At 37.7% G+C, this 65,988-nt stretch overlaps 4 protein-coding genes across 4 annotated transcripts; 2 read left to right on the top strand and 2 right to left on the bottom strand.

The window, feature by feature from the left end:
• Nucleotides 1-9,537: 9,537 nt before the first annotated feature.
• On the top strand, nt 9,538-10,191 carry LOC140150358 (uncharacterized). Its single transcript, XM_072172368.1, has one exon. It carries the CDS (start codon nt 9,538-9,540, stop codon nt 10,189-10,191), a length of 654 nt encoding a protein of 217 aa, XP_072028469.1.
• An 8,830-nt stretch (nt 10,192-19,021) lies between these two features.
• LOC140151351 (uncharacterized) lies at nt 19,022-38,326 on the bottom strand. The gene is made up of 6 exons (XM_072173662.1): nt 38,066-38,326; nt 28,081-28,174; nt 26,296-26,400; nt 24,279-25,243; nt 21,904-23,603; nt 19,022-20,625 (listed from the first exon to the last, which is right to left on the bottom strand). The coding sequence occupies exons 2-6, from the start codon at nt 28,130-28,132 to the stop codon at nt 20,553-20,555; spliced, it is 2,895 nt and encodes a 964-aa protein (XP_072029763.1). The 5' UTR covers nt 28,133-28,174; nt 38,066-38,326; the 3' UTR covers nt 19,022-20,552.
• Nucleotides 38,327-40,105: 1,779 nt separating this feature from the next.
• LOC140150359 (uncharacterized) lies at nt 40,106-41,512 on the top strand. The gene has a single exon (XM_072172369.1). The coding sequence runs from the start codon at nt 40,106-40,108 to the stop codon at nt 41,510-41,512; it is 1,407 nt and encodes a 468-aa protein (XP_072028470.1).
• A 4,184-nt stretch (nt 41,513-45,696) lies between these two features.
• Nucleotides 45,697-56,688, bottom strand: LOC140151350 (uncharacterized). The gene is made up of 5 exons (XM_072173661.1): nt 56,585-56,688; nt 53,836-54,165; nt 52,331-53,298; nt 50,119-51,851; nt 45,697-48,998 (listed from the first exon to the last, which is right to left on the bottom strand). The coding sequence occupies exons 2-5, from the start codon at nt 54,146-54,148 to the stop codon at nt 48,920-48,922; spliced, it is 3,093 nt and encodes a 1,030-aa protein (XP_072029762.1). The 5' UTR covers nt 54,149-54,165; nt 56,585-56,688; the 3' UTR covers nt 45,697-48,919.
• Between the last annotated feature and the right edge of the window lie 9,300 nt (nt 56,689-65,988).

Raw genomic sequence — 65,988 nt, forward strand, 5'->3', positions numbered from 1 at the left:
TAACTAAACATATCTCGAGATTACAAAAAGCAAATTGAACAGAATAAACGGTGTTTGAGAGCTAAGACTGTGCCCTTAACGTTGATGTAAGCATCATGTCACAACGGTATTTTCTAATTGCCAAAGAGGGCGCTTTTTACTTGCACAATTTTTTTTAGACAGGCTGTAGATAAATAAATAAATTATTGTCTTACTTTATTAATTTAATAACTTTTTTATTATAAATAAAATGACACATAACTAAAGTGAAGCCACTTTCTATCTTTTTTATTTGATTCATAAAATTACATTCAACAAAATGATTGAAGAGAAAACACACAAGGCAGACTATTATAGTTTCTGACTAACAATTAACACATTCAGAAAAATACAGTTTAAAAGTGAAGATTGTAGTGAGTAACCAGTCCTTTATAAATGTGCTTGCCACTATCTACTATAGTAAACTATACATTGCGAATTAATGTAAAATTATTTTAAAATAAGATGTACATGTAAGGTGAGTTTATATAGCGAATTAACTAAAACCTGCAGTGTATTTGTGACATGGTATATCGAGAGCACTGGATTAAGGCGAATAAGCTATCCAATTATATGGTACTTTTAACCATAAAGCACCACGTACACCAATTAATGTTTAATAAAAATTCCCTTTAAAAGGGAAAGCCAGCCTCAATGTAGAAGAAGTCTTGTAATTAGTTTTGGTCAATATATATTTCCAGTTATTGACTTCAAGTTATTCTTTCTTAACAATGTCATACTTAGATAAAATGTCTGTATGTGCATAGGTGATGGTGGTATCGTCAGCAAACAATACGAATTCAAGAATCGATGAAGCGTTTATGATGTCATTTTCATACAAAAGAAATAATAATGGGCCCAGGATTGATCTTTGGGGCACTCCAAACTATTTATCATTTAATATAATAATTATTTGTCAATAAAATTCATGTATCTGTTAAGTCTTTCGAGTATTTTGGGAAAACATATCAAAACAGAAACGGGACGATAATTAGAAAAACAATCTGGATTGTCTTAATTATAGATAGGAATTACTTTAGATAGGAATTACATTCATCATATAATTTACTATGTGCAAATTTATTTTAACTATCATTAACTTATTCGTTATCCAATTCTGCCTTCCAAACTACATTGGAAAGTGTTGGCCTTAAGTTGTTTATTATAATATTACTTTCATTGTGAGTCCTTTTATAGAAATAGTTTCATGATATTTACTTTACTGCATTTTTTGGATCAATATGGTTGGAAATGATCACTGATATCTGGAACAATTATTTCCGGGTTAATATTTTTATAGTTATTTGTAAGAATGTTATCAAAGATTGTAGCGATGTGTTTAGTTATTCCAGTTGGTTTAGACAATAATAACTGCGCACCATCTATTTTGAGGTCATTGTGTGAAATTGGAGGGTTTTGTTTTGGGCCGAGGTATTTTCCGAGGGCGCTTCAGCGCCCGAGGAAAATACCGAGGCCCAAAACAAAACCCGACAATTTCACACAATGACCTCAAAATAGATGGTGCAAAGTTATTATTGTCATTCATTACCGTTTTTTTGTACAAAATCCTATCTTTCCTTCGTATTATTTGCTGGAAATTTTTCGAATATTTCAATTTATTTAGTCGTCATCCCTCATTAATAATGGGCGAATCCTGACTACATGACGTCATTGGCGTGGATACAGGCCATTTTTGCTATCCATATTCCGGGGCCCCTTGATTAATTGATTAATTTGACCGTTGACTGCGGTACTGTTGATTTTTGCTATACACAGAAATGTATTTTTACATGGAACTTTATTTTTATATCGTGACATTTAATATCTGGAGAACAATAGCATATATATTCATGTTGAATACAATGTATTTGGCTATTGTAATTATGCATGCATGAGACGTGAACGTGTGTGAAATTGGACGCTCACTCTTGTGGCCCAAGATGCAGATTTTCTGAATGCGTGAATGAGTTGCATCATGATTATTGCACGCCGAGTTTTATATATTCTCATGTTTACAAGTGGACCTGGATATATTGTATACTTGGATTTAAATGGATGAATAGTTCTACCATTAGGGTTTACACCCGGTAAGTAGGTTTTTATATGTTTTACAAATGTGATTACGATTTTATTGGCTTCAAATCAGAATTTTCTCTTGACCCACCAAAGACTGACAATTATACCGTACGTACCGGTGGCTGACAGTAAAAAATAGAGCTCAAGTTTTCCTTGCACTGTATCTTCAAATATGTAGGCCCTATTTTTCCATATTGGCCAGCATGCTTATAATTTATATCGTCATGATTACTACGCTTTTAAGCCTGGCTTGAGCATCAATATCAGGACCCAACCAAGCAGCATGCCGGGCAGCATGCCTGCCCGGCATCATGAGCGCGAGCATGCAAGTGTCTCTGCACGGCGCGATCGCGACCGTTTACCGAGCATGCGAGGACTGTTTATTACAACTTGCAGAATGATCCGAGAAAAATAGAATGGAATGATGCTCTAAAAATGAATTAAAAAAACAGTTCCAGGTTTAAAATTACCTATCCTGAGGTAGCCTACTCACATCGTCACACCTCTGTCACTACGATGACTGACTTCCTATGCATGGTGAGGAACAACAAATGCTAGGCCTAGCTAGCATGCTAGGCCCCCTGTGTCATGATGTTTTGGCTACCATGATATTTGTTAGGCCTACCATTTACAAAATGATTGTGAATAAATACCTGAAGAAATTAATTGTTTATATTGTGAGGAACATGGGAAAGAACAACCAGCATGCCCGGCCAGCATAACTATTTAATATAGGGCCATGATATTTTGAGCTTCAAATTAACATACAAAATAATAAATAGGCCTTTTCATTCAGTAATTTTCTCATCTGGATGATAAATAAAAATCAAGATTCAGATTTTGTTAGTGGTTTTAAAGCCGAAAGCCGGACGTGTAATTTATTTTACAAACAAAATATAAGATTTATTTTCCAGTTTTGTCAATCGTCCACCATACTGCTAGCTGTTTTCTTGGGGTTTTTTTTTGGGGGGGGGGGCAAGCCGTGTTCCTGCTCGTCCACATTTGCACTGCACAAAGTACACTTAGGCAATAACAAATTTGTATTTTTACACCTTCACTGGGATGTCACGGAGGCTAGGGCCTTAAAATAATTTAATTGTAATATCGTTTGGTTCCTGTTGTTGTTGCTATTTCTTGTTGTTGTGACTCCCGGGTTGTGACTCGTCTATTCTTTTGTTTTTTTCCTGTTTGGGATTCCCCAATTGTATTTGTTTTGAGTCACGTCATGCATACGATGCAATCATATTAATATTGAGAGCAACAGATGCCGGGAGCAGCTGAGACCTAGACGCAGGTCGTAAAGCTCACTCCGGGAGCTCACTCGATCAACGTAAACACAGGGACAAACATATTAGGAAAAATTGTTTGTATTTATTCAATATTCATTCAAAACAGGACCCTGTTTTGTTTAGAATGTGTGTGCATATTTATTGGTTTACCTGCTGTGATCGGAGCTGCTTTTTTTTTTTTTTTAAGGTAGTCGCCATTTGAATTGGACGCTGCAATGCCAATTCTTTATCCATGTTCGGGGCCCCGATCACCCCATGTTTTGATTGCTACGTCAGACGCGGAAGTCATTGTTGCGCGTCCGGAGTCAATTGTGAGTTATTAATGACCTCGAATTGCGTTCGCGTTTTCACAAATAATAAAATATGATTGGATCACACGCATCATGCATATTCATGAGGTTATGAATTGTAAATGGTTGGTAAAATGAACATGAATAAACTAGATTAAGATACCCGTGAGCTTGTTTCTGACGAGCATCTTTTAACAAGTCTATTATAAAATCTCCTATAAGATAGCATTCCTTTTTTTTCGTATGTTATTTTAAAACTCTTAGCTCGACCAATAAATTTTGCATTGGGTGAAGAAACCATCCAATTTTATCATTATTATGTTTTCAGAAACTTTTAGAAATAATACTAATAGAAAATGAATTAAGAATTCACTTACCATCTGATTTCCAGTGTTTTCCTTATTCCATAATATCAAAAGAGTTCAAAATTCAGGTTCAACGTTCAAAAGTTCCAAGTTCAAAAGTTCAAAATTCAAGTTGAAAGTTCAAAATATTAACTTCATTCTACAAGAAATCTGCAAGTACTGTAAGAGTAAATGGGGAACTAACAGACTGGTTAGAACCTTGGTTGTAGTTCGCCAAGGATGTGTGATCTCACCTCAACTTTTTAACATCCTACTGGAGATGACTATGTTGTACGCCCTTGCACGATACCAACATAGAGGAGTAAAAATCCAAGGACAAGTGGTAAACAACTTACGATTTGCAGACGACATTGCACTAATTGCTAACAGTGAAGAAGACCTCCAGACACTGGTTAAGGGATCTAAAATGAGCGTTTATTGCGTTTCGACAGTATTTTTTGTGGGACATGAGAGCACCTCAGACCTATCGAATTGCATTCTGAATACGAAGCATGTCTTTCTGATATCAAATAATTTTCATTTTTTGAAAATCACAATATAATACAAATTTTATGACAAATTATAAAAATTTGATATTTTTCAAATTTTTGATATATAACAGTCCTCGAAGTAAATTATATAAATCTAATGTTATATTCTTAAAGTGTATGTAGCAGGGAGGAAAAGCCGACGGTCAATTGAAAATTTTGACCTTTCATATTGAAGATATGGATTTTTTTCCCAAAACGACCTAATTTTTTTTGGTGTTTTAGGAAAAAAAATCCATATCTTCAATACGAAAGGTCAAAATTTTCAATTGATCGTCGGCTTTTCATCCCACCTACATACACTTTAAGTATAAATCATCAGATTTATAAAGTTTACTTCAAGTACTGTTAAATATCAAAAATATCAATTTTTAATGATTTGCCATAAAATGTGTATTAAATTGCGAATTTCAAAAATCAAAATTATTTGATATCAGAATGACATTCTTCGTATTCAGAATGCAATTCGATATGTCTGATGTGCTCTGATGTCCCAAAATAAATACTGTCCAAACGTTCATACCCCAGCCCTTAACCTCATTCATCAAAGCACCTCAGCCAGGCCATATGCAAAGAGGACACCCATCTGAACATCACAATTGACAATACCCAGCTTCTGCAGTTGGAGGAGTTTACATACCTGGGAGGAAAGATCACCCAAAAAGGATCCTGCTCAGAGGATATTTAACTTCGAATAGGCAAAGCCATAGGAGCTGTGCAGAGACTACAGAGTATCTGGAGCGCTAAAGACATCCAAACCAACACCAAGATTGAGCTATACAAGGTCCTTGTTTTGTCAATATTACTCTACGGAGCAGAAACATGGACATTGAAAAGAGAGGATGAGAATCGACTGCTCACTTTTGAGATGATGTGCCTTAGGAAGATAATGGGAGTAACACGGAGAGACAGGATCCGAAACACCACCATCCGCAAAACCCTGGGTGTTGAGTTTTCCATCTTGGACAGAATTACCCGGAAGAGACTGCATTATTTTGGCCACGTCCAGAGAATGCCTCCCTCACGCCTTCCAAAGATAACCTTCGAATGTCTCATCCAGGGAGTCAGACCTAGAGGAAGACCATCAAAGAGGTGGAGTGACTGACTGCAAAAGAACCAACCTAAACTCCATAGTAAATGCCAGCCGTACAGCAGATGACAGAACAGTTTGGCGGGACATTGTGACGCGGATGCCACCACTCAACACCCAATTGGAGTGAACGGCATAGGTCAAGCAAGGTAGGTCGAGGTAGGTCAATATATATAATAATATAATATATACAATTTTATGGTTCAAAGGACGGAAAGAAAGGGTAGATGGTGCTTTTCTATCAGAAAAAGTGATTGTATGGGGTGTAACTCCTTAACATTATTTCCCAAAACAATATCCATGCAAGTCAGAAATTATACTTTACTAGTGGCAAAAACAGTTATTCTTTCTTAACAATGTCATACTTAGATAAAATGTCTGTATGTGCATAGGTGATGGTGGTATCGTCAGCAAACAATACGAATTCAAGAATCGATGAAGCGTTTATGATGTCATTTTCATACAAAAGAAATAATAATGGGCCCAGGATTGATCTTTGGGGCACTCCAAACTATTTATCATTTAATATAATAATTATTTGTCAATAAAATTCATGTATCTGTTAAGTCTTTCGAGTATTTTGGGAAAACATATCAAAACAGAAACGGGACGATAATTAGAAAAACAATCTGGATTGTCTTAATTATAGATAGGAATTACTTTAGATAGGAATTACATTCATCATATAATTTACTATGTGCAAATTTATTTTAACTATCATTAACTTATTCGTTATCCAATTCTGCCTTCCAAACTACATTGGAAAGTGTTGGCCTTAAGTTGTTTATTATAATATTACTTTCATTGTGAGTCCTTTTATAGAAATAGTTTCATGATATTTACTTTACTGCATTTTTGGATCAATATGGTTGGAAATGATCACTGATATCTGGAACAATTATTTCCGGGTTAATATTTTTATAGTTATTTGTAAGAATGTTATCAAAGATTGTAGCGATGTGTTTAGTTATTCCAGTTGGTTTGTAAATGGTTGGTAAAATGAACATGAATAAACTAGATTAAGATACCCGTGAGCTTGTTTCTGACGAGCATCTTTTAACAAGTCTATTATAAAATCTCCTATAAGATAGCATTCCTTTTTTTTTCGTATGTTATTTTAAAACTCTTAGCTCGACCAATAAATTTTGCATTGGGTGAAGAAACCATCAATTTTATCATTATTATGTTTTCAGAAACTTTTAGAAATAATACTAATAGAAAATGAATTAAGAATTCACTTACCATCTGATTTCCAGTGTTTTCCTTATTCCATAATATCAAAAGAGTTCAAAATTCAGGTTCAACGTTCAAAAGTTCCAAGTTCAAAAGTTAAAAATCAAGTTGAAAGTTCAAAATATTAACTTCATTCTACAAGAAATCTGCAAGTACTGTAAGAGTAAATGGGGAACTAACAGACTGGTTAGAACCTTGGTTGTAGTTCGCCAAGGATGTGTGATCTCACCTCAACTTTTTAACATCCTACTGGAGATGACTATGTTGTACGCCCTTGCACGATACCAACATAGAGGAGTAAAAATCCAAGGACAAGTGGTAAACAACTTACGATTTGCAGACGACATTGCACTAATTGCTAACAGTGAAGAAGACCTCCAGACACTGGTTAAGGGATCTAAAATGAGCGTTTATTGTGTTTCGACAGTATTTTTGTGGGACATGAGAGCACCTCAGACCTATCAAATTGCATTCTGAATACGAAGCATGTCTTTCTGATATCAAATAATTTTCATTTTTGAAAATCACAATATAATACAAATTTTATGACAAATTATAAAAATTTGATATTTTTCAAATTTTTGATATATAACAGTCCTCGAAGTAAATTATATAAATCTAATGTTATATTCTTAAAGTGTATGTAGCAGGGAGGAAAAGCCGACGGTCAATTGAAAATTTTGACCTTTCATATTGAAGATGTTTTATCTTTTAAGTAGTTTAAATGCTTATTGGGTCCCCATATTATTTGATCCTTTATTCTATATGCTTTGCCTATGTATGTAGTATTAATAGTATTTTAAACATGTTTTTAAGTTACATTGTAATTTGATTTATTTTGTAAGCATTGTATTTATCTAAATTTGCAATATTATTGTGTATTTGAATGTATGTAGTATTTTTAACCTTAATAATTATGTTATGTAAATGTTGTATTGATCCCTGGGCCTCAAGGAAGAACAGATGATTAATTGTGTTTTCAACTGATTGAGTGTCCCAGGTTAAAGAAGAAATAAAACAAACAAACAAACAAAAGATATGGATTTTTTTCCCAAAAAAGACCTAATTTTTTTTGGTGTTTTAGGAAAAAAAATCCATATCTTTAATACGAAAGGTCAAAATTTTCAATTGATCGTCGGCTTTTCATCCCACCTACATACACTTTAAGTATAAATCATCAGATTTATAAAGTTTACTTCAAGTACTGTTAAATATCAAAAATATCAATTTTTAATGATTTGCCATAAAATGTGTATTAAATTGCGAATTTCAAAAAATCAAAATTATTTGATATCAGAATGACATTCTTCGTATTCAGAATGCAATTCGATATGTCTGATGTGCTCTGATGTCCCAAAATAAATACTGTCCAAACGTTCATACCCCAGCCCTTAACCTCATTCATCAAAGCACCTCAGCCAGGCCATATGCAAAGAGGACACCCATCTGAACATCACAATTGACAATACCCAGCTTCTGCAGTTGGAGGAGTTTACATACCTGGGAGGAAAGATCACCCAAAAAGGATCCTGCTCAGAGGATATTTAACTTCGAATAGGCAAAGCCATAGGAGCTGTGCAGAGACTACAGAGTATCTGGAGCGCTAAAGACATCCAAACCAACACCAAGATTGAGCTATACAAGGTCCTTGTTTTGTCAATATTACTCTACGGAGCAGAAACATGGACATTGAAAAGAGAGGATGAGAATCGACTGCTCACTTTTGAGATGATGTGCCTTAGGAAGATAATGGGAGTAACACGGAGAGACAGGATCCGAAACACCACCATCCGCAAAACCCTGGGTGTTGAGTTTTCCATCTTGGACAGAATTACCCGGAAGAGACTGCATTATTTTGGCCACGTCCAGAGAATGCCTCCCTCACGCCTTCCAAAGATAACCTTCGAATGTCTCATCCAGGGAGTCAGACCTAGAGGAAGACCATCAAAGAGGTGGAGTGACTGACTGCAAAAGAACCAACCTAAACTCCATAGTAAATGCCAGCCGTACAACAGATGACAGAACAGTTTGGCGGGACATTGTGACGCGGATGCCACCACTCAACACCCAATTGGAGTGAACGGCATAGGTCAAGCAAGGTAGGTCGAGGTAGGTCAATATATATAATAATATAATATATACAATTTTATGGTTCAAAGGACGGAAAGAAAGGGTAGATGGTGCTTTTCTATCAGAAAAAGTGATTGTATGGGGTGTAACTCCTTAACATTATTTCCCAAAACAATATCCATGCAAGTCAGAAATTATACTTTATTATATACCTCATATATAGATTCCTCTCATCTGATTGGTTAAAAGTGGAGTCATTAAAATAGCTGTGCCCCCTTTTTCTATCAAGATGACGTCATACAACAACTGTGCCCCGGGCATAGTTGATTCTATGCCCGGAAAATAATTGGATATTCCATCATATTCGCAACCCCGATTACACATATCGCTCGTATACATTGCGCACCCACTATACGGCCGGCGTTGATTACGAGTGTTGAGACTATCGCGGTCACAGTTCGCAATGAATTTGACCTCTACTCTTGCAGACGACGTTTTATCGCGTAGGGCAGTGATTTGTTTTGATTTTGATTTTGATTTTGTTTACAATCTGTTACATGTCACGTCAAACTTGTGATAATGGCTGAAAATTCAAGATTTCATATCGTTGATGATGAAGAACTGAAGGCGATCATGGAAGCCGCTGATAGTAAAAGCACTAAAAACCAAGTGAAATACGCGGTGAAAGTGTTCAGTGTTAAGCTTATCAACATGGATATGGCAATGGTGGCCGCCTTGCCAAATTCCGAGTTGGATGACATCATCGGCAAGTTTTATTGTGGCGCACGTAAACAGGATGGTGAATTGTACTGCAAGAAAACCATGCAGGCAATTCGTTTCGGCCTTCAACGCCATTTCATCAATGAAGGTAAATGTGACATCGTCATGAACGAGGATTTTGCTAGTTCATCAAGAGTCTTCAAAAGCTACTCAGCGACATTGAAGCAGAGGGGAAAGGGGTTTGTAAAACACAAGATGGCAATTAGAGAGGAAGATATGAGTATCATTCAAGATTCTTTGGATGTAACTGATCCATTGGGCCTTCAGAACAAGGTATTTTTGGATTTCATGTTATACTTTTGTAACAGAGGACGGGAGAATCTTCGAGAAATGACGCGCGATAGTTTTGAGATGAAAGTTGAGTCAGGTACTGGAAAGCGATGCATAACTTTGAAAGATACTCTCACAAAAACAACCGTGAAGATGATCTTGAAAAGAGCCAAGGTGGTGTGATGATCGAAACAAATAATGCAAGGTGTCCAGTGGCTTCTTTCTTGTCATATGTGGAAAAGCTAAACCCAGAGTGTGAATCGTTCTGGCAGAAACCAAAGTCAAAAGTGCCAACGTCAGGTCCATGGTACTGCAACTCTCCACTCGGGAAAAATAAGCTGGGTGATAAGATGAAGGAGATTTCCTGAAAGCTGGAACCCGCGTGTATACAAATCACTGTCTGCGTGCAACAAGCATCACATTCCTGAGAGATGCTGGTTTTAAAGACAGGGACATAATGTCAGTGTCTGGTCATCATTCAGAATCCAGTTTGAAGCACTACGCAAGAACCACTGATAAGAAAAAGGAAGAAATGGCCCATGCCATAAGTTCAACAATCAACCCAAACCAACAAATCCAAATCGCGGGACCTCGCGCTGGACCGTCTGCTTCAGTTAGGCCAAACCAGCAAATCCAAATCGCACCTGGATCTGCTGGACCATCTGCTATAGTTGACCCAAACCAACAAATCCAAATCGCATCATCTGCCGGACCGTCAGCTGTAGACATCCCTTCAACTTCCTCGGTTGGTCAGGTTCTTGATCTGGAGGCAATTTTGCGTGACATAGCTAATTCACCACGGGGCACAATGAACATCCCTGTCAATATTACCAACACCAGTAGCCAGGAGAATAAACCCACCAGTTTCAATTTTCACAACTGTGTGGTGCATTTTCATCAACAGTAATTTCAAAAATATGAAATCAACCACCTGTAAATATGTTTAACTGTTTTTGACTGTTTTAACTCTGATGGATTTCAACTGATTATCCGTGTTGGATTGATGAATTTTAACTGTTATCCGTGTTGAATTGATGGAACATAACTTTTATCCGTGTTGGATTGATGGACCATAACTTTTATCCATGTTGGAGTTTGGATTTTAAATGTTATCCGTGTTGCCTGTTGGATTTTAACTTTAAATGACTTTTTGGTGGTGAATCGACACTGAAGAACTACACAAATGTAGAAGAGGACATAATGTTGGTAAGTAAATACTTTGTTATACAGTTCGAAATCAAGGCCTATTATATGTATTCAGTTAAAAGTTTGTAGGCCTTGTCAGTTCAGGAAATCTTTTAACCAATCAAATGAGAAGAATCTATATATTCGGTATATAAAACAAATATTGACTGCTTAATTCGGGGCACAGTTTAAAATTATAGGCCCTCGGTGATGTCAAAACCATGACTATGCCCTCAGCTTCGCTTCGGGCATAGTCATGGTTTTGACATCACCTCGGGCCTATAATTTTAACTGTGCCCCTCATAGCAGTCAATATTTGTATACTAGTGGCAAAAACAGTTTCAAGGTGTACGTATCATCACCAGATTCTTTGTATGTACATGATGTATGTTTCTTGTTATATTAGGTAATACTGCTAATCTCACCCACCGGGTGCTTCATATTTCAGTACATTCATTTTCATCTTCCTTAAATGCCATTGACCCATAAACTGCAAGTCGGTAGGTCTTAAGAAGTGAATGATGTAAAATTATTGATTTTATACTGGCAACACTGATATCTTATACTTTAATTGGATACTTTCTAAAATATCTAAATTTTCTAGTCCCTGAGCTTCTCTGGAAACCGATTTTACATATCTTAACTCTGACGTTCAAAGTAAAACATAAAAAGGTTCTTAAGTTGTCCTGTAAGGCCTATAGGGGCACGGTGACTCAGTGGTTACGGCCTTGGACTCATAATCCGAGAGCTTGCTCGACGTGCGTGGGTTCGATTCCCCGTCCCACCACCGTGTTGCGCCCTTGGGCAAGGCGCTTTGCCTCACTTGCCTCACCAAACCCAGGTGCAATGGGAAGCTGTTAGGGGTAGTCACAGTCGTTGTACTGATGGACCCTGCGCCACTTGTAGGCTGCAAACGTGGTTCCGACATATTCTAATGACGGCGGAATAAATGTAAAGCGCTTTGAGGCTGTTTACGGCATTAAGCGCTATATAAATATCTACATTTTTTCTTTTTTTTTATATAACCTCTAATAGTTCTATGAAGAACTAATATGGGTTGCGCAAAGGTCAGAAAGAACAATTGCAGATAATTATTAAAAAGGTTCTTTAAAGGGCAGATTAAAAAGGTTCTGTAAAGGGCAGAATGAACCATTTCGGTGGTCTTACAATTTCCTAGAACCTTTTTTCTTGAATTGTTTTGTATGTAGAACCTCTAGATTCCTTTTTTCTTAATCTTAAAGATGTTTAGGCTTACACTAGAAATCACATTGGTCAAAATAGTTAGTATATATGGCAACACTTTAACTGCATACTTAAGTTGCCCAAGTTGCAGATTCATATAGGGGTTCACCAAGGACCAATGTACATAAACTATAATATTATTGTAACTGACCCACTATCGTAGGTCTTATATGCCATCAAAATCAGGCAAAATGACAATTTTTGAAGATCCGCCAAAAAAGCCTTCGATTTAGCGGTCTATCATTGACAACAGAACTGGCAACCCAATGATTGGCAGCATAATTGTGTAGTGTAAAGACCACCCCTATGAGGTATATTCTCAATACAAAAATATAGGTCCCATATATGCGGGACGTCCTGTTGAATTTTTGGATTTTCATTGCTGGAAATGGGCGAAAATAGGAAAATCTGTTTTTGGCCGTTACTATGGTAACAAATATTTTTAGGCAAAATTTCTTTTATTTTTGAATTATTGACCCCAAGGCCTAACAAATATGTGAATATGAAGAAATTTGAATTTTTGACCCTGGCCACGACCAGGTGATATTACCGTAAACCCGTCTTAACAGTCCTCGATTTATAAATCTAATATACTTAAAGTGTATGAAAAGTTGACGACCAATTGAACATTATGACCTTTCATATTGAAGATAAATATTTTTTCCCAAAAAACTTTCTCAAAAAAGCTTCTAAAGTCTGCCAAGTGGAACGGAATGGAGAGCTGTTCCTGAAGGGCACCGAGTGAATAGCGAAAGTAACGTCATTTTGAGCGTCATCATTGCCAAAGGATTTATATTGCCGTGGAATAATTACAAAGTTGGAACAGGACAATATAGAGCTTGCGATTTCCAAACGTAGGTCATATAGGTATCATACGCTCGTGCATGTATTCAAAATCAGTCTCATATGGTCACGGTGGGATTTTGAATAGATGCACGGACAGGCGTATGATATGTACGTTTGGAAATCGCAATCTTTACTAGAGAGCCGCCCGGAACTTTGTGTGCATCAGAATATTGTTTATAGAACAAGAAATTGGTAAAATCTATATGTAAGATCATTGTCATTTTGTTAATTTATACAAACAGTATGTTGTTGTTGTTGTTGTTGTTGTGCATTCGTGTGTGAACTGGGATAGGTGATTTCGGCCTTCGGTCGTTCTAGATCGTAACACTCTAAAGTCCTTGAAGTGCCCGGGCATTGCCTTTCTTGATCCCCGGTTCCCGCACCCCGTGCATCCGCGGGTATTCATGCTCGTCGAAAATTGTGCGAAATAACGGGTGTTTTCAGATGAAGAAACGCGATTCGCGAAACACAAAAAAAGGGTGGTTTTTTCGAACCACGTGTTTGCGAAATAAAAAAAAGGGGTATTTTCATCGAAACATCACTTCTCTTGCTTTTACCAGAGAAACGGTAATATTTAATTAGGGCCTATATCTTCTGTGGTTTTACGAAAATATCGCAGTTTCACAATTTTCCGTTCGGCGCATCTGCTGTGCAGCCGGCCAAGTGATTGAAGTTTATAATACATTTAGCCATGGGGCCATGTCGTCAACGTCGACTGACTATATACGAATTTTCATAACTTTTCCGGTGAGTACAAGCAATACAATATTATTACAGGTCATCCTACTTCCCAGTCCTATTCAATTTTGACTTTATTACGATACAGTCTGCAGAATAATAACATCAATGAGGCTATATAAAACGCCTGCGCCAGTGCAACTCGTGCATTGTACGCAGCCTACGCGTTTCTGTCAGAAAAGGGTATATGAGAATATCGTTCACGTTTCAGCGAAAATAGGAGTATTGTCTAAGGGCAAATAATTCGCGAAAACGCTAAAAAAAAGGGGTCATACTCGCGGATGCACGGAGCGGGAACCGGGTTTTCATTGCAAAATAGATAACGTCGCCCTCTAGAGGCAGTTGGTATAAAAGGACCGCGCAGTTTACAGAGTGGGCCAAAAACAACTTTACCCAACTAAAAAGTTTCATAATGTCAACATTCCAAAGTCTGCTTCACATTGTTTTTACATATTCGTAAAGAACATCTTCTGGTGAAAACACTATTCAAAAATGTATTAAATTAAATACGTTACGCTAGTTTTAAATCAAAGGGTCAAAATTAACTTTGTCCACGCGAAGGCCTAGTGGCTGTCGCTTCGCATCACTTGCAATAGGGAATTCGATAGAGAATGGGAACCACTTAGTATACGCACACATTTGTTCAGCAATTTTATATAACACAATCAAATAAACCAGATAAGCTCAAATATAAACAATTTAAATGTCAAGCTACGATATTTCGTCATGATATGCAGCTTTCATGCTTCAAAGATATAAAACAATTCTCTTCAAATATGCGCAAAGCAATTGGAACCTCAGACCTCATTTTTATCATTACGAAATGTTTATCTAAAAGAAAGTTTGAAGTTATTGCACATATTGCGTTGTGGTATGTTCGGCAAATTGTTGCGTCGAGAACTGACTCTGGGGTTAGCTTCAAGTTCCCTTTTGAACCACTGCAACATTTGCTTGTCGCACCCTTTGCAACCAATCTCGTAGACGACCCCACTGGTCTTAATGGTGTCGACCTTGTCCTTTGGGTGAACTAACAGTCTTTTGATAGTATTATGCGGTTTCATTGCGACGGATATTTTGTGCTTACGAAATATTCTCTGTAGTTTCTCCGATAAACCTTCCACGTATGGAATTACCACCATGCCCTTAGTTTCTGTCTCCTGAGTGGTGTTCTTGTGCTCTTTGTTCTTCTTCACTTCCGCTTTACCTTCTACCTGTTGTTTCGTCTTATATGGTTTGTCTTTGGTTCGTCTGAAGTGAGTTTACTGTGCTGCTCTGCCCTCTACCTGGTTGCCTCCTTGCATTTGGCGAATACAGGTTTCAGCACTGGTCCTCATTGCATCAATTGCATTGCGTACCATCCTTGTGCGCCGGATACTTGTGAAGGCATTCATTAATACGTTTGCGAAGATCTTGGATTTTTCCACAAAGGAAAAAACTCAAGTGGTGTGAGGTCTGGTGATCGTGCAGGCCACTCCACAGCATGAGCCATCCCAACCACTCTGTTTGCTATCCGTGGACAGAGTAAAAAACGGGTACTTTTATTTAAAAGGGCATATCTTCAAAAGTTGTGAGCCGATTGAAATAATTGTTTTGGTTTATTAAAGCTAACGATTAAAGGTTTCTTTACATACCAAAATATATTTAACCAACTTTTCAGAAATAGGAGAAAAAGAGGGCGCAATGAGGGGCCTCTTTTTTTTTTGGGACACCCTGTACAATCAATAAGTGACATGTTTGTCTAATACTATTTTTGTCTAATACTATTTTCTAAATTGTATAAATTTTTTGTGACAACCTGTATGTACACATCAACCATAGGGAATAGACTATGCCTTAGTCGAATTTTGACATCAACCATAGGGAATAGACTATGCCTTAGTCGAATTTTGACATCAACCATAGGGAATAGACTATGCCATAGTCGAATTTTGACATCAACCATAGGGAATAGACTATGCCTTAGTCGAATTTTGACATCAACCATAGGGAATAGACTATGCCATAGTCGAATTTTGACATCAACCATAGGGAATAGACTATGCCTTAGTCGAATTTTGACATCAACCATAGGGAATAGACTATGCCATAGTCGAATTTTGACATCAACCATAGGGAATAGACTATGCCATAGTCGAATTTTGACATCAACCATAGGGAATAGACTATGCCATAGTCGAATTTTGACATCAACCATAGGGAATAGACTATGCCATAGTCGAATTTTGATAACAAATATGTTATTATTATTTAATCACGATGAACGCATTCCGTTGAACTCAAAATGATACTGATGTTTATTAAACATGTTAAAATCAAAGTGTTCAATAGTAAAATGGTCATAAAGAGTTTATATATATAATTAGATGATTAGTGACAATAAAAGTGATCGAATGCAACATATCTTGCATAATTATAACGGCTCACTTCAATACTAAACAATTCTGATTTTGGAATCTACCAGTTTATTGATCGCGAAAGCACGAGTTGGGAAGCTAACAAACAGAGGGAGTACAGTGACTGAAAATCTATCAATTGCACACAAATTAATACAAATCAGCATTTTATGCTTAAATGTAATAGCCAGAGTATGCAAAATGGGCAAGTGGACTGCGGAGAAGTCTACCATAAGGAACAACTTCGTCCACAGCATAGTATAAATAATCACACCGCAATAATTAATGTGAACATTACCATGATTACCTAACCATGCATAAGCATGCATTAAAGACGCAGCAAACATAAAAAAAACCGTTTTTTAAATTTATGGATTTGGTTTTGGTAAAAAGTCTTATTATGATATCACACCACCAAATAAATCCCCATAGAGATATGTACTAAATTTGCCTCAAGAAAACGTCACTTTTTCTTCTCAGTTCTCGACTCAGTTCTTAGCGACAGCTATGATGGTTGAAATTAGCCCTAGCCTGATCCCTCTGACTGGGTAAATATAGATTGACCGTCATTATTTTTTACGACTGGCCCACGAAGTCTATGATGTCTGGAAATTACCTAATTTACCTGCAAAATCATGCCAGTGTTTTTGTATAGAAAAGACTGCTTAAATTCATTAAAAAATACTCGACCTCTCCCATCTGTGGTACACTTGCAGGATTTGATATTACTAATCATGACCAATCCAAATTTAGCCAAAGTTATGCAAATTTCTGCTCATTTTAATGCTTACTTTAGGCCATTCAGGGCGCACAACCGTATAATCCCGGGGGGGCACTCAACACAAATGACCATATGGGTATGCTCCCCCGGAAAGACCACCCTTTTTGGTTTTCGCAGCTCTGAATTTGATAATTTCAGCTCTAAAAGACCCAAAAGTTGCTCATTCCTCATATTTCTGGGGTTTTTTCAGGCGACTTTTAACCAAAAAGCCAAGAAAGACCCTTGATTTTGACTGTTTGCAGCTCCAAAAGTCCCCATTTTACTTGTTCACAGCCCGGTTTGCAGCTCCAAAAGACCCCCTTTTACCGGTACGCCGTCAGCTCCCAAAGACCTACCACCTCAAAATTCCGGGGGAGCATACCCACCAAAATGTTTTCGATGTACCCCCCCCCCGGGCGTATAATACTATTTGGTGGTGTGAAATCTGAACATTAAATGTCGGGTTTTATAAAAATGTTATTGTTGGTGCAAACATTTTTAGCCAAATATCTCGTCAGTATTCAAATAAGAATCTGTTAGAATATTTTGTAATAGGTTTTCAACAAATATTTTAGAATGTTATAAAAATGTTTTACTTTCCCTTTATATAACCCGACATTTAAACGTTTTCTGACAACCTTTTTTGAATAATGTCGAAAACGTTTTATCTTTGTTGGGGGAGGCGTGGTCCGATTTTTCATGCTCTCTTTTCTATCTTAGATTAAAAAAACTTATATTTCCCAATTTTTAGTTGTATTGCTCAAGGTGTTTTGATATGAAAAGCAAGTGTATAACAATGTCCCGTAGTATCAAAACAATTATCGTTCACCTCCCACATTAAATAATTGTTAACACACCTCATCTCTTCCCACATCTCCACATTGAAACAAATATCTCTACTGATATACACAGAAAATGATATTGCCCAAATCGCCACTTCCTTCACCTCGACATATACGCTGTCGAAGTTACGTAATAATCGGATTAACTACCATAGCAATAGATGAATACATTTTTTTAATAGATCGCCCTGCACTACAAGCAGGTTGCACGCATCATCTGCGAATGTCTGTAATCATAGATTGAATACAATACCGCTGTTTTCAAAGATACTCATTTCTTTGACATCTATGGCTCAATGCATAGGTACCGCGTGAACGTTGTAGTGCAGAGCGATCTATTCAAAATCTGTATTCATCTATTGCTATTGTAGCTAATCCTGTCACATCATTACTTCAACAGCGTATAATAACCAAAAATATATAAGAATACATCCCCCCCCCCTTCGCTACCATCCTCCATCTACAACATCCCCATAGAATCCTCACTGGTTATATTGCTGTGATTGATAGTCATCCGCGATGTAAGTCTCGTACCCATTTATGCATTGGATATAGCATCCGATTTCACTAACAGTCGTAACCCAACACATCGTAGCTCTAACATCGTAAATCCTATGGAAGAGTTACCATGGGTGTGGGACTTACGATGGGTTTAGCACTTACGATGCGTCGTAAAACTCTATGATGAAGCTGGTGTGAAACTGAATTCCTCAATCCTGATAATCCAGATCAATTAGAAGTTTTGTACCACAGGCTGTTCATTCGATACACAGTTCTTCAACTGCTGATAGACATGCTCTTATTAGGGATAACCATCACAATTTCATGTTGCCCCTATTGCTACAAAAGATTGTTTTCTGGATAGAACTCATTAACAGAAGTATTTTGGTGGTTAAATGATCAAAATCGGTCAAAAACTTTTCGAATTATGAATTATCAAAGTTTCCCATTCTGACCGGTCATTGGAACGAAATAAAAGGTCCAAAAATTAGCAATTGGGAGCAAAATTGGCATAAGCATATATTTACCTTTATATATTTCTTTATTTTAACATATATGCAAACATGAAACAAGCATATTGTGAAAGTATCAAAGAGGTTTCTTATGAAATGGCACTTTACTAGTCAATGGCATAATTTTTTTTTTCAAACCGAGGCATTGAAATCATGCATTGAGAACATTTGCCAAAAATCATCCAAGATGGCCGATATGACACAAAATCAAAATTGCATTAAGTCCAGGTCAACCAAGAATTTCAATGTTATTGGGTTTAATAAGACCAATTAGTAGGTGTATGCAAACAAAATCTTAAGTGCCATTGAAGGTCATTGACTCATTCACAATAATATAGGTTATCCATTCTTGAGCAGTGCTGAACTCGGCCACTGGCAATTAAGCGCACTGTGGCGATGGACCAATTTTGACTCGCACTTACAGGAAAACGAAATAAGTTATGTTGCTGTAATTTGCAAGATAGTTACAAAATATAATTGGCAATAACTTCCCTAATTTTTACAGAAAAATAAAAAAAAAAATAAAAGAATGAGATCAATTTAGAAATGTCTGTGCAAGCAGTGCACAGTTGAGATCCCTGCATGTCTATGGGAGTGTTCTAATCAAGTTGATGGTTCATTGGTCATCCCTACTCTTATGTACCTACATATTGATATAATAGACACACGTCAAATCAACTGAACTCTCTTGTGTCATACAAATCACAAACTTAGCAGCACTCTTGCGATGTTGCTGTGATTGGGTTATTAGTCACTAGTTCTCCGCACAGCGAGTCTAGTATGTTACCTTCCTATCAAAGTCGTTACGCAACATCTCATATAGCATCCAATTTCATAGTTATGACGCTGAAAGTCGTACAAGTAATGTAACAGGATTAATTACAATAGCAATGGGTTTACACCGTTTTGAATGTATTGCCCTGCACTAGACGTTACGCCATACAGACCTGGATCGTAATTCTATAGAATGTTTACATCATGCTGATCACCCGCAACTGTAAGATCAGTGTCTTTGAAAAGAGCGGTATCAATCATTGCATACATTCACAGGTGATAAGCGCACCCTTCTTTTGTTGCAGGTCAATACATTCAAAAATATTGTAAACCCATTGCTATGATAATTAATCCTGTTACACCACTACTTTTACAGCGAATTAACACACCGGAAATCCAAACTACTCCTTCCAGAAGGACTCAAAAGATAGCACCACATATCACGCCGTCAGGCGCGTGGATATATAGTACGTGATCCGGCTTAAATATAGTCCGTGGGCCGGTGTGGATATTGTTCTTCTCGAAGGACTAGTCCAAACCTATCGTAACGCTCATTATGTGAATGCTATGGAAGCGCTATTTTATGTCATGTAAGGTTTTAGACTTATGAATGGGTTTAGCACTTGCGATGCGGTGTAACTCTCTTTCGAAATCGATCTTATTATATGAAGCTGATGTGCAACTAATTGCTGGTAATATGATACCAATTTCAAGTTCTGTGCCACTGGATGTTCAGTCTGGTGACGAATGCTCAATCCAGAGTAACAAAGTCATATTCGTTACATAGTTCTACATTTTCTTCTGATAGACATGCTCTTGTGTACCTGAACAAAGTAAATGCAAAGAGAAACATAGAAGTTGTAACGAAGTCAAATAGGCCCTTCAATAATTATTTGCAATGTACCAGTGTTAAGGGAAGGGGTATGAACGTTTGGACAGTATTTATTGTGGGACATTAGAGCACATCAGACATATCGAATTGCATTCTGAATACGAAGAATGTCATTCTGATTTCAAATAATTTTGATTTTTTGAAATTCGCAATGTAATACACATTTTATGGCAAATCATTAAAAATTGATATTTTTGATATTTAACAGTACTCGAAGTAAACTTTATCAATCTGATGATTTATACTTAACGTGTATGTAGGTGGGATGAAAAGCTGACGATCAATTGAAAATTTTGACCTTTTTCGTATTGAAGATATGCATTTTGTCCCCCAAAACACACAAAAAAATTAGGTCTTTTGGGAAAAAATCCATATCTTCAATATGAAAGGTCAAAATTTTCAATTGATCGTCGGCTTTTCCTCCCAGCTACATACACTTTAAGAATATATCATTAGATTTATAAAATTTACTTCGAGGACTGTTATATATCAAAATTTGAAAAATATCAAACTTTTATAATTTGTCATAAAATTTGTATTATATCGTAAATTACAAAAAATGAAAATTATTTGATATCAGAAAGACATGCTTCGTATTCAGAATGCAATTCGATACGTCTGAGGTGCTCTCATGTTCCATAAAAAATACTGTCGAAACGCTCAAAACGCTCATTCCAGATCCTTTAAGCTTAACCAAAATCCTACAAAGTGGGCACAATTTTAGTTTTGACGTCAATATGACATTGTATTTTGGTTTTATTTTGGTTAGTCTGTTAGTGGTTGTAGCGACGTAAATACAACCACATCTACTTCATCATTGGTTATATTTTGGTTATCCAAATAAGCAACCAAAATACAATATTTGTTTTCTAAGCATACCAACCAAAATGTAACTTAAAACAAACACAAAGTTTGGTTAGTTTGGAAACGTTAATGTTACCAACAATAATTCAACGTATAACTAACATTTTTATTTGTCATTTTGACAACGTCAACACAGCCAACAATATTCTAACGTCGATGACATGGCATTGGTCAGTTTGGTAACATCAATTAAATTTCTGAATGCTACCACGTTTTCAGATTGCCATCGAAATGATTGCCTTGTTTGTTTTATATGTTGTATTGAAAACATAGTAGTTAATTATTGATATATCAAATTGAATAATTTTAAGGCAAGTAATTATATTGTGTTCTTGTCTAGACTTACCTTAGGTCCTTGAAATGTTTTCCCTTTTCCTTGCAGATCTTCAGAAGCCCTCTAAAACCTCTATCCGCAAGGCGAATCTGGCAAAATCGAATCCCTGTAAGATGGCGGGCGCTCTTCAAGGATGTCTCCATCTTCTCCCATGCTTCATCTCTGATCTGAGGTACTTCCGTTTCACCATCTCCACCATGCTTATAAACCAGTGTAAACTCCCTCATTTGGCTCCATTGCATTAGACCTGTACCAACACATTCTACCATATCGGATGGGTGCGGGCTGTCTTTAAGTCGTAGCTTTTTAAGAAGCACAAGACGATGGAGACCTTTCAGCAATTCTCTGTGCTTTTGGGGGCTGAGATCAGATACACTTATACTTAGTTTAGCCAAGGTTTCTGGTAAATTTGTCGACAGGCTTGTGGCAACATCGTTATTCATGTGATTGTTGACAGATACAAATGCCTGAAGTTGCGATGAAAAGCTTGGTAACATGGTAGCGACAACATTCATGTCTTCTGCTGGTGCATAGTAGTCGGAGATGTTTAGCTCTTTAAGAGCTTTACAAGAAGTAATCCTTTGTGCTAAGATCTGAAGTGTTTTTCCAGACTCAATTTTGTTGCGATGAATTCCAAGAGTCTCTAGTGCGGGCATCTGGTCAACTACACTAGCCAATTGTGTTGTCTGTTCTCCTGTTATCGTCACTGACGGAGCCCATAGTTCAGTAAGCGATTTCATGTGGCCATCATTGATGGAATCAATAAAGACACCAAACTTATTTCCAAGTTTGTAGTTGTCTATGCTCAACTTCTCTAATCTAATGTGCTGGAAGCTTCTGATGATTGGGACGAGATTGGTATCTGAAGTCGACGGCAAGCCTTCACATCGTTGCATAAGTACGATGTACGCTACAAACTCTGCTGGGTGTAATTCTTCCAATTCCCTATGTAGGATCTCGCGATGCTCCTTCTTGTAGTCGTTGCACATTTCTTGTATCTCTCCATCTGGGATGTTTTTCAATCCCTTTAGGGTCTGTTCGTATAATTTCTGGCATGGCCCATAAAATATCTGGGGGTCGCTGGGATGCGCTACTGCTTGCAAGTTGAATGAACGTATCCAGGAGTCACTGTGTTCCATGTAGTAACCAAGAGCCACAGCTGGATAAGGTTGTATCCCAAAACAATAAACCTGACCGTCCTTAAACAACCGGCTTAGCATCTCGTTAAATTTGCCTTCTATGTCAGCTTCATAGTTGCATTCCAAGCAGAGCTCAATAAACTGTTGGACCCATCTTGTTTCGTCTACAGTAAGCCTTCCTTCTTTAACGTCAATTTCCTCGTCAAATAGCTTCATCAGTACTGTCATGACTTCTTTAGCTGCATCGTTGTTTGCTGCGGCAGCTGAAATAAGCACAAGCCCTGTAGCCATGGCGGCATCAACAGTTTGAATGGCACCAAGGTACGAACGCAGTTCATCGGGATGATCCGCAAGGTATTTGCCAGCAATGTGTTCTTGTCCGGATTTGTGGAAGAATGTCAAAGAATTGACTTGGTCACCTTTTTGTGAGATCACACCCATGGCGCATGCACCATTTGTTAATTCTTCAGAGGATGATTCGACGATCTCGTTCCTGGTGAACACCAATTTTGGGGTCTCTGCAGGTTTTAAGCCTTTCACAGCAATAGCACCAAGCTCTTGCACCATTCTGTTCTGTAAAAATATAATAATACAAATAAATAATCTGAATATGTATAAACAGTTCGAAAAAGCACAACTTGCAAAATCGGATTACCAGAAAATTTAAGAAAAAGACAAGCTATATATATCATGATATACGGTAGACTGGTTACAAGAAGAATACTAGACAAACATGCCGATTACACCACAAACATCAGCATGATAAGGGGGCCATAGCATTGTTAAGCTCCCTGTCAAGTTTTCTCTAACTCTGAGATTAATATTATTTTATTTGTATTTTTAAGATGTTGAAATAAATAAATAACCGGGTTTGAGAGTGGTTCTTGGTCAATTTGGGGATGCTGATTCCGAATCTTTCATGAGCATTTTCATAAAAACTTTCAAAAGTCTTCAAATTTGACATCAAAAGATAAGACAGGGATGACTTTTCAAAGTTGGTAAATTTAGGGAAAAAAGTATTTCTTTAAGGATTTAGAAAAGGTATAGTTTGATATACTTGCGACGTGCCCCGCTCCCGAGAAGTTGAAGACTTTATGGTAACCCTTGAGGTCAAAACCTTTTTCTGAACATTCCCTTAGTTCTGTCTGTGCTCATACTTCACATAGGCCCCTACCGCGATATTGAGTGCAATGAAATTCCCTCATTTTTTAACCCTGCATGTAGAAATAACGGGAAGCTGGAACTTACCTGTGTCAGACTAGAATGTTGCTTCTGCTGGACACAAGATTGGTACATAGTTGTGATGATGGCATCATAGAGCTCACTTCGCCTTTTGGGAATCTCCCGCTTTCCTTCTGTTATCTTCCAGTACCAACATATAAGAAGAGCTATCAATGGGATCGATATATCTACAACCAGCTCGTTGTTTTTGATCATTTGTGACAGGCGGGCACCTAGCGTACGACTAAGAGGGTCATCAACAGCAAAGAACTGCTTCACATATTCCCGAATCTTCTCCTTGTTGAATGGTTGAAGTTCGAGACGCTTGTACTTGACATCCATCAATTCATTAATACGCTTACATGGCCTCGATGTAACAAGGACTCTACAGCTGGACAATTCTTCAAATTTAAGAATTCCTACTATGCTACCGACCTCCTGACACTGTAGCAAATCAGGTGCAGACTCGTCCAAGGCATCCAGGATAATCACGACCGACTTGCCACACTTTTCAATTGTTCTTCTCAGACACTGTGGATCACGAAATCGCGATGCAGATGCATGCAAAAGCTGCTTAATAATTTCCTCTTCGATATTGCTTTTGTAGTCCACTTTTCCTAATTCGAGGACAAACAACAGCTCGATGTGATTCAGAGGTGAATTCTGATCTTTGTCATCTAGCCCACTACACCAATCGTGTGCGATTTTGGCGCAGAGAGTTGACTTGCCTAAACCAGGACGGCCTTCCAGGATGAATCTGCGATGCGCTTCAGTGTGCTCAAAAATCAGATGATAAAATTGTAATGGTATTTTGATAGTTTTGTTTGGCTTAGGGATGTCTTCGTCAACAGTCAGTTGTACATAGATATCGTTAAGGTCCACGTAGCTCTCCCTTTCCCATGGAAAGAGCTGCTTCTTGCACAATTTGTTACGGTAATGCGTTTTCAATTCCCCCGCCAAATCTTCAACCGTGTAGTTTGAGTTCTTGGTTTCTGAATAAAGATAAGAAAGATCATATACTAAAATGCAGAAAACCTTAGACGAGCGCGTATTGTAAGGATACATCGCGTATATACTGCGTTGAACGCACTTGTCTCTGATTGGCTGCTAAGGCGATATATTGTTGCTGAGTGGAAATTTATGAATGAACTGTGCGCCGTACGCGTTGTTAGCGCCGAATTTGCAACATCACGGTAGTCGCGCTCGTATAAGGTTTGCTGCATTTTAGTATAGTAAGGAACGCACCATTTGACTTCTAGGGGGCTGCAAGTTTTGGTTACGGAAAGATTTTTTTGAACTGTAGGTATTGGCAAGGTTGATAGTGGGGGATTGTTTTTGGCTCATGTAGAGCTATGTAGTGGGGAAAGTGTTTCAGTGGCGTTGGTCATTCGGGGGATTCGGGGGAAAACGTCAAAAACGTCAAAATTTGTCCCCTCAAAATAAGATTCCTTGGCCTTTTAAAACGCTAAAACCCCAGAGCTTTCGCTTTGCCCCTCGACCCCACCAGGGGCCTAACGCGGGCCCCTGGACCCCACCCGTGAGGGGCTTCGCGGCAAGCCGCTCGCAGTCACACTCCTAATCAGACTTCACTAGGGGGGAACTGAACAACCTGGCCCCCCACTTTCAATGTGCTGCGCACGCCACTGAGTGTTTTATCAAACTTCTAGTCCATCCTCACCTGAAAGTCAAATGGTGCGTCCTGACGCGTAAAATTAATTCTTACAAGAACTGAAAAAATATCTTAATCTAATCTTTGATTTGTTATTTATATTTGGCAAAATGAATGCCAAATATTCATTTGCTCGTAAATTATGTATATATTTAGTTCTACATTATACATCCTGCGCATAAAATGTCAAAACATAGTAACACAATGTTTCACTTAAAACTAAACAAATATATGCATATTTTAAATATTTTTGGTGGGTTTTTTTTACAAATCATTAACTTTGCCTTGGATACCGATTTTTTTTTTAATTTTAACTTTTCGCATGAAAACAACTTTAATTTCTTAGTTAAAATTCACTAAGCTCTCAGTACTTACCATCTTGTGGATGATGGATAATATTTATACTGCAATTGTCACCAGTACCAATTACTGTATTCTGATCTCCGCGTACAGTTTGTCTCGTATTGCTTGCACTTGCAACTAAATTAATAAATCAAAAAGATACAAAAGGCGAAAAATAAATAATACATATTGAAATTGGAACTGGCTATATGGTTTGTTTTATGTCATTCAATATTGCCCTTTTTATGGGGAATTTTTAAATATGTTTATTTTATAATAATATTTCGTATGTGTAAAAACCTTGATGTATTTTAAGGGGTGGATATGAGCGTTTGGACAGTATTTTTTGTGGGACATGAGAGCACATCAGACATATCGAATTGCATTCTGAATACGAAGAATGTTCTTATGATATCAAATAATTTAGATTTTTTGAAATTCGCAATATAAATCACATTTTATGGCACATGATTAAAAATTGAACATTTTGACCTTTCGTATTGAAGATATGGATTTTTTCCCAAAAACACCAAAACAAATTGGGTCTTTTTGGGAAAAAAATGTATATTTTCAATATGAAAGGTCAAAATTTTCAATTGAACGTCGGCTTTTCATCCCAGCTACATACACTAAAGTACATAGATAAATCCAAGATATACATCCAAGATGGTTGAAATCATCCAAAGGTAAAGTGCTCAACCATATTGGGAGCTAAATAATTAATTTGGACTTGTGTTGATACAGTTACAATATATTACTTGACAGATCTGTTTCGTAAGGCCATAGGGCCTCACTCATCATAAGGCCATAGGGCCTCACTCATCAGAAGCACATAACCAGATTGCAGGATTTTAGGCCACAATTATCCTTAGTATGCCTCACTTAAGGGATCTAAAATGAGCGTTTATTGCGTTTCGACAGTATTTTTTGTGGGACATGAGAGCACCTCAGACCTATCGAATTGCATTCTGAATACGAAGCATGTCTTTCTGATATCAAATAATTTTCATTTTTGAAAATCACAATATAATACAAATTTTATGACAAATTATAAAAATTTGATATTTTTCAAATTTTGATATATAACAGTCCTCGAAGTAAATTATATAAATCTAATGATATATTCTTAAAGTGTATGTAGCAGGGAGGAAAAGCCGACGGTCAATTGAAAATTTTGACTTTTCATATTGAAGATATGGATTTTTTTCCCAAAAAGACCTAATTTTTTTTTTGGTGTTTTGGGAAAAAAATCCATATCTTCAATACAAAAAGGTCAAAATTTTCAATTGATCGTCGGCTTTTCATCCCACCTACATACACTTTAAGTATAAATCATCAGATTTATAAAGTTTACTTCAAGTACTGTTAAATATCAAAATATCAATTTTAATGATTTGCCATAAAATGTGTATTAAATTGCGAATTTCAAAAATCAAAATTATTTGATATCAGAATGACATTCTTCGTATTCAGAATGCAATTCGATATGTCTGATGTGCTCTAATGTCCCAAAATAAATACTGTCCAAACGTTCATACCCCACCCCTTAAGCGTACAAATGGCAAATTTCACGCGTTTAGAGCGTAAATTAACTGTCCAGGGAAAGTCTTTTAGCAAAATACTCAATCAACTTAAATGACATTAGTTGGGTTGAGGTTTAACAGGTGCCAATCGTGTTGCCGTGCACAGGGGCTAGCAAACCGACTATTCATTTCCACTAAGAACCCCTGCCCACACACTCCCACCCACCCCCCACCCCTACCTTGAATGCATGCCGTGCATGGTGGAAAATTTGAAATCTGACAGACTGAAACTTACCTTGACTCTCTGTTTGCATCTCACTTCTGTCGTCCATTGTGTTTTGTGACATGTTTTTCTTCTAGTCATATACTTGTCATTTGGCCAAGCTCAACTCAAGAAAGAAAGAATGAATGAAAGGATTAGTATATTACCAACAATGGAGCTATTATAACATGGAAATGCAATAGATTATGTAACGCATTGTTCCGTTGTGCCGATTTGATTTGCCGACAAGCTTTTTATCGAGAGGTGCCTTTTGACAGCGTATTAACGCTTTAGCAGGCAGGCTACTGTCAATAAGTGATGAAACAAAACTCACGTGAAAGCGCCTTCTTGAGCAAGAGGTATCTTGTGTTCTCATACAGCCCATGGGCGTGATTGAGTAGCCGAAAGCACAAAAGGCACAATTTAGCCGTCGATGTACAGTTCATTACAACAAGTTGCAATACACCGAGTGGCAAACTTTAATGAGCTATGACATCCTCACCCAATTTACATCTCGCCGTGATTTAATAGTGTATATGATGTGCTTTAGAAAGTTGGGTAATACCTTTCGTTAGCATAGTATAGTATAGTATAGTATAGTATAGTATAGTATAGTATAGTATAGTATAGTATAGTAGATTTTATTCACACACAAATCGTGGCCCTCAGGCCAAATTACAAGTGGTTTACAATATTAAAAAAACAATTAAACATTATAAAATACAGTGTCAATATGAAGAAGGAAAAATACAGCAACTGCTGTTGATAGAAAATAAAATATTGCACTTATTCAAGACATCATTCAAAAGCATTATACATAATAGACTTTAGGCCATGCGTCTCTACGACCCTTGGTTTTCCACTTCCGTAGTCCCCTCCCAGTCCACTCTTGGGCAGAACATGAAAGCATAACAAATCAAGAGTAAAGGTATGTCTGAATTGATATCCAAAAAGTTCTCACGTTTTACTTGGCACATTTAGGAGTTATTTAGGGTTAAAAATGTGTTTTTCGTGATTTTTTTCCCATTTTTGCCCAAAAATATCAAATATTAAAATAGCTGTAACTTTCAAAATAAATTGAGTAGAAATTTCATTTCTATTGTAGATGTTACATGTCACATGGATGTCTAACACTGGTGAATAAAAATGTCACAGCACAACTCTAAAATATAAAAAAAATGGCAAAAACCATATTTTTGTGCTATTTTGGCCATTTTTGAGCTAAAAATTTAATTTTTGCATGGGGAAAAAATAAATATATATTTTATTGATTAAAAAAATATGTCATTATGTCAACCTAGTTATTCTGAACAAAAAAGTTAATGATGGTGAATGTCTGTGACCTATAGTTTTTGATCTATGGCCTTTCAAATTCACATATGAAATGTGATATAAAGAAAAATCTGATTGAATGAAGGGAACACTTGAGGTTTCGACAAAAACTAATCAATGAGGCCCATTTTTCAGCTAGAAGCTCCACAGCTCTTACATTGCTATGCACTCAACCGTGTAGTGTAATCAAAGATTGTGCGGAGAGCTCTTGGACGAAAATGTGTGCTCAGGTGTATCGAGGTGGAAACTGTGCGCATGATGGTTTATAAGAGAATCGTTTTTGTATAGAAACCATTCCATTATGATAAGATGGAAGCTTTGTGTTATTCAGAGGATTGATGTTGGAAGACACATTCACAAATAGTTCATTGATGCTGTTAGCAATACTGACATGATCAGAATTCTGAATACCAGGGACAAAAAAGCTCGCGGGGCAAGTTGAAGCCCGTGAAAATCGAAAATCTTACACTAGAAGCCTAAATTTTGCACCTAAGTTTAACATCAGGGTTTGAAAAAAATATTCAGTACCTAGCATCTTCTGACATTTACTGAAAAAATGAAAATTATTGCTTTTCATTTGGTCGAGAAAATTAAATTTACATTGAAAATGTGTTACTCAAAATTTTGCTAATTTCAACACCAAATTCTATCGTTTGTATTGCCTCATTAAATGACCGAGTGAGCCTTGTACAAACAATAGCTATCGGTTGACTGGAGTTCTGAGTGTCTCATGACACAATATGTCAGCGCTCTACTCTCTATTCCAGAAAAATTACATAACTCATTTTTGGGATTAAAAAAATATTATCCTGTTTTGCCAAATGAAACATAGCTAAATCCTAATCCTTAAAGTTAGTCCCAAGGAGGATAGATAGAAAGGAGAAGAAATAGATTACGTAATGCTTTGTTCCTTTGATGCCGATTAGAGATTGCGACAGGCTATTCATAAAAGTGGTACCATTGTTTCGAACAAAGGGCAGTGAATGGGTTCCGCCATTAAACTGGTCACTGATCCGGCATCATATTAACGCTTTACCCAACAGGCGAGTATAAACTAGAGGCAAATGGTGGTCATAGACCACAAACCTAGCTGGGGCATGTTGGTGTTGTGGAGGTATCTGACCCCTGCAAAAATGTTCCCCTGTGATGAGGTTTGTTGTCACCGAGTTTTGAGTCCTGTACTCCTCACAGATGTCCAGAAAATGCAATTCTAAGATTTGACCCAGATGACCTTTGACCAGACACCTGCAAGATGTTCCATAATTCACCCCTGGTCATGAGTTGTCACCGAGTTTGAGCCCTGTACCTCTTACAGATGTCCAGATAACGCAATTCTAAGATTTGGCCCCAGAATGATGTCTTTTGAGCTGACTCGTGCAAAATGTTCCAATATGTTCCCCAGGTCATGAGGTTGTCACCGAGATTGAGCCCCGTACCCCTCACAGATGTCCAGATATTGAAATTCGAAGATTTGACCCCAGCTGACCTTTGACCTGATCCATGCAAAATATTCCAAAATGTTACTCTTCTCATCAAGTTTATTGTCACTGAGTTTGAGCTCCGTACCCCTACATATTGCCAGAAAATGCAGCAATTCTAAGATTTGACATGACCCCTGCAAAATGTCCCCCTGGTTGTGAGGTTTGTTGTCACTGAGTTTGAGCCCCATAAATACCCCTTAGGGGCTATTATTTTCTTTGGAAGGAGGATCCCAAATATACAGGGGTCATAAATTTTAGGAAAGAAAAATACGGGGGGCATAATACTTTTGATGACCAAAATGTAGGGAGTCACAAGATGACCACAGATAGTGTGTTTATTTTATTCAAAACTAGCGGGAGCTATCTATCTATACTACTAAAATAATAGCCGTTGTCTGTGTGTGTGTGTGTGTGTGTCTGTCCGGCTATGCGTTCCGACGCGCTTCGACGCATCGTTCCGATATTTCACACATAGATGGGTATCGGGCGTGCGCTGTTTACCGGGTGGTTTTGAAGGTCATCGGAGGTCAAGGTCAAAGGTCATAGGGAAAAAATACCCCGCATGGATCAAAGGTCAAAATTTCAAACTTTGTCCGATCGGGCCCAAACTTGGCAGGTGGGGTCCTTGATACGAGGGGAATATATGCCCAAAATAAAATCGAGGTCAACCGAGGTCAAAGGTCATTACGGAGGGGTCAAATTTCAAACTTTGTCCGATCAGGCTCAAATTTGGTGGGTGGGATCCTTGATACGAGGGGAATATATGCCCAAAATAAAATCGAGGTCAACCGAGGTCAAAGGTCATAACGGATGGGTCAAATTGCAAACTTTGTCCGATCTGGCTCAAACTTGGTGGATGGAATCCTTCGTATGAGAGAAGCATGAAAAACATTATATGGAGGTCATCCGAGGTCAAAGGTCATGGATTTCAAACTTTGTCCTATCGGGCTCAAACTTGGTGGGTGGAATCCTTGATATGAGGGGAATATATGTGCGAAACAAAATTGAGGTCAGCCGAGGTCAAAGGTCATCTAGGGGCTAAATTTAAATTTTGCCCTATTGTGCTTAGACTTGATATGATCGAGCATGAAAAATTACATCGAGGTCATCCCAGTTCAAAGGTCAGCTGGGGTCAAAAAGTGTGTCTCTCATGCAGATGGTGCCCTAATAGCTACATGGCCATTACAGCTGCAGGTGCACTAATAGCCGTTGTCTGTCTGTGTGTGTGTCTGTCTGTGTGTGTGTCTGTCCAGCTATGCGTTCCGCCGCACTTCGACGCATCGTCCCGATATTGCACACATAGATGGGTACCGGGCGGGCGCTGTTTACCAGGTAGTTTCGAAGGTCATCGGAGGTCAAGGTCAAAGGTCAAAATTTCAAACTTTGTCCAATCGGGCCCAAACTTGGTGGGTGGGATCCTTGATATGAGGGGAATATATGCCCAAAATAAAATCGAGGTCGACTGAGGTCAAAGGTCATTACGGAGGGGTCAAATTTCAAACTTGGTCAGATCGGGCTCAAACTTGGTGGGTCGAAACCTTCGTATGAGGGGAGCATGAAAAACATTATATGGAGGTCATCCGAGGTCAAAGGTCAAAGGTCATGGATTTCAAACTTTGTCCTATCGGCCTCAAACTTGGTGGGTGGAATCCTTGATACGAGGGGAATATATGCGCAAAACAAAATTGAGGTCAAAGGTCATGTAGGGGCTAAATTTAAACTTTGCCTTATTGGGCTTAAACTTGATTGGTGGAATCCTTCGTATGAGGGGAGCATGAAAAAAATTACACCGAGGTCTTAGGTCATCAAACAGTATGGCTATCATGCCAGTGCTCTCACAGCATCAGGGCTCTCACAGCTGCAGGTGCACTAGTAGAGTAAACAGGAGCAGTTAGTAAACGGGAGTGGTTAATAAAGATGTTGAACGGTGATGATAAACATATTGTGTCTTGGACTAAAACATGAATAGAAATTATTATTATTACCCAGGTATAATTCTGGTTTACCCTGTGCACCCTGTGTTTTAGGGTTTGGTTAGGGGATGTCATTTTTCTTCGTCGGGGGGTCGGTGACCGGAGTAAAATTTTTTATGACCCTCCTATTGCGGGCACAATTTTTTTTAGACCCCCCCCCCCTATGTTGGGTCGAAAATTTTTATGACCCCCCCCCCCACCCACTTCCACCTACACAGACTCAAGACAAATTATTCATTGCCGGAACAAAGGCGAGGAGCGCATCAAAACTTTTAGAGCAAAGAAAGTGTGTGGAGTGCGTTAAAATTTAATTGTGTGTGTAAAGAAGGCGCGCTATAGACGAATCCAAGTAGCCAAGTCATGGTCAGGATTTGGTCGGACATCTTTGGGTAGCCGCTAGCACCAACCTGGTGCTTTGAGCGTCCAATTGTGCAAATAAAAGCCGCCTAACACCTATAGAAGATGCAAGGACGAGGAGGGTTAATAGAATAATAGCTAATAATATATATAATGGAGATAATTCCGCAGGTAATCCCGTCGCATCTATTCATACATATAGCCCTTTTGTTCGCAAGTACATCAATGCATAGATACCGCGTGTATTAATCCGATTATTATGTCACTTCAACAGCGAATAGACCATGCTGTGTGTTTTGTGGAAGGGAACTGTATTGTGTTATTCTTTTGTCTGCCTGTGTTTTCGCGGAAGGTGTAAAACGGGTGATGGAATGCAGTTTAAAATTTCCGCCAAGGCCGAATCATTTCACATTTTGAGTGCATTGTAGCCGACGGCTACCCAACTAAAGGCTGCTAGTCAGGTGTAGGAATGCGTGTATTTGGATTCGTCTATATGCGCAAAATATCTGCATTATATAATGAAAGATTGTGTGCAAGAATATGCACAGCGCGCGAAAAGTTTGAGTCACCAGCCCTTAATAATTCTATACCCCCTATTTTGGGTGTTGAAAAATTATAACCCCCTATAATTGGTCTAAAAATTCTATGACCCCCACTCCCCAGTATAATTCATGACCCCCCTTCCAAAGAAAATGACAGCCCCCTTATAATTTAAATTTAAATTAGGGTTAGGATTAGGGTTAGGTTTATAAACGGTGAGGATTAGGGTTAGGGTTATAATTGGGGTTGCTTAGGGTTAGGGTTATACTTGTGCGCAGGGTCTACCAGAATTATTCCAATACCCATGAATAGTCCTGTAACTATCACTAAATAGAATTAAATTAATTAAACTATGATCAGTCTTACCTTGTTAGTACTAGCTAGTATTTCTCATTCAAGATCACCATGATTACAGAAAACAGCAAATGGGTGATAACCATGATAACAATAAAATGTACTGGTACCATTAACTCACAGATTATAAACATTTATCCACAGATTATAGAAGGAATTTTATCATACCACGATGCACTGACCAATTTTCATCTAACACTGAAACCTTTTAGAAATGCAGTTTTAACTTGTTGTAGGGCATAAGGTTGTGCAATAAAATTATTTACAATATTACTTGTATACCCTGACCTATTGACCCCTTAAACAGCTCAAATGTTACAGTCCATGACATATATACTACATCAAATGTAATGTGGCACCACAATAGTGCTGCCGCGCACGCACAGTATAATACCCAGTGGACTCGGGAGGTATCATGAAGGGTTCCTGCCCTTCTTTTACAGTTACCAATTACTAGACTTTTAAAGGCTTTTATACTATTTTCCCCAACTTCATAAACAAAACAAAAAGGTAGGGAAAACAAATGAATTCATATCCCGCATTCATGTAGGTCTATTCCATTTGCAAGCTATTTTTGTGTTGCGCATAATCTTAAACCATGTTTAATTTCCCTGTAAAATACAAGAACACCAATTGTTAATGTTTTAAACCACACAAATTAGGAACTGGGATTCAAATATATATTAATGCAAGATGTTTTTAATCAAACAAAATAAGATACATACTCTAAGATATAAGTATAAAACAAAAACCCTAACATCAGAAGACAAGAAAATCCCCAACAATCATTTACATAAGCAAAACATAGAGCCTGTAAACAAATGCTAGCTAGAGTTTGATATTAACTGCCATGATAATGGCACTGAAAGAATTAAAGTTCCTACTGCAAAGGAAACACATCTGATAGTTTCATATACCGGTACTAACATTGGAATTACTAATCAAGCCAAAAACACATTCATTACAAAGAAAGAGGCCAGAGAACACTTTCATTAATACAAAGAAAGAGGTCGGACATAACCATACAGAAATAAATGCTAAACATTTTAAAGCCTGGCTCATTAATCCCCTGTTTCCAAACATACCACCAAAGTCTGTAAAATACGGGTGCAAAATCAAAATCAAAAGATAAGCCAGAGCCTAATACTAGTACTTTTAATAGTAAACATAATATTAAACCTATAAATTTATACTACAATTACTGTTAAGGAGTGCCTTTAACACACCTGCATGGTTCATATCAAAATCACATTTCTATTAAAAAAACCTATATAAATATGCCATTACTGCTTATTTCCACTGCATTGACATTCAACCTTAAAGAAAACCTTTGGCTTTGCAATCACCTAAAGTTATTCACTTTGTTCATGTGCCCATATGCCATTATTTCAACTATTGCTTCCTACACAAACTACTGTCACTATTATCCAAGTTTTCTGCAACAACCTTTCAATTCCAACTAACTGCATCCAAAATCATATTAGCCATCAATCCTCCCACACATACATTCCCTGGGCTTGCAGAAACAACAGGTCATTAATTACCTTTTCAACTAATTAAGTGCCTTAGGTTAAATAACAAATTACAGTAACAAACTAACAAACACATTCATTCCTTTAGAAAAACAATGATTCAAAAAGACCAAACCATATCTTCACTAGTCAAATAATTCTTACATAGCATCAAGTCAGGGTTTCATACTCAAAGGGTAACAAAAAAAAACATGTGCATTTTCACTTTGTTGCCAGCGGAAGAAAACGGGAAGATTACAGTGGTTTGTTGCCAGCGGAAGAACCCGAACGATTACAATACCTAGCTGGGGGGTGTAAACCCCCCAGCTAGGTAATAAGTGACCACAATACAGTCATGTGTAAGGGCAGTCATGTGTAAAGTGGTACCATTGTACTCACGTATCCCAAATGTGCGCTTGTGCGGGTCTGAGGTCTATAATGGAGTTGTCGATATAATCTTTTTTATCACCCACCTGACTTTAGACGCTTCATTTAAATAAATTGAATGCCCCTGATGATCGACTACACATCAGAATGTATTAGCTGCCAGGTTCACATTTCTATAGTATTCTATAATGGTAATCGCTGCGTATACATGTAAGTATAAGTATAGGCCTATAAAGGGTTTTTTTTTCACAAATGTCCATTTATCTTTTATTTTAAGATGGAGATTGGCATAGAAATAGCGGCGGTGGAAGGGGATGGGGGCAGATTCTCCCCTGTGAGAAGTCTTGAGAGGGGATATGAGGGAGGAAAAGGGGAGGAGGGATATGGAGAATGGGGGAGCCTACAGGAAGGGAGAAAGAGGACAAATGAAGAGAATGTAATAATGAGAAGTAAATAAAATAATAGAAAGATAAGGACATATTTATATTGGAATGACAGGGAGAGTGAGGGAGGGGGAAGAAGGCAAGAGAGAGAAGGATAGCGAGGGAGTGATAAAGTTAGTGTAGGCCTAGGAAAGAATAAATACAGAGAAAGAAAAGAAAGGAAAATAAATGTAATAATAATTATTATAAAAATTAACACATAACAGCACTAAGCAGCCACTCGATGACATCAATGCCGTTGTGCGTTACGTAATTAATGAGCCCAGTCAGATGTATTTCGCACCTGCCAAGCACAAGTCACCCAATTTCGAAAAGTGGACGTTGAATGTACACTCTCATGAATATGGATTGGCAACATTTTCCAATATGTCAGCGCTCTAATCGGAAACAATAGAACAATAGACCCTGCAGAGCGTTGGTTAGTCCTAACTAACAATAAAAGTCAACTTTTAATATTTGGCCAATTTTGGGGCCAACAATAAGGGCCAACGACATGTGTTTTTAGCGTGTTTTTTGTATGCTGTTACAATCTACTAAGACTAATTGAAGTTTATGCATTCTAATTTTCTAAAGTTTCATTTTTATAACCAACCATTTAATTAAAGTAACACAAAAAAGTGAAAATTAGAGCAACATTTCGGCATATTCTCAAGATTTTGAATGCTTAGACTTGTTCCATGCCGAAAATGCGTGTTTTTGGCTATTTTTTCAAGAAATTAGTAAAACAGTGAACCTTTTCTTTTATCTCCGCGCCGGTCAGGACTAAATGAATGATTAGGATTGAGCTATGTTTAATTTGGCAGAACTTGATAATATTTTTTTAATCCCAAAAATTAGTGCTGTATTTTTCTGAAATGGGGAGTAATAGACACAATAGAAAAATAAACCCTGCAGTGCGTTACCAACCACGCACGTCTTTATCCAACGTTTTAATAAGGGCGTTGTTATTATGCAGTTTGAACCCAAATCTCACGCAATATTTGCATTGTTTGAGTTTTGCAATATCACCTTTTAATATGGTGACCTTCGACTCGTGTCTCCCTGAATAGACTTCAGTGTTATGTGCAATAATTCAATAATCAGCCACACACACATTAGACTATGGCATAGTCGATTGTTGATAAATAAATATAGCCCTATAATATTAATCATGATGAACGCAATCAATGAATTCGAAATTATTCAATAGAAAATAGTCAGTTTATATAATTTGTGAGGGTAAAAGTGGAGTATATGTGTACATGTTATTGAATAATGGCTCACTTCAGTACTGAACAATTCTGATTTTGGAATCTACCAGTTTATTGATCGCGAAAGCCCGAGTAAAAAATCAAATAACAAACACTGAAAAAATCAGATGTGAAAATTTATCAATCCGGGATATCAATCGTACACAGATTAATACAAATCAGAGTAGACTACGGAGAACACACAAACATACCACTCACATAATCATGTTAATAATATATTTTGTATTATATATATTAGCATAGCGGTTGCATGTACATGTAGCGGAAATGATCAATTTTAGCCCAATCTCTTCCACCTTCAATACGGTAGTCTTATAGTCTATATTCTTTGTGTTTTTCATATGTTTCACCGACAAAAAATGTACACAACATCTAAACATCTCAACTCACCTTTCTCTTTGAAAATGTTTACGAAGCAAAAACCTGCAATGACTGACAATAAATTGATTATAGTATTTCGTGTGCAGGGAGTGATATAAATATATGGTAGCCCCTGGATACCATGCACGTACATACAGTTTCACTCCGGATGCGCATGTACAATTGTAAATACGTCATTATTACAGGGTGTTCCTGAAAGAACTGTATCTTCGGGAACTGAATTTTTTTGGTATTTTAAAACATAAACCAAACATAAGGGGCTGTCCAATAATTATGTGTCCGGGGGAATTCCGAACGGCCAGCTTAAAATCGCTTGCCCCCCCCCCCCTTCTCGGCCTGCCAAAATCGCTCCCCCTCCCCTCTCGGCCCGTCACAAAATCTTTACCCCACCCCCACCCCCTTGCACATGCCAAAGTTTTCGGATCCCAATTTGCAAACCTTAAATGGTATATATAGATCTAAGATATTTGCATATTAAAGCGTTTCCATACTGTTTTCTTAAGCCTTTTTAGAGCGCTTTATTTATAAGGCGCCCCATGAATGTGTGCCAAAATCGCTTGCCCCCCCCTCTCTCTCTCTCGGCTGGCCAAAATTACTTGACCCCCCCTTTCTGCTCGCCAAAATCTCTTGCCTCCCCCTAATTTTACCCTCCCCAGGGCTCATAATTATTTAGGCATGTTTAGTTGTGGCGTTAAAATACCCAAACAATTAAGTTTCCGACGGTACAGTTCTCTCAGGGACACCCTGTATGGTGGTAATCTGTCAATACAAGGTCATTGTCTTTATCTCATATATTCATTGTTTCATCATGCGGAAAAATATGAGACCTATTAAATCGATATTAAATAATTCATGAATCATAATGTATATTTAACCAAAGAGCTTTTAAAAGAAATAGAGTGGCAATAGATTATGTAATGCTTTGTTCGTTTGATGCCGATTAGAGTTTGCGACAGGCTATTCATAAAAGTGGTACCATTGTTTCGAACAAAGGAGTTCCGCCATTAAATTGGTCACTGATCCGGCATTATATTAACGCTCTACACAACAGGCGAGTATACAGTCATGTGTAAGAGCAGTCATGTGTACAATGGTACCATTGTTCTCATGTATCCCAAATGTGTGCTTGTGTGGGTCTGAAGTCGTGTTCACACGGTCGGATTTAAGTCACTTAATACCGGTAATAAGTCACTATTACCGGTTGTAAGTCGCTTATTACCGGTATTAACACACTTATATCCGACCGTGTGAACACGACTTGTAGTCTACAAAGGAGGCTTTAGCTGTTAGACTTCTCCGTAGTCCACTTGCCCATTTTGCATACGCTGGCTATTACATTTAAGCATAAAACTCTGATTTATATTGATTTGTGTGCAACTGATAGATTTTCACATCTGTATCTGATCTTTTCAGTCACCGCACTCCCTCTGTTTGTTAGCTTCCCAAGTGGACTACTGACTTTGCCTTGCGGTTAAGATTTTTAACACGGGACTCTATGGAGAGTTAGGCCAATTTCTGGCCTTACTAAAATTGGCCATGATGTAATGCATCTTTAAATGGATCTGCTTTGTGATTGGTCGCCCATATCTCGCTATGGTTTAAATCTTCCGGGCCCGCGTCATTACAATTAACTACACCGTACACAACTATCTGTGGTATTTGCGGCGCTTTTGTGTCGACGCAAAAGTTAATCTCTCATCAAACATCTAGCGCGTCTTGTACTATACCATGCTTAGTACTAGTGGTTAATGGACTGATAAACAAGTATGCTTGACAGTGTGTTTTAGAGAACAAAGTCCCGGGTTCGCTATCAATAAACTGGTAGATTCCAAAATCAGAATTGTTCAGTATTAAAGTGAGCCATTATATTTATGCAAGATAATGTTGCATTCAATTACTTTTATTGTCACTAATCATCTGATATTTTTAACTCTTTATGACCATTTTACTATTGAATACTTTAATTTTAATAAACATCAGTATAATTTTGAGTTCAACGAAATGGGTTCATCATGACTAATAATAACATATTTTTAATAAAATTCGACTATGGCACAGTCTAGGTTAAACGATACAATTGTTGACGGCGAGTTAACGTTTCCTGGATACACAACCTATCGTAAAGATAGACTTTTCACTAATAAATCTCGTGGTGGAGGAGTATTGTTCTTTGTGAGAAGTAATCTTATTTCATTGCGACGTTCTGAATTGGAGCCGCAGGAAGAATTGGTTGTAATCGACATCCGTCCTCGGAAATCTCAGAAGATGGCAGTCGTTCTGTGTTACCGACCACCTGATGGGGATGTATCATCATTTAGTTCGGCGCTTTTTCAAACTTTAACAACAATTTCTAAAGAATATAATATAATTCATTTAATAGGTGACTTTAATGTACCAAAACTTCAAGGTTGTTTCAGTGACTCTATTCCTCAAAGTGTTCCTGTCCCAGAGCAGGATTTTATGGACACCATTAACTCATTTAACTTAACTCAGATGAATACACACCCTTCAAGGAAAAAGTGTGATAATATTCTTGATTTGATATTTTCTACTACACATTATCAGATCTCTGACATTTCAATTTCTAGTGAGTTCTTCCAGACTGACCATGTCTTGTTGGAATTTGTTGTGTACACAAAAATAAATAGACTTAGGCCAGCCACTCGGTTTGTTTACAATTTTAAAAATGCAAACTTCAGTGCAATTAGATCTGAGCTTACTTCGACTGATTTTAGTCGTGTATACAATGCATCCAACGTTGACATGTCATGGAATAACTTCACTGATATTTTTATGAATATTATTAATAAGCACATTTCTAAGGTCAAAGATTGTACAGCTCCTGTATGGATTGACTCTGAGATTCGTCATCTTCGGAACAAAAAGGAGAGTGCATGGCGGAGAGCAAAAAAACCGGACTCTCCGCAGGCCTGGGAATCATTTCTTAAGTTGCGTAATCGATTGAAGAATTTAATTCAGGATAAGTACAATGATTATATTGACAGTTTAGGTGCTACCATCTCTGATAATCCCAAGAGATTTTGGTCTTATTTCAAATCCAAAACACAATCCTGCACTTTGCCACAGGTGATTAAGGGTGATCAATGTACTGCATCAGAAGCCAGTGATAAAGCGCAATTGTTCAATTCATATTTTTATTCTGTGTTTTCAAAACCCAGGGATGATAATGAATTACCTGATATCCCTATGTTTCAACACCAGTTACTTGGTAGTATTCAGATTGAGGAGTCTGATGTTTTGGAAATACTATGCAGTCTTGACACATCAAAAGCTGCTGGACCTGATGGCATATCACCAAGGTTATTGAAAGAATGTGCCTCTCAAATTGCTCATCCCCTGTGTCACATATTTAATTGTTCTCTCTCGTCTGGGAAACTACCAAGCATATGGTTAAAAGCTAATGTTGTGCCCGTTTACAAGAAGGGTGACAAATAACTTGTGGACTTGCTGTGCATTTGTGGTAAGATCATGGAAAGAGCTGTGTTTAATATTGTTTTTCCACAAATTAAAGATTATTGTTAAAGGAAGATCAACTGTTATGCAGCTTCTAACAGTATTTCATGAAATTGCTCATTCACAAGTTACAGTCGTTTGGGTTCCATTCGCATCTTCGTAGTTGGTTTCAAGCATACTTGACTGATAGGGAGCAAAATGTAGTCATTGATATTTCAAACTCAGACTGGCTCCCAGTCTTATCCGGTGTCCCTCAAAGGTCCATCTTGGGACCCATGCTTTTTTGTGTTACATCAATGACATGCCTAACTGTACCCGAAACAGCACAACTGCGTTATTTGCTGATGATTCCAATGCTTTAGATCAATCCATAGTACACATGACTGCTTGCTCCTTCAGGATGACATCAATTCTCTTTATAAATGGGGCAAAACATGGGACATGCATTACCATCCATCCAAATGCCAAATAATTTCAGTCACCAGAAAAAAAAATATGGTGAAATTTGACTATCGTATGAATAACAATATTTTATCCAGAACTGATTCTATCAAGGATCTTGATGGTATTGATATTTCATCTAGTCTTGTATGGAATGACCATGTTAGACGTGTTGTCAACAAGTGCAATAAAAAGTTGGGTATGATAAAACGTGCAGTAGGTTTTAATGCTCCCGAAAGGGTCACAAGGACACTTTTTACTGCACTGGTCAGGAGTGATGTGGAGTATGCCAGCTCTCTCTGGAGTGGTACATCAAAACGTAATCTTCGATTAATCGAAGGCATCCAGAGGAGAGCAACAAACTATACTCTACATTACCCTGATTTAGACTATCGTGAGAGGTTAACTAAATTAAACCTCCTTCCTTTGTCTTTTAGACGTGAAATCCTTGATCTCACATTCTTTTTTAGATGCAAAATGGGACTTTATGACCTTAATCATAACCATTTTGTTGTTTTTAACTCCACCCTCAAGAACCGTCCCACCACCAGATCATCTGCTGACCCCCTATTGTTGATTCCCAAACGATGCAAAACCGAATCTCACAGGGCATCGTTTTTCAACCGTATCGTTCCCCTGTGGAATCAACTTCCTCTCACAATTAGATCCACTGTCAACATGTCCTCTTTACGAGCCAGCTCTCTGAGTGGTACAAGAACAAACTAGAGGAGAGTTTTGATCCTTACAACACATGCTCTTGGGTTACATGTTGCCAGTGTTCTGGTTGTAGGCTTGTGTATGGGGTTTTTTTCAAATTTTTGGGAGGGTGTCCTCATTGTTTTGATCCTTGGTGGGACTGTCCTAGAGGTGCTCTGCACCTGTTAGTCCTTGCCTGTCACTGGTGCAAAATTTTATCTATACTTCCTTTTTTTTCATGTACTTTTGAATATTCATGTGCAATATATGTTGATGTTATATTATAATTATTGTATATACCAGTGATAAAGTGTAATAAATAAATAAATAAATAAATAAATAAATAAATAAATAAATAAATAAATAAATAAATAAATAAATAAATAAATAAATAAATAAATAAATAAATTGAGGATGCAAAATAGGTAATTTGTAGGAATGGATATATAGCGCTTTGCAATGAATCTCTTCATAAATTATGCAGAACAACCAAAACCACGAACGTTGGTACCCTATTGCGTGTTCTTTTGAAAAAAAAATTCTTGTTTATTTGTGAATCAGGCATTAAAACACACTTAGGCCTATAGCAATGTAGGCCTACACAAGTTCGGAACGAGACTTTTTATCTTTTGACGCGTATTCCGGTCGAATGCCAAAATTGATTGCTCAATGAATCATGAAATGAGAGCAATACTACTTTGATGATACCGATCGCAAGTAGATATCAGCCAATGAAAAAGGTATTCGCCGGAAATATATTTGCTAGAGTTCAATTTTTTTGAATTCGACAGATATATATTTGGTGGGTCACCGTGGGTGGTCTCATATATAACACTTGTGAGGGCTGTCATATTTGTCGTCGCTTCAATCATGTCTTATGTTATTTATTTATTTATTTATTTATTTATTTATTTATTTTTTTATTTATTTGTTTATTTATTTATTTATTGACTTATTTATTGACTTATTTATTGACTTATTTATTGACCTATTTATTTATTTTCTATTTATTTATTTATCTATTGACTCATTCATTTCTTGATTTGATTTGTAGTTAAAACCTGCAAGAAGGTATGGGCCAACCTCCGCTTCGGTTTCAGGCTTGCCGCGAAGCGTTAAACGGGTGGAGGTTGTGTAAATATGTTATATTTTAACTTTCCAAAGAACATTTGAGCCAAGAATGACAATGATCAAGTGCTTACAGCTTTACGTGTGATTTTTGATACCATGCTACATTAATGTACAAGTTTAAAAAGATTTAAACTTTGCATTACAATTTCTTGTGTGTGAAATTTTTTTAAGCAGCCGGAATTCTTTACATTATATCAACATTAACGAAAAAAGATATTTACAAGTACCGAGCATCATCTTACATGCAATCTTTCATTTGCAATATCGTGCAGGTTTTCAAATTTGAATAAAACTTAATTAAATATTACTAGTGCGCATTGTGTTGAATGATCTTTCTTTCAAACTGGGAATGAAGTGAATTGACGCATGCGTTATGTAATCGCTCATTTCTTCGCAATCAGTCAACCAATTCCAGTAAATTTGGCGTAAAAAGATGCAGAATAAACTGGGCTGCTCGCTGATGTTTAGATTTTTGGATTTTGTCGACTTACGTCCAAATTCATTCACCCGGTATTTTTTTCTGGAACACGCTGTATGATGATCATCAAGAGAACTTTGCTGGTATGGCTGATGAGTCCGATGGTCCTGTAGTTGGAACATTGCTTGAGGTCCCCAGACTTAAAATAACAGATTGTATCATATTTTGATAAGTGTGAATGTGAGGGAATGAGCTATTAATAGAATGTGGACTTTCTGGTTTGTTTACTATATAACAAAATGAAAACTTGATTTCGTGGCAGATGGATTTATGAAAGAGTTGTTAGCTATTCATTTAATGTGATTAGCCTGTGCTTTTAAAGAAAGGCACCTGCGAGTTTTGTGTGTTCAAAGTGCTGCCAATTATCAATAGTAAATTTTCGTAACTTTGGGTTTTTACTAGGGGAAAAGAGTTCTGGCATGTATGGGGGAATTTCCCGATACCACCACCACCCTCTTCCCGTCGTCACTGATTATCAAGCTGAAACGAAGGAGATTTAGAGTAATCCAAAGTGCGCATTTTCCCCCAAAAGGGAATATAATTCTTCTGTCGACTTGCTGAAGTCTGGTTTATGAAACAACACATCTGTCAATGTAAATGGAAACGGAGTGGACGAGTACTTGTTTCCTGAAGAAAGTTAGTGAATGGCGACAGCAGCACCGTTCTGGAAATTGTCATCAGTGCAAGGATTTGTACGCAGAGATATGTAAATTATTTTCAAGTCAAAAGTGGACTTCGTAAGTTTGAAACTTTGAGTGCAACAAAACTTTGTATCAAGACTGCCGGGTAAGTAAATATTGCAAATTATTGCAATTGATTGAATATACGCAACAATATTGTCCAATCATACTACAATTTTCATTAAAGATTCTAATTTTGTTAATTTGTTAACTTATACAAACAGTGTGTTCTCAGAAGTGCTCTTGGGTAAAAGGTGTTTTTGGCCTTGGGTCGTTGCGATCCACAACAAAATCGACTTGATTGACGAAAGACACCCAAGTCGGTCGTCTCGGTTGCATATTCTTCATCAGTTAGCCTATGAGTATGATGAACAAAAAAGGGACCAGAACACCCCCTGCAATACCCCGGTGGAAACCTGAAATGGTTCAGGGATGTTGAATCCACCATAATAGCACTCTTGGGGTTGTTATAAAGTAGACCTACGGCATTGACCAAGGGCTCTGGAATACCGTAGTGCCGTAAAGTCGAGTAATGTGATGGTGAGTGGAAGTTAAGAGCTTCAATAAATTGCACAACTTCACATTGATATAAGATGATAAAAACCATTTATTTGAAAAGCAGAACAGAAGTTCCAGTGAATATATAGGCCAGGATAAGCATTTTTGTAGTGTTGTGTCTTTTATTTATTAGACACTAAAAGCGGAAGTCATACAAATAATACTGAGTTGAAAAACAGTCATCAGTTACTAGAGTAGGTTTGTATTTTATTCAGCAGCTTGTTTTTCTTAAGTGTCGGCACAACTTCATAGCATTTTCATATGGTTGTTCAGTCTGATGGCTAACTTCAACTTCGAAAATGATCTGTCATCATGCTTGCTCCACAAATAGTAAGCCTAATCCTTCGCCACCAGTTCTGCAGTTTCCATTCTCTTATAGATCCTACATGATGACATCACTCCCAATCTTGTCTTGGGTCTGCCTTTTGGACGGGGACACCAGGACTGATTGAGGGGCACTAGGTCTGATTGAGGGAGCACCGGTTAGTAGGTGAGCAGGAGTAGGAGATGGCCAAAAAGTGCAGACCTCCATCTACTGATCACTCTATCTACAAGTATAATGCAATCTCAGAGACAATCCGCACCATCCAGGAACTCCACTCGAAAAATATAATCGTTCTTGGAGATATAAATGCACACCATGAGGTATGGCTTGGTAGCATGCAGACTGATAGCCATGGTGACGCTGCATTTGAGTTTGCTTCAGTCACAGACTACTACTGACTATGTATCAACAGTAAAAGTTCCCGTACATTGTATGCTGTGAATTCTCGCATATTCATGAGGGCCGATTTTTCCATCGTGTCGTTTCTAAAAAATAGATAGAGCTTCGCGTGTCTTTGCGTTTACACGAAAGACCGTAGCAGTTTTGACTGTCGCATTTCACGGAACAATCGGCCCTCATTACCGGGTGATGCTGATACTTTGACTGTTTGGACATGGTCTGTTATCTCTTTCATCCGTGGCTTCAGTTAATGACCTTCATCAACTTGTAAACAAAACAATACGGAATGGCAATTGTTTTAGACTTGATCTATTCATCACAACTTCCCCAGATAACCATGTTGTTACTGTCAGTGTCCCTCTGGGCTTATAAGACCACAGTGTTCCCCAATACAGGCAAACGTAAGGTTGGCTCTATGACAAAGACGTGACGTCTGGGATGACATGCACTGTTCTCTGGCTGATCGATGTAGAATGGCCCTTTATTTCAAAACCATGTAGTGCTGTCGAAACATGGTCTTGTGTGAGAGGCAACATAACTAATGCCATGGACTTCTATACCTTCAAAGACCAGCCACCGCCATTCAGATAAGCATTTGTTTATTAAATGCACAATGCTGAGTAACAGTGTAGCAGCAACAGAAAGCTTACAAAAAGTGTCATGGCATGTTCTTGACATGAACATGGCAAGATTTATCGTCTGAATATCAAATCGTGCATAGCACATACATGTGTATCGATCCCGGGTATTGATTTTAGTGTCTCTGCTGTACAATGTACTAAGTAATTATTTACCACGCGATGTCGGTGTTTTGCTCTTTTCAAAGATTCTCATTTCTTTGACATCTATGGTTCAATACATAACGTACCATGTGAACGTTGTAGTGCTCGGCGATTTATTCAAAATCTGTAGTCATCTATTGCTATGGTAGCTAATCCTGTCACATCATTACTTCGACAGCGTATAATAACCAAAAATATATAAGAATACATCTCCTTCACTACCATCCTCCTCTACAACATCCCCATAGAATCCTCACTGGTTATATTGCTGTGATTGATAGTCATCCGCGATGCAAGTCTCGTACCCATTTATGCATTGGATATAAACTGAGCTCAAAAAGAAACTTATAATTTTTCACAAGGTCATATCTTGAAATCCTGTCCATCAAATTGAACCAAAATTACACACAGATTTACTTCAATACTCTACTCTTTACACATGTCAGTAACCAAGCAGTTAACCAACTGACACAACAGCAAAATGCACTGACATGGGACAGCTTCCTGGACCACATTTACAGCCCAGCCCTGTTTCATGAAAAAAGTGTATGAAAAGCAGAAAGCAGCACCGTTTTATCATCTGTGCAAGGATCTTATGTGCATTCTCACAGATTTTTTGTCCTGGGTGCCAAATGTTGGGCTGTGAAAGTGAAGGAAGTCCAGGAAGCTGTCCCATGACAGTGCATTTTGCTGTTGTGTCAGTTGGACAACTGCTTGGTTACTGATATGTGTTTTGAGTAGAGTATTAAGGTAATCCTGTGTGTAATTTTGGTTCATTTTGATTGACAATATTTTAAGATATGACCTTGTGATTCACAAGTTGTAAAAAATTATAAGTTTCTTTTTGAGCTCAGTTTAGCATCCGATTTCACCAACAGTCGTAACCCAACACATCGTATCTCTAACATTGTAAATCCTATGGAAGAGTTACCATGGGTGTGGGACTCACGATGGATTTAGCACTTACGATGCATCATAACACTCTATGATGACGCTGATGTGAAACTGAATTCCTCAATCCTGATAATCCAGACCAATTAGAAGTTTTGTACCACAGGCTGTTCATTCGATACACAGTTTTTCAACTGCTGATAGACATGCTCTTATGTACCTACATATTGATATAATAGACACACGTCAAATCAACTGAACTCTCTTGTGTCATACAAATCACAAACTTAGCAGCACTCTCCGTCGAAATGTTGCTGTGATTGGGTTATTAGTCACTAGTTTTCCGCACAGCGAGTCTAGTATGTTACCTTCCTATCAAAGTCGTTACGCAACATCTCATATAGCATCCAATTTCATAGTTGTGACGCTGAAAGTCGTAGAAGTAGTAACTAACAGGATTAATTACAATAGCAATGGGATTACACAATTTTGAATGTATTGCCCTGCACTAGACGTTACGCCATACATACCTGGATCGTAATTCTATAGAATGTTTACATCATGCTGATCACCCACAACTGTAAGATCAGTGTCTTTGAAAAGAGCGGTATCAATCATTGCATACATTCACAGGTGATAAGCGCACCCTTCTTTTTTTTGCAGGTCAATGCATTCAAAAATATTGTAAACCCATTGCTATGGTAATTAATCCTGTTACACCACTACTTCTACAGCGAATTAACACATCGGAAATCCAAACTAGTCCTTCCAGAAGGACTCAGCACCATATATCACGCCGTCAGGCGCGTGGATATATAGTCCGTGAGCCGGCTTAAATATTGTCCATGTCATGTAAAGTTTTGGACTTATGAATGGGTTTAGCACTTGCGATGCGGTGTAACTCTCTTTCGAAATCGATTATATGAAGCTGATGTGAAACTAATTGCTGGGAATATGATACCAATTTAAAGTTCTGTGCCACTGGATGTTCAGTCTGGTGACGAATGCTTAATCCAGAGTAACAAATTCGTATTCGTTATCGTTACATAGTTCTACATTTTCTTCTGATAGACATGCTCTTGTGTACCTGAACAAAGTAAATGCAAAGAGAAACATAGAAGTTGTAACGAAGTCAAATAGGCCCTTGAATAATTATTTGCAATGTACCGGTGTTAAGCTTAACTAATGTCCTACAAAGTGGGCACAATTTTAGTTTTGACGTCAATATGACATTGTATTTTGGTTTTATTTTGGTTAGTGGTTGTAGCGACGTAAATACAACCACATCAACTTCATCATTGGTTATATTTTGGTTATCCAAATAAGCAACCAAAATACAATATTTGTTTGTCATACCAACCAAAATGTAACTTAAAACAAACACAAAGTTTGGTTAGTTTGGAAACGTTAATATTACCAACAATAATTCAACGTATAACTAACATTTTTATTTGTCATTTTGATAACGTCAACACAACCAACAATATTCTAACGTCGATGACATGGCATTGGTCAGTTTGGTAACATCAATTAAATTTCTGAACGCTACCACGTTTTCAGATTGCCATCGAAATGATTACCTTGTTTTATATTTGGTGCCCCGACAGTCAATTAGAGGGGTACCCACTTCACGTTACAATATTGCTGTATCTATCAGAAATTTAAAAATAACTATTTCACATCTGACATCCCTGTTATTCAAACTTGGTCATCATAGCACAACTATGGAGGTTTATATCCTAGGTAGGGGCATATCCAGAGAAAGGCCGGGGACAGGAACGTTGGACGCAAACTGTGTTTTCTTTGTGTGTGTGTTGTTGTTTTTTGTGCGTCAGTAGATCTAGTTGTAAATAAACTGACGTCGATTGAACCTTTTCTAGTTTGATTTAAACAAATTGCTAACCAAGCAGCACATGTCCAGCTGGCGCGGTAGTCAAACAGTATTGGCACGGCACACATCGATACACATTGCTGACTTATTTAAAAGTACACGTGATTATTTACTAGTTACATATCTTGTGATATTGGCGCTTATTCTGTCGACAAACACGAATTTCTATGACTCGAGGAGTAGTTTGATATTCTTATAATAATAAATAATGTCCCACCTGAACTTTTATCGTCATGTTGTATTGAAAACCTAGTAGTTATATCAAATTGAATCATTTTAAAGCAAGTAATTATATTGTTTTCTTGTCTAGACTCACCTTAGGTACTTGAAATTTTCCTTTTCCTGGCAGATCTCCAGAAGCTCTGTAAAACTTCTATTCGCAAGGCAAATCTTGCTAAAGCGAATTCCTGTAATATGACGGGCGCTCTTCAAAGATTTCTTCATTTTCTCCCATGCACCGGCTGAGATTTGAGGTACCTTCTGTTGCATGGTTTCATCATCTCTGTCATCCTTAGGCCTACAAATCAATGTAAACTCCTGCATTTGGCTCCACGACGTTAGACCTGTACCGACACATTCTACCATATCGTCTGGGTACGGGCTGTCTTTAAGTCGTAGCTTTTCAAGAAGCACGAGACGATGGAGACCTGTCAGCAATTCTTTGTGTTTTTGGCGGCTGATATCACATACGCTTATACCTAAGTTAGTTATGGTTTCTGGTAACGTTTTTGACAGAATTGTAGCTGCATCGTCATTCATATGGTTGTTGACAGTTATCAGTGCCTGAAGTTGCGTCGACAATCTTGGTAACTCCTTGAAAACAGCTATCATATCTTCTGCTGGTGCATTGTAGTCGGAGATGTGTAACTTTTGAAGAGATGTGCATCTGACAAGCTTTTGCGCTAACGTGGGAAGTGTTTCTCCATGCTCAATGTCGTTGCGATGTATTCCAAGAGTCTTTAGTGCGGGCATCTTGTCAACTACACTAACCAATCGTGTTGTCTGTTCTCCTGTTGAAGTTACCGACGCAGCCCAAAATTCCGTTAACGAGATCATGTGACCGTTGTTAACAGATTTAACAAAGTCAGCCAAGTTCCTGCCAAGCTTAAAGTTATCTATGGCTAACTTCTCTAACTTTATATGTTTGAAGCTTTTGATGATTGGACCAAGATTAGTATCTGAAGTCGACGGCAAGCCTTCACATCTTTGCATAAGTTCGATGTACGCTACAAACTCCGCAGGAGGCAATTCTAGCAATTCCTTGTGTAATATCTCTCGATGCTCCTTTTTGTATTCATTACACATTTGCTGTACCTCTTCATCTGGGATGATTTTCAACCCTTTAAAGATCTGTTGATTTATTTCCTGACCTGGCCCATAATATATCTGGGGGTCGTGGGGATGCGCTACTGCTTGTAACTTGAATGAACGTATCCAGGAGTCACTGTGTTCCATGTAGTAACCAAGAGCCACAGCTGGATAAGGTTGTACCCCAAAACAATAAACCTGACCGTCCTTAAACAACCGGCTTAGCATCTCGTTAAATTTGAGTTTTGCGTCAGCTTCATAGTTGCATTCCAAACACAGCTCAATGAACTGTTGGACCCGTCTTGTTTCGTCTACAGAAAGCTTTTCATTGTAGTACAAAGACATGGTTTCTTTGACATCAAGTTCGTCGTCAAATAGCTTCATCAATGATGTCATGACTTCTTTAGCGGCATCGGTGTTTTCTGCGGCAGCTGAAATAAGCACAAGCCCTGTAGCCATGGCAGTGTCTACAGTGTTGATGGCACTAAGGTATGAACGCAACTCATCGGGATTATCCGCGAGGTATTTGCCAGCAATGTGTTCTTGTCCGGATTTGTGGAAGAATGTCAAAGAATTGGCATGGTCATCTTTTTGTGAAATCACGCCCATGGCGCATGCAACATTTGCCAATTCGTTAGAGGAAGACTTGATAATCTCGTTCCTGTTGAATACTAAGGTCGGGGTCTTAGTAGGAGTTAAGCCTTTCACAGCAATAGCACCGAGCTCTTGTACTATTGTATTCTGTAATATAAAACAATATAATCTGAATATGTAAATACAGTTTGAACAAGCACAAACAAGTACAAATTGGATAACCAGAAAATTGTATACGAAAGATATGATATTGTAAGATAGACTAGTTACAAGAAGAAAACTAGACAAGCATCAAAGAAGCCTTCTTTTATAAATTTGTTGTAAGCATGATGACAAGATGGTCATAAAATTGTCAAGTTCTTTGGCGGTTTTTCCTGTGATTTTCATATTTTGTACTTGTATTATTGTTGAAATACATTTGTATGACGCGTATAAATCCTTATGTTAACAGTATCTTTATCATTCTATTGCACATACTGGTTTTGCTTTACCTTTGTGCTCAGATATTTAATTCAACGGTTAACACGCGTAATTCCATCAGCTTTGAAGGTAACGAAGAAGGTAACGAAGGTTTTCTAAAGTAACTCTCCGCAATAATCTAGAAATAACGGACAGCTGTAACTCACCTGTGTCAGACCGCAGTTTTGCCTCTTCTGAACACAAGATTGGTACATAGTTGAGATGATTGCATCATAGAGCTCACTTCGCCTTTTGGGAATCTCCTGCTTCCCTTCTGTCACCTTCCAGTACCAACAAATAAGAAGGGATATCATTGGGATCGATACATCTACAACCAGCTCGTTGTTTGTGATCATTTTTGACAGACGAGCACCTAGCGTACGGCTAAGAGGGTCATCAACAGCAAAGAACTGCTTCATATATTCAAGAATCTTCTTCTTGTTGAATGGTTGCAGTTCAAGACGTCTGTATTTGAATTCCATCATTTCCTTAATACGCCATGGCCTTGATGTAACAAGGACTCTACAGCTAGACAATTCGTCAAACGTAAGAATTCGTACAATGCTTCCAACCTCTTCATGCCGTAACACTAACAAATCAGGATCCGATTCGTCCAGGGCATCCAATATAATCACGACTGACTTGCCACACGTTTCAATCGTTTTGCGCAGCCACTGCAGATCATGAAATGGCGATGCAGATGCATGCAAAAGCTGTTTAACAATTTCCTCTTCGATATTGCTTTTGTAGTCCACTTTTCCTAATTCGAGAACAAACAACAGCTCGATGTGATTCAGAGGTGAATTCCGATCTTTGTCATCTAACCGGTGACACCAATCGTGGGCTATTTTAGAGCAGAGTGTAGACTTGCCTAAACCAGGACGACCTTCCAGGATGAATCTGCGCTGTTCTTCATTGTGCTCGAAAATCAAATGATAAAATTGTAACGGTATTTTGATAGTTTTGTTAGGCTTAGGGATGACTTTGTCAACGGTCAATTGTACATAGATGTCGTTGAGGTCCACGTAGCTCTCACATTCCCATGGAAAGAGCTGCTTCTTGCACAATTTGTTAAGGTAGTGCGTTTTTAATTCTCCCACCAAATCTTGAACCGTCAAGTTTGAGTGTTTGGTTTCTAAATCACAACAAATAATAAAGATATGAAAAATTACAGTAAGCGTAAAAATAAACAAAATAAACTTTCCTCTGATGCCAAAATCTCCAATTTTGATAGGAAAATGTGGTGGGAGATGAGGCTGCCTATCGGGTCACACATCGTTAACTTAATCTCAACACACAAAGGTGTATGTCTACTATTCCTAAACCAGCTGAAATACATTATAATTATTGAGAAAAATAGCCCAAATCAATGCTTATTGATGACGTTTCTCTAGATGATCGTGTGTTGCACTGTCGCAGAGCAAAGTTAAATCAATCATGAACAAAATGGAACTCAATACACATTAAAATTAAGTTGCTTTGTCTCATTCTGTCTAAGTCGTCATATTTCAACGACGCAAGTTGTTGATTTCACCTTTGTTTAGCATGAATTGTCAAGGACTATGGAACTTAAGAATAATTATGTAAATATTCTGACCATTTACTGCAACTAAACCTGAGTAAAAAGGATTAAAGTTCGGTAGTGTTTTAATGAGACATCCTGCATAAATACCTTTATCGTCTCTCTGGTTATCGATGTTAAACACCATACTCTGGGCTTGATAGCTGTCTCCACTCACATTTCGCTGCTCTTTGACGTTAATCTGCTGTTCTACCACACTGACATCATGAACATTGTTACCATGGATCGATACTGGGATACACGTGCTGTCTCCATCCACTGATTTTTGTTCCCCGACATTTGCAGCATGCTGTTGCGTAACAATGACATTGTTGCCATCGATAGAATCTTGTCCAGTCGATGCAGCATGGTTGTTGTCTCCCCTACCTTCTGGTTGCCAGCTGACTTCAGTCTTCTGTTCCATGATTCTTAGGTTGTTTCCTGTAGAAATGAGTTTTTCCCCTTGAATAAGTTCATCAGGACTGTTAGGGTATCATACTATTGGTAAATTATGTTTACAAGTCCAATAATTTACTCACGTTTTAGATGTTTCATCTTCCGATCGGAAGACTTCATCAGTAATGCGATGAACCAGCAACACTCCTACTCTCATCTCCAGAGTGTACAGTTCTTTGCAGTAGTTGGTCGTATACATGATTGAGAGAGTATGTCCCTTCATTGCGGTTGATAACTTTGGCCTCCCGTTTCCTGATCTACATGGCTTATCTGATCCACCTAGTTTGCTTGCAAGAGTCTTTGTCAATTACTTTCACTCCATCCTAATCAATAACATGGTTTTCTTGTGACACGTGGTCTGTGATGGCGGCTTTATTAATTTCGTCGACCGACTCCTTGCGTACAGCGCGAGTGAATTTCGTCCCTATTAACTTTTCTGACTCCTTTAAGTGTTCTTTAAGCCTTATCCCGAAAGGTCTGCCGGTTTCCCCAATGTACGATTTCTTGCAGTTTTTACATGGTCTCATCGCTGTCTGGATGTTGAGCTTCTAAAACACTTGCTGCAAGTAATTGACAGAGACTCTTGCAAGCAAACTAGATGGATCAGAGAAATCATGTTGATCAGGAAACGGGGGGCCAACGTTATCAACCGCGAAGAAGGGACATACTCTCTCAATCATGTATACGACCAACTACTGCAAAGAACTGTGCACAAAAACTATTTTCCTTTGTATTTTTGCAATGATCCAATGACCAATGAATTTTGTATAGCTAAGAATTAAGTTCATTACAGGTATACTTTTATAGCACTATTAAATTTAGTTGATAAAAATATGGAACGACTTCCTCTTCCAATTTTTTGCAGTCATCAAAGTTTCAAAATTCATAACCATGGATTTGGGCTAAGGACTAACATTAAATTAATTAACACAGATATAAATAGTGATTATTCTGCACCAGCTGCTAAATAGAGTTTAAAATTAAATATTTGAAATGGCAGATTAAACAAAAATTCTAACATGTAATGGGGGACGTAGAAGTAAATCTGAATAGACCCGTTGCTAAAATATTTGGTGGGGGCAGATAGAAAACTTATTACATGGGGGAGGGGCACTGAATAAATCAGCAGCTAAACAAAAAATAATGGAAATCTGGATCTATATTTGTAAATAGGTGGACAAAACAGAGAAAACGACAAAACGAGTATGATCATTTTTGTACTATTTTTGACACAGACGGGCAAACACAGGAGAATAAAAAAAAACCAATAGATTCTGAAAATCTGTTGATATTTTGGAAACAGATGAATTCATCTGGGAGAATCATAATATAAAACAAAAGATTATGGAAATCTGATGGGTTTCTTAAACAGAGGATCAAAACAAAAGAAAACATAAAAATCTAGATATTCTGGCACTATTTCAGATTTTCATGATCTTTTTAATACCATTTGTGACCCGTTACAGCAAAAGGTACCTTAAGTCGGGAGCTACATATGCCTTATTTTGCTAGTAACAAATGCATTCTAAACCTATTGTTGTAGGGGATAATAAGCTTGTACCTGTCTATAGAACTGTCTATAGAACTGTCTGTTATACAACTCTAGTCTTTATTTGATATGGCTAATCCCTGTTCAAGTGGCGTGAGTGGTGGGTTACAAAAGCATTGTATTGTATTTGTATAGGTATGTAGCCACCCACTAACAATGAGAGGACATTCCTGAACCTCGTTGACTTGTAGATGATTTGAAATGACCGCCACTTCAGATTGTCATTATTGTTTGATATTTTCTGCCAACATTGGGGAAAAAGAGACACTTGTAGCAGCCGTCATAAGGTACCTTTCGCTGTAACGGGTCACATTTATGCTTCTGTATCGAAACAGAGGAATCATACTTGGATTAAATCGTGCGGTAGAGGCAGATATCACCCAGTATTAGGTTACTTCCAAAACTTACTATAAATGAAAATATTGCCTGAGATTTGGTATCAAACTACACAATAAACAGACAGTGACCCTTTAATGTACACGTATACAGTCTGTGATATTGAAGATCATCTTCGACTCGTATCGTCTGGTTATGGCCAAACCTGGGATAATTATGTTTTACATCCCTGGTGAAGCTGATAACATAAGCACGAAACAATTAGATACGTCATGATTAATGGTTACAATCCAGAACTGGGGAAAGAAAGAGGAAGGGAGATTTTAATCAATTGAAAAAAGACGTAGGCCTATAAATCTAGCAGGGAAAATAAATAAATGAGGATGCGTACTAGCAGAAATGATCCATTTGGAGCTCCACGCAACCTCTATCTCTTCCGCTATATCAGAGATATAAATTTCATACGTTTACAACGACAAAATGTACACAACATAAATATACATAGACATCTCAACTCACCTTTCTCCTAGAAAATATTTACGTGTATTAGAAAGCCCTGCAATGGCGGACAGTTTATTATTTGCATTATACGTACGTGTACTAGTAAAGGCCTTATAAAAATTACTTTGTTTGGTTCCCGTCCCCTCAGGACTTATTTTTTCCATTTTTTTTAAAGATTATTTTTAATGCTTTAGGAAATTTTAGACAGATAAATACGTTTATTTTGAACACAATAATCACTTTCAAGTACTCTAGGGGCTTCAGAATCTCACATTTGAAAACACTCTTAAAATTAACTCCTCACAAATGAATAGAATCTATTCAAATTTGACAAGTATGACTATTCTGAGTGGAATATACCCGGAATATAACAGAATCTTGTCACAATGGAAAGGCCGATCTATTCAAATATTTGAATGAAAATGAATCGGATAGCATGGAAAAGAAAAAGTGTTCACGCCCGGGAATCGAACCCGGGAGCTCGTTATGAGACCTGTGCCTTAACCACTCGGCCACGGGAGCTTCAGAGGGAGATCTTTTCAATTTGAATAGTTACGTGTTAAAGGAGGATTTCGTGATCCTAGCATCCTCTTGTTATGACATTTTTCAGTAGATATCTACGAAAAAGCTTATTTCAAAATTTCAGTTGATTCCGATTTTGCGTTTGCGAGTTATGCATGATTATGTGTATTACACTGCTCCATAGACAATGTGTTGTAATTTCGTTCTGGTGCACCAGAACGAAATTCAAATTTAACGATATTTTTGCTAAACGAATTAATCTGCAAGAAATATTTGGTACATAAACATTATGTAGCCAGAGGTCTCCAGTGGTGTAAAAATCTCAAATTTTTTTGGGAAAAGTGGGGGATGAGGCTGTGGATCACGAAATGCCCCTTTAAAATAAAACGGCCATTATAAGATTGTCGGTTCAAAGTGATCAAAATAAACTGTATCAAAACGAATAGATACAGGTTCAAAAATAAGTGAGTAGGGGCTGGGTTTTCTATTCCAAAAAATGAAAGTACGAAATTAGAGTGCAACTATAAAACGTATGCTTATTTTATATTGAAGAAAAACAAAACAAGAAACTCTTCCCCCATCAAATGCCCAACTAACTCATGAAAATCCTCTGTACCGAGAACCCCGGACGAGAAACAAAAAATTAATTTTATATGGCCTGTAAAGTCTGGATACCCCGGACATACGTCATCAACACAGAACCAAAAATAGCAATCCATCACGACCTCTCACTGCAAGCTCATTAATATACAATGTATTCATGTGTAAGCCTATGTGTTGCATCCTCGGTGTTTCATCGTGTGGAATCATTATCCATAATGTATCATGTATTTAACAGATGTCTATGATCCTTAATTATTGTGCGTCTAATATTCAATTTATTTACATAGTTCTTGGCATCTATTAATATTTCTTCCAGTATATTCATCACTGGTATAAAATACAACCAACAATAGAATAAAAATTAATTGCACAACTACAACATTGATTTAATAAAAAAAACAATTTTGTGAAAACTACACAGGTTCGAGTGAATATATAGTGAGCAGGAGTTATACCGTGTATGATGTATGTAATGTTAGGCCAATATCTGTTTTGAACGCGCGGGCTGTACGTACATGATCAGTATATTAATGTACTAAACTATGTGTAATATTTTAAACAAATCTGTATTTAGATGTAACCATTCATATGCTAACTATTTTTCAGCACCGCTGTCATTCAAAGACCCCATATCTTTTTATAATCACATACTCTGTCACCCAAAGACCCTTTCCTTTCGGTCTGTCACCCAAAGCCCCTTACATATCCATTTGAACAGCAATAAGTCATCTATCACTGATTTTGTTACTTCTTTTGAAATAACAAAGCCATTTGAGTCATTTAGAACTAGAAATTCCATTTTCGAGGCTATCACCTAAAGACCCCATTTCAAAACAGGTCCGTTTGTCACCCAAAGACACCACATTTTGTACATTTTGCTCTCCGAATGCCAAAAATTATGTTCTCACCCAATGACCCCATAATTTTTATATTTTGCTCTCACCGAATGCCCCTTATAAGTGCCAGCCCCACACCTGTATCATTTCATTTTGAAGTGCCCCCCGGTAGAAATCACACCCTGAATTGGTTTGTATCTTATTTAAAGATGGGTGACCTAATCGACAGTCTCATCCCAACAACCTCTGTTTTTCCTATCAAAATGGAGATCTGGCATCAGAAAAAAGCTCTTATTATTCTCCTAATCACACAATGAAATTTTATGCCTAAATTATATTCCGTTTAGATATTATTATTTATGAAACGCCACCCATGTAGCCTTTGACGAACCTAGTAAGCCAACTACCTAATTTGTTGGCAATTTAAGACCTCGTTTCAATTTGACCGTACGTGAATACTGATCACTGATGTGAATAATGACAAGTGTTATTGGTTATTACATGTTTTGATCCCCTCCAAATGCATGGAACAAAAATGATAATCCAACATGTCCAATGAGAGCTGAACAGATTTTCGTCAATGGTTACCGAATACAAGGCAATAGGATTTTTACTGCAACTTTCAAATCTTACGTTAATTCAAATCAGTATGCTGCGGCATCATAATGGGAACATTTGCAACAAATAATGCGCAAAAATAAATTCTGCTTCGACTGTAATTTGGCATAGGGCCTACGATCAACCGTTTTGGAATAATGGTCATTCATTTTGGGGCGGTAATTACTTCATAGGTGTTTATATAACCAGAACGTAACAAATTTATCTGCAAGACATGCAAGGTTTATTGTTGTATTTTCACATGCACCTTTAGTCCAACCTTTTGGAAAACCCCTTGCCATCTACTGAAGATAGCAGACAAATAAAAAAACATTAATCAGTTTCCTCCAATTTTTTTAATTAAACCCGATAAATGGTCTTTTAGTATGAGGGTGGGTCACTGGGGTGTGCGTGTGGGGTATAGAGGCCCTGCATGCTTTTATCGATTGCCTCCAAACAAATGAACCGGTGTTCTTCACCGTAATGGCGCGTAATATTCTTCATGGCGCAATGGAAGATGATCGAGAAAATATATTTTGGCATTTTCATACCTTTTATTAAACCAGTTGGAAAATCCCTTGCTGTCTATTGAAGATAGCACACAAATTAATCAGCAAAACTCGGTTTCCTCCAATTTCTTAGATCAAAACCGATAAACTGGTCTTTTGGGGTGAGTAGGAATGTGTGTGCGTGGGGGAGGAGACCAAAGTTAATATTGGTATTTTCATACCTTTTATATAAGGTCTCTTCAAAAACTTGCTATCTACTCAAGATCACAAAGAGAAAAGACATCAACTTTTTGCTAACTGCATGCACGCTCTTGCATCGACATCTCTTAATCATACGCTAAGCATGTTTTATACAAAAATATACCAACATGCCGTACAGCTGTATTTTGTTTTAGGCTTTAATCCAAAGCCAATCATTTTAGAAGAAATCGAACTATCTTTCCCAGATAGCGAGTCTCCCCGGAGATGTTCGGTTCTCAATATGTATCTTTTCAGACAACATACTCTGACTTTTCACATCTTTAAGATGTGTTATTTGACAACACAAAAGGGTGTTAAACGATATCATATATTCATTCATCATTCACTCACTCGGTCGACTTCTGTCAGGCTCCTACGATAGCTTTCCAGATATGTCTGTCCTGCATGCAGCTCCGGATTTTGTTTGGTTCCTGCCCAGTGTCCTCACACATAAGATCTACATAGGTCTTGCTCTGTCGCCCCACACTTCTTTTGCCGTGACTGGGTTTGAACAACGCAAGGTCTGACACCACCTGCCCTGTACTTCTTAAACAGTAACCAACAAAGTGCAGTCTTCTTTTCCTGATTTTCTCAGTTACCTTTGGGAAATCTCCATACAGTTCTTTATTTGTGGTATGTGTCCTCAAGAGCTGATCTAAGTAGCCTGGTGTAACAGCCGTCCAACAATTTGCGAATCTTGGTTGTCATTGGCCATGTTTCTGAACCATAGAGCAGGATGGTTTCTACTGTTGCTTGGAACAGTTTGACTTTAGTCTGCCTTGGAAGATGGGATTTCCAGATTTTAGTGAGCTTATTACATGCCCTCATGCCAGAGCTTTCCTTGTTTTGATGTCCTGCTTTTGATTCAAGCTCCAAGATATTTGAAGTCTTTTACAACTTCCAAACTGGTTCCATCTGCAGTTCTTACATCCACTTCAGTCTGTTGATTGAATACCACCCATTTAGTCTTTTTAGTATTCATGTGCAGACCTACTCGTAGAGCAGCTTTCTCTATCCTTTCCAGTAGCTCCTGAGCTTGACTGGCAGTGTCAGATATTAACGCTATATCGTCAGCAAAGTCCAAGTCAGTGACACATTGCGGTTCAACCCTTCTACTGCGTCTGCGATTTGCTGTAAAGCATAGATTCTCCTCTCTACCATCTATAGCAGATCTCATGAAATAGTCTAGCATGACATGTTTGTCATGTGCCTCCTTCAGAAGATGTCTCGCTTTCTCGACTCTCACGTCATAGCAAAGCGCATTTTGATTTGTCTTCTTTTGGATACGTGGTAACAACTTTGCAGCACTTTCATTGTTAGCTTGTATGATATAGCTATATCTCGTTATTATCATCATTATATTCTGTAAATCATTATATTCTGTAAATCAAAGGGCAGAAACTTCTCCATGTTGTTGCCTTTTATGGTTCATGAAGCGAAAAGGATGTGGCTCATTTGATATAACCTTGACTCGGTTTTATGTAACTTGCAACAGAAATACAAAGAGCAACATACTCTATGGGTGAGTGGAGACTTCAATCTTCCAGATGTAAACTGGGAAGATCATCAAGTTATGTCTGGTGCTACGAGAGCCCGCCAATCAGAATACATGCTCGATCTATGTCATAAATATAACCTGGACCAGACTCAGTTAGAACCGTGTTACGAAAACCACTGCTAATGTACTGGATCTATTCTATACATCCAACTCATCGCTGACCAATGCCATTACTCTCATTCCAGGGTTCGGCGACCTTGATACAGTCTTGGTTGACTCATCGCTGAAACCGGAAGTTCACAAGAAACCACTTCGCAAGATTTTTCTATACAGCAAGGGTCATATGAATGGATTGAAATCAGACCTTGGGGAATATGTTGTTAGCTACTTAGAGGTTTGCCAAAATCGCACTGTTGAGAGTGGTTGAGTTTCAAATCCAAACTTTTTGAACTGATGGACAGGTTTATCCCTAGTAAGATGAGTACCACAAGATACAACGTTCCTTGGTTTAACCGAGAGCTCCATAGAATGAGAAGAAAACAACGAAGACTATACAATAAAGCCAAGAAAAGCGGTAATCACAGAATATGGGAAAAGTTCAGAGAACACAGAAAGTTATACAACAAGACTCTTCGTGAAGAAAGCTTTCTTCAAGTATGTAAAAAACCTCATGAAAGACAGGAGTGGTATAAGTCCTCTGAAATCAGGCAACAGCACCGTCTCTGATCCTCAAGGGAAGGCAAATGTTTTGTCTGACTATTTTAAATCCGTTTTCACGCATGAAACATCAGGTGATATCTCAGAAATGTCTTCAAGAAAACAGCCAACAATTCCATCTTTGGCTTTTTCAGGTGATGGTATTGAAAAACTTTTACAAAAACTGAACCCAAATAAGGCCTCCGGTCCAGACAAAATAAAAATATAAAAAGAATGTGCTGAACAAATTGCTCCTCTCCTTCAAGCGCTTTTCACTCAAAGTTTGCAAACAGGGAATCTACCAACAGACTGGCAGACAACATTTATTACACCCTTGTTTAAGAAAGGTGATAGATCTCTACCATCAAACCACCGTCCAGTTTCACTAACATCAGTGTGCTGTAAGACCATGGAACATGTTATCTTCAAACACATCATGGATCACTGTGCATGTGACACTCATAATATCATAACCGATGTCCAACACGGATTCAGGCGCAATCGTTCCTGTGAATCGCAATTGTTGGAAACTATCGACGACCTAGCTTTTAATGTTGACAGAGGCTATCAAACTGACATTGTGGTATTAGATTTTCGAATAGCTTTCAACATGTTTCCCCATCAAAGACTCTTGTCAAAGTTAGACCATCTAGGAATCAAAGGACCAATACATAGTTGGATCAAGACCTTCCTTACTTGCCGTAAGCAGAAAGTGGTGATCAACGGAGCAGAATCCGTAGCAGAAGACGTAATATCAGGTGTCCCACAATGTACCGTCATGGGACCGCTTCTTTTTCTACTTTTTATTAATGACCTGCCTCAATCCATCAAGTCGCAAATTAGGCTATTCGCCGACGATTGTTTGCTCTATCATACCAAACGGTCGCAAACTGATCATAAGATCCTCCAGGAAGACTTACACCATCTTGAACTCTGGCAACAGAAATGGCTCATGCAATTCAACCCCAGCAAATGCACTGTCATCAGAATGACTAGCACCAGACGTACACCAAAAGTCTTTGATTACTCCTTATGTAGACAGAAACTGACTCCGGTTGATTCCAACCCATACCTTGGCGTTGAAGTCTCCCGCACCCTGTCATGGAATACACATATCGACAAAACAGTGAAGAAAGCAAATTCCGTCATGGGTTTAGTAAAAAGGAACCTTTATGCAGCACCCAAAGAAACAAAGATTCTTGCCTACCAATCAATTGTGCGGCCAACTTTGGAATACGCAGGTTCCATATGGGATCCTTACAGAGCTAAAAACATCTCCAAAATCGAGAAAGTGCAACGTTCCGCGGCCAGATTTGTATGTGGTGACTACAGTCGTCATATCAGCGTCACATCAATGCTTAGCGAACTTGAATGGCCAACCCTTAAAGAAAGAAGGAAAGCCTCAAGACTAACGAACCTAGATACAAAATCAGAAACCAGGAACTTTTTGTCAACGCAGCAAATAAAAGACTGATACCATCAAGGAGTACCCGCATTCATCAAGCATGTTACAAACATTTGGATGCCAAGACAGAAACATTCAAGAACTCATATTTCCCAAAAACTTTAGTCGACTGGAACGCCCTGCCCCCCAATGTCATCGGAGCTACTTCAACAACACAGTTCAAAACAAAATTGAAAACGCATCTGCAGCATAACTAACTGCCCCTCCATTGGCGTGATACTCTACGGAGGAGGTGCCAATTACAAAGCAGAAGCAGAAGCTGCAAGTCAGATGAGGAAACCAAATGCCATTTCCTGCTGAGCTGTGAAGAATTAGAACATCCCAGAAATTCTACGCTGAAAGGCTTGACAAATTGACCAAGAATGTAAAGTGATAAGTGAGAGAAATTCTGTTCAACAGGAAATTATACTTATACTTGACTCTTCACATCCAGTAGAAGTAGCTATGCTTGACACTAGAATCAATTGGTGAAGCCATTCAAGGAGCTGGTGCCACGCACTTCATATGTATCGGAGTGCTTTACCTGTGAACATTTCTGTATGGCTTGTCAGGCTGGAAACCATTTCTGCATTTATGAACTCTCTTCAGGTTTTACTATGTTTCCTGTATTACGAACATGATATACCTCGTACATGATATACCCCTTAATCTGTAACACTTTTTCTATCACACATTGTTAGGTTATGATTAAGGTGTGTCTCTTGAGATAAAATTGTTATGTGGCACTTTTATGTATTTTTAGGCACTTAACTGCTTAATTATTCTTGAAAGCAACAATAAAAGCAGTCAACTTTTATGGTCCAAATATTTTCCAATCAACTCGGGTTTCATCACCTATACATCCTCATCTCACCATCCATTGTCGTCATCATCACTACTAGCTTCAAAATTATTTGGCTTCTAAACTGACGCAGGCAGTAATCTTTAATCACACGTTTATTTTCAAAAATTCTCATCTACATAATTTCACAATCTTACGCATAAAAATATTGCTGTTTTAAAATGAGCTTTAAAGCAGTTATTAGGGTAAGATGCTATTAACAGAAAAATCTTTAAAAATCATCATAAATGTAAATTTCAATATAAAGCTATACATTTGGTATTTTCTTTCAAATTCACTGGAATATTAAACAAAAACAAAATTCACAACACATTTTTTAAGAAGCATATGGAAGCAATCAATGAAATTATGTATCTAAAGACTTAAAAGTCTTCCTTGAATATTCTTGGTAATAATAATGAAATTTACAGAATATGAACATTTGCAATGTATTCAAGCATATTATAACACTAAACTTGCACTTGTACTGCTAAGTCGAATTTGAACTACATCACTTATGCAGAAAAGTAAATTGCACACATGCTCTCTATTAACTTCAGTTTTCACAGCATGCAAAAGGGATGCCTAGCCATGTGAACAGCATTGACCAATCATGCTTTCTATTATTCTGCAACTTACTTAAAGTGACTTGATGTTCAACTTTTGGAACTGAATCGATAGTTTAAAATAATAATTTCTATCTTTAAAAATCAACTGCTCAGTACCAGAAGTGGGCAAGTACAATAGCTGCCATGTGTAGCTGCCATTTCTCTACCTAAGGAAAGATCACAAAATAGTATACATTAACTTGATTTTTTCATATGAAAAATAGTTTAAGAATGTTGTGCGTTCGAATTTATAATTATACAAACTGGAAAATGTAATTCTGGAATTTATATTTCGTTTCAAGGAGCACCAACCATCTATATCAGTGAACATATTTTGTTGTGCATCAACATATAAATCAAAATCATGTCTTATTTGGCATTGCCTCATTTCAAATATATAGTTTTAGTTTTGGTTTTGGTTTGGTCACGTGGTTTCCTATTGTCCTGCCTAACCACTTGAATCACAAGATATCGATCTCTTTGTTTCTACCTTTTGTTTAAAACTAAACATTTGTGACAGGTAGTTTCGGTTTTGGTTTCAGTTTCTTATAAGTGGTGTGACGAATAAAATTACAGGATTTTCGAGTTACCTGATCTAAGTATACAAAAGAAATGTTTAAATTTCGCAGTGCAATATTCACGAGCAGAGAAGTCGAACAAAACAGTCTACATTTGAAAGCATTGATTTAGTTTGAAAGCATTGGCTTGAGACTACGAAATAGCCTAAGCTGATTTCACTGTGAAAATATGTAGACCATCGAAATATTTGCATTCGACATTACAAAAGGGCCACTACTGTAATTGTATAGGTGCTATAAACAAAATCGATTCATGTCCTTAATCCCATGTACCAGAATCGATGGAAGGCCATTATATGACCTCTAATAACCCAATGACTTTTACTAGAAGCAATTTTTAAAAAAAAAGTAGAAGATAGAGGGGAGAAGATTGTGTGTGTGTGTGTGTGTGTGTGGGGGGGTTGAAGGAAAGGGGATATGGGCCGGGAGAGAGAGAAACATATGAGAGAG

The sequence above is a fragment of the Amphiura filiformis genome, chromosome 4, assembly GCF_039555335.1.
Source record: "Amphiura filiformis chromosome 4, Afil_fr2py, whole genome shotgun sequence".
Lineage (NCBI taxonomy): Eukaryota > Metazoa > Echinodermata > Ophiuroidea > Amphilepidida > Amphiuridae > Amphiura > Amphiura filiformis.

Coding starts and splice junctions, on each gene's coding strand:
- LOC140151351 (XM_072173662.1), bottom strand. CDS start 28,132: ATGTCACAAAACACAATGGACGACAGAAGTGAGATGCAAACAGAGAGT. Junction 25,244..26,295: donor TATCCATCATCCACAAGATG/GTAAGTACTGAG, acceptor ATCTTTATTCAG/AAACCAAGAACTCAAACTAC. Junction 20,626..21,903: donor AAACATTTCAAGGACCTAAG/GTAAGTCTAGAC, acceptor TACTTTGTTCAG/GTACACAAGAGCATGTCTAT.
- LOC140150358 (XM_072172368.1), top strand. CDS start 9,538: ATGGCTGAAAATTCAAGATTTCATATCGTTGATGATGAAGAACTGAAG.
- LOC140151350 (XM_072173661.1), bottom strand. CDS start 54,148: ATGGAACAGAAGACTGAAGTCAGCTGGCAACCAGAAGGTAGGGGAGAC. Junction 53,299..53,835: donor TAACCAGAGAGACGATAAAG/GTATTTATGCAG, acceptor GTTGTGATTTAG/AAACCAAACACTCAAACTTG. Junction 48,999..50,118: donor GAAAATTTCAAGTACCTAAG/GTGAGTCTAGAC, acceptor TACTTTGTTCAG/GTACACAAGAGCATGTCTAT.
- LOC140150359 (XM_072172369.1), top strand. CDS start 40,106: ATGGCACAGTCTAGGTTAAACGATACAATTGTTGACGGCGAGTTAACG.